Source organism: Amphibalanus amphitrite, unplaced genomic scaffold (assembly GCF_019059575.1).
Source record: "Amphibalanus amphitrite isolate SeventyFive unplaced genomic scaffold, NRLGWU_Aamphi_draft 002286F_arrow, whole genome shotgun sequence".
Classification (NCBI taxonomy): Eukaryota; Metazoa; Arthropoda; class Thecostraca; order Balanomorpha; family Balanidae; genus Amphibalanus; species Amphibalanus amphitrite.
This window is the reverse complement of record NW_024883767.1, coordinates 1-51,312: the sequence shown is the minus strand read 5'-3', so window position 1 is coordinate 51,312 and position 51,312 is coordinate 1. Positions and strand designations below refer to the sequence as shown.

At 47.9% G+C, this 51,312-nt stretch overlaps 4 protein-coding genes and 1 non-coding gene across 9 annotated transcripts; 3 read left to right on the top strand and 2 right to left on the bottom strand.

The window, feature by feature from the left end:
- The first annotated feature begins 310 nt into the window (after window positions 1–310).
- LOC122376761 (lysosomal alpha-mannosidase-like) lies at window positions 311–10,672 on the top strand. The gene is made up of 8 exons (XM_043356702.1): window positions 311–468; window positions 987–1,126; window positions 1,630–1,727; window positions 2,245–2,417; window positions 6,888–7,127; window positions 7,475–7,621; window positions 9,383–9,565; window positions 10,153–10,672. The coding sequence occupies exons 1-8, from the start codon at window positions 355–357 to the stop codon at window positions 10,243–10,245; spliced, it is 1,188 nt and encodes a 395-aa protein (XP_043212637.1). The 5' UTR covers window positions 311–354; the 3' UTR covers window positions 10,246–10,672.
- A 7,592-nt stretch (window positions 10,673–18,264) lies between these two features.
- On the top strand, window positions 18,265–23,356 carry LOC122376765. The gene is made up of 2 exons (XM_043356709.1): window positions 18,265–18,763; window positions 20,383–23,356. The coding sequence occupies exons 1-2, from the start codon at window positions 18,590–18,592 to the stop codon at window positions 22,813–22,815; spliced, it is 2,607 nt and encodes an 868-aa protein (XP_043212644.1). The 5' UTR covers window positions 18,265–18,589; the 3' UTR covers window positions 22,816–23,356.
- Window positions 23,357–34,838: 11,482 nt separating this feature from the next.
- Window positions 34,839–42,832, top strand: LOC122376763 (CDGSH iron-sulfur domain-containing protein 1-like). 5 transcript variants are annotated; one of them, XM_043356704.1, is made up of 6 exons: window positions 39,404–39,415; window positions 39,644–39,695; window positions 40,493–40,548; window positions 40,758–40,846; window positions 41,342–41,452; window positions 42,358–42,832. In XM_043356704.1, the coding sequence occupies exons 2-6, from the start codon at window positions 39,667–39,669 to the stop codon at window positions 42,445–42,447; spliced, it is 375 nt and encodes a 124-aa protein (XP_043212639.1). In that variant the 5' UTR covers window positions 39,404–39,415; window positions 39,644–39,666; the 3' UTR covers window positions 42,448–42,832. The 5 variants fall into 5 exon arrangements, with proteins under 5 accessions (XP_043212640.1, XP_043212642.1, XP_043212643.1 ...); XM_043356705.1 differs by lacking the exons at window positions 39,404–39,415; window positions 39,644–39,695 and adding an exon at window positions 34,839–34,943; XM_043356707.1 differs by lacking the exons at window positions 39,404–39,415; window positions 39,644–39,695 and adding an exon at window positions 39,322–39,379.
- Window positions 42,833–43,350: 518 nt separating this feature from the next.
- Window positions 43,351–43,432, bottom strand: Trnas-aga. Its single transcript has one exon. It is a non-coding gene; the product is annotated as a tRNA-Ser (tRNA).
- Window positions 43,433–46,146: 2,714 nt separating this feature from the next.
- On the bottom strand, window positions 46,147–51,309 carry LOC122376762 (myosin heavy chain, muscle-like; the record flags this gene model as incomplete). Its single annotated transcript, XM_043356703.1, has 10 exons — window positions 46,147–46,560; window positions 46,755–46,805; window positions 47,044–47,145; window positions 47,481–47,624; window positions 47,817–47,993; window positions 48,171–48,261; window positions 48,508–48,695; window positions 49,008–49,350; window positions 50,694–50,923; window positions 51,223–51,309. Coding segments are annotated over 9 exons (1,371 nt in total), but the record flags the coding sequence as incomplete, so codon positions are not given.
- Window positions 51,310–51,312: the final 3 nt, after the last annotated feature.

The window sequence follows — 51,312 nt, the reverse complement described above, 5'->3', positions numbered from 1 at the left end:
TCGGCGTGGACAGGCAACTTTATCTCATGCGGGCTGCTCCCTTGGAGCGGCACCGCTGCTCCCGAGGGAGCGCACCCCGTAGCCGGGTGCAGTGAGTGCCTTGGGGCTGGGTGGCCTGTCCTCTGGACGGGCTCAGCCCCGGCGACTCACTAGGGTGCCTGCCCAGACCAATGTCTCCCCCTAATTCCTATCATCCTTCCGGCTCTGCAATGGTCTTGTCGACCGAAAGGGCCTAACCCAACAAAACAAACAAACAGTTCAGCGACTCCATTTCCATCGGGCTATGTACCGACATCTATAATCCCACCTTTACCTCTACTCTTCGCCCCGCGCCCTCAGGTGAACCAGACGTTCATGTGGTACCACGGCTACGGTGACGCCAACGGCTCCAAGTGGGAGCCGCCGCAGCGGCCCACGGGGGCGTACATCTTCAACCCCGTCGGAGAGGCGCAGCCCGTCGAGGTCAAGGTCAGTATGGAGCCCAAATATGTTGAGTTAACTCAGCGAGAGAACTTTCAGTGTTTGCTGTATTATCTAGAGCTCATGATAGGTCTATAAGACTTCTTCTTTCTCAATTACACTTTGATTGTCTGAGATGAACGCAGCTATTCCTTATTTTGTAATAAGATTTGAATTTCCTTCCTTCGTTCTGTCATTTCTAATCCAGTCTGGCGCCAGATGTTCCTCGTTTTCTCCTGCTTGTATTTTAACCCGGCTCCCTGCGACCTTTGGTGACCCTGTTTGACCCTGTTTCCCTCATGCCTCCTCGCTACCTCGTAGGACCTTTTGTGACCTTAGACGACCCACGCAACTCCCTATATCATCATGCCTCATGTGACTTTTTGTGACCATTTCTGACCCCTTATACCCTCATGTGTCCTCACGTTACCCCATATGACCCCGGGTGACCTCCCGTGACCCCATGTGACCCCGGGTGACCTCCCGTGACCCCATGTGACGTCATGTGACCCCTGTGCGCCCCGCAGTCGGTGCTGACCCTGGACGGACCTCTAGTGAAGGAGTTTCACCACTCGTTCGAGCTCGACTGGGTATCTCAGGTGACCCGGCTGTACAGGGATCAGCCGTACGCTGAGGTCGAGTGGCAGGTCGGACCGATTCCCATCGAGTGAGTGGGAGGGAAGAGCGGACAGAGGGAGGGAGGGGAGGGGTGGCCAAAATGCTGTGGCTAGAAGAGAGTAGGAGAATGAGGGAATGGTCTGAACGAAGGAGTGGTGGAGAGGAGTGATAGAGAAGTGGGAAAGAGGGAGAGTATTGGTGTTTTTACAGAGAGCTGGGCCGGTGAATTAATCAGATGTTTCGGACATAAAACATTATAAAAAAAAACAGGATAGAGTAAATTACAAAAGAAGCCAAAAACCAAAGAGGTACTCATTCTCAACCATCTGCAAACGCTCTACTTCCCAATAGTTATCAGATCCACTGCTTGCAAAATGGGCTATTGTGTGCAATAATTCGTTTGTAAAATTACTGCTGTTTACCTCAGTGTCGTGATTGTCGAACCTAAGCTATGTACTGAGTACCGGTGCGTTTGTCTGTCCGCACGTTCTAATCACCCGCACTTTCAATCAAATACTAATTACCTTTACGTTCGTCTCGGTCTGTCACCAGAGACGGTAAGGCTAAGGAGGTGATCAGCCGGTACCACACGGACATCAGCTCCGGTGACCTGTTCTACACCGACTCCAACGGACGCCAGATGATGGAACGTTAGTACTAACGATAGATGAGATTGAAGGCTAGGAGCAAGGGAGGGAGGAATGATGAGTAAACGATAGATAAGAAAGATTGAAGGCTAGGAGCAAGGGAGGGAGGAATAGTTAAGGGGAGAGCGGAGAAGGGAAGGTGGCGTCCTGTGTGAGAGGGCTTTGAAATGGCCTTTCTCCAGGTGGTATTTAAGGTAAGGGAGTATTTACTTGTTTGATGAGGCTGTACGACTGTGGAAAAATATCGAACAAGTAGTTATGTTTTGCACGCCTTACTTTAAGCTATGTTGTTCTAATCACAAGCGTTTCTTTTTTATCTGTGTATTTTCTCTATGCAACGTGATTTCAGATTTTAGTTCCAATAATTACTCATATCGTTCTACTACTACTGTATATAATTCCGTTTGTATCTTCATATCACCCGTCTATGTATATTTATCCCTCCTCATTTTTGCCTACTCAACTCTCCATTATCTAAAAACTAACACAAACGTCCCTCCTTACTCCCCCCCCCTTCCAGGTCGTCGCAACCACCGCAACACCTGGACCCTGAACGTCACCGAACCGGTGGCCGGTAACTACTACCCGGTCAACTCTAGGATCTTTGTGAAGGACGAGTCCAATCAGCTGACCGTTCTGACCGACCGGTCTGAGGGAGGAGCCAGTCTCTCCTCTGGACAACTGGAACTGATGGTGAGAGGAAGAGAGGAAGGAAGGAGAGAAGAGAAGAGAGAGGAGTGTAGTGCAGGTGGAGTTGGTTGGATGTTTGGATTGGTTTTGATTTGTGGATGTCCTGGTTGAGGCCGTTGAGGGTGCTTTATGAACTTCTCAAACGTCTCTTGCGCGATTCCAAGCAAAGTTTTGCCGTCGGACAAGCTAGTTTCGATAGATATTTTAGATGGAGAAGTGTAAAGGCCTGGCTACACTGTGCGTTTTCTGCGTGCGTTTTTTGCGGGTTTGCGTTTTTTGCGTGATATCGTTCTGGAAAAAGTTATACCTAAATAAAACAACTTTTACACTTGTTGTGCATTAGTTGTGTACTTAAGTTAATATAACTCTTATATTAACTAAAATTTAATATAAAAACATCACATAAACGTAATAACGTTTTTTTTATTCTAGAACGATATTACGCAAAACCCGCAAACCCGCAAAAAACGCACGCAGAGAACGCATAGTGTAGTCAGGCCTTAACTGTTTCAGGTTGAGTTGGTTGGATGTGGAGATTGGTTTAAATTGTGGAATGTGTTGGTTGTGAACGTTTCAGTGGTTGTGGACATTCAGCAAATAGCTTCATCTATTCACTGAATTTCCGAGGAAAAGATCCAACCAGGCGAATTGACATAGAAGGGTACGCGTTACTGGAGGCTTGATAATACGTCACACTATTCCACATATACTTGTAAAGTTGTTTACCATCGGTCAATACGTTAGGTATATATTAGGGTGTGTCATCAGTAACAGAACCAAATGCCGTAAAGAAATTCCTTGGCACTGAGACCTGCAAACACACGGCATAGCAACCGTTTTTGCAAAAAATTAAAATTCGTGCGGCGCCAGCCGTTCAAAGTTTTGGCGCCCGGCGTTGCAGTCTCCAATGCTGAGCGTCGCCCAGCACTGCGAGTAACACCAAGTATTGCAGCAGGTAATAATGCAAAATAACTACCGCTGAAAATGATGCTTTTGAGCGCTTCTAAGGCTGGTTGTTGCAAAAAGCATGTCATTAGAGTGTCCAATTACTGTTTTTATTGTGCTCAATGAATTAAATCGAGCATTGCTACTGAAACTAAAGAAAAAACTGCCCGATTTTGAGAAGCGGGCGGGGTGGAACTGGAGGCGGAGACGGGAAGTGACTCAGATTCGTCTTCTGAAAACACCGACTCCGTGGCATCCTCTGGGCGGTGCTTCTTCTTCTTCTTCTTCTTCTTCAGCATGTCATCTCGTGTGACCCGGCCCGTCTCCACCAGGAAGTCCCGGATGAGTCCAGCCTCGGTGGAAAGGATCTCCCTCAGCGTCGGCAAAGGGCCCCACGGGCGGGTCCGTGGCCCCTGGTAGGCGGGGTAGTCGACCAACAGGTGTTTGGCCGAGTCCGGTTCGTCGCAACGGACTTTCTCGTCAGACTTGGCCGGACCGAGTCGGAATCGGGTGTCTCCGGTGAGTGGGGAGCAGCTCACGCGGAGATGTGCCACTGTGATCGACGCTCGGCGGTCCAGTTCTCTCTCCGTGGCCCAGAGCACCACATCGTCCGCATTCGCAGATGTGTACCTCCAGTTCCCGAGCCGCAGTTATAGCCGGTCATACGAGCCTGCAGGGTTAGCGTCCGATGGCTGCGTTGGTCCTTCAGGAAGACAGCCTCTTGCTGAGTGACTCAGTGGGCGATGAGACTTGTGCACCTGCTCTGAGAGTTGCATTTGCATTTGGCGATATCCAGGAGTTGTTGAATTATGCAGTGGCGGCGCTTTGTTCCTTCCTGTGTCTCTGGTGTTTTGTTCAGAAGTCTGTAGGGCTGTCTGTAGGGCTTATAGCAGTCCCTTTTGCTCACTTTCGTCGTGTGTTTTACATAGATCGCGAACAGGGATTCCTTCATTAGTTCAGAGTTGCCTTGTCCTTTTTTCGCCACGGCCCTAAATGCACTATTTGTTGGATTTCTTCTTTGAGCACTCAGCCACCTGACATAACTGAAGGCCTCTGCTTTAGTCAGCAGTCGCTGTTGGGACAAAAGTGCCGGCTGTCCTATCGCGAAATGTTTTGTACGCGGCCGTGTCACTTTCGGCAGGGCCCTATGCTATCCGGATCATAATTCACGAGGCGAAAAAAAAAACGTAGCTGATTAGGAAATGCCCATACGACAATTATAGCACGACACAGGGAACCAGCAAAGCGCCGCCACTGCATAATTCAACAACTCCTGGATATCGCCAAATGCAAATGCAACTCTCAGAGCAGGTGCAAAAGTCTCATCGCCCACAGTCACTCAGGAGGAGGCTGTCTTCCTGAAGGACCAGCGCAGCCATCGGACGCTAACCCTGCAGGCTCGTATGACCGGCTATAACTGCGGCTCGGGAACTGGAGGTACACATCTGCGAATGCGGACGATGTGGCGCTCTGGGCCACGGAGAGAGAACTGGACCGCCGAGCGTCGATCACAAGTTCAAGTTCGGTGTATTGAGGACATTTCCACATAGTGGCTTAATATTTAGTCCGAGTCAGAGTACATAGATGAAAACATGACACAGTCAATATCACAGTAAATCACAATCAAGAGATGGGTATATAAAAACACGGTCCAAAGTCGGACAAACCAGACCCTCGACTAGTTCGATAGCCGGCGCAGAAACTCGGCGCGGGTTACAGAGCCGGTGACAGCCGGCGACAGGCGGTTCCACGCCGCGGCCGCTCGGTAAGAAAACGCGCGGCGCGACGCGGACAGGCGGTATGGAGGCAGCTCGAGAGCGCCCGCCTCAGTCGACCGGGTGCTGCGCCGGGAAACCGCTGTACGAGGGACGAACAGGGAGCGGATCGCCGCGGGAGCGTGCGGGTCCCTCAGCGCCCTGTAGACGCCGAGGCAGTCACGGCGCTCAACCAGCTCGCGCACGTCACACCAGCCCAGCGCAGCTAGGATCGGCGATATATGGTGATACCTGGGCACGCCAGAGACAACCCTCGCACCAAAATTCATCGCCTTCTGCACACGGTGAAGGTGGCATGCAGCGGCGCCACCCCAGACAGAGAGGCAGTACAGGATGTGAGGAAAGGTATGACACTGGATAAGGAGCTTAAGGATGTCGGGACTGAGATGATGGCGAATTTTATACAGACATATAAGGATGGAATTGCACTTTTTGACAACGTTGGAGATGTGGTTTTCCCAGGATAAGGTGGGGTCTAGGGTCACTCCCAGCATCTTCACAAATGGCGAGGGTGTTAGTAAGTAGCCTGGCAGGTTAAGGTGGAAGGATGAGGTTTTCTTAAGGTTTTGGGCAGTGCCGACAAGGAGCAGAGTGGAGCGGATGGGTTCATTTTTAAGGAGTTGGATGTGAAGTAGGAGAGGACAGCACGGAGGGTATCCTCCTGTCGGGATTTAAGGATGGATAGATCTTTAGGACGGGCCGAGTCAAGTAATTGGGTGTCGTCGGCGTAGGAGATGAGGCGACCGTGAGGAAGATAGGATGGAAGGTCATTTGTGAAGATGCTGAAGAGGATGGGACCGACTAGGGAACCTTGCGGAACCCCATGGGAAAGAGGCAAGGACAAGGAACCACCTCTCACCACCTGCCGTCGACCAGTCAGGTAGCTACGAAACCATCTAGGATCAATACCATACCATACCAGATCACAGTGGCACAGCTCCGCGTGAGCTGCTCCCCACTCACCGGAGACACCCGATTCCGACTTGGTCCGGCCGAGTCTGACGAGAAAGTCCGTTGCGACGAACCGGACTCGGCCAAACACCTGTTGGTCGACTACCCCGCCTACCAGGGGCCACGGACCCGCCCGTGGGGCCCTTTGCCGACGCTGAGGGAGATCCTTTCCACCGAGGCTGGACTCATCCGGGACTTCCTGGTGGAGACGGGCCAGGTCACACGAGATGACATGCTGAAGAAGAAGAAGAAGAAGAAGCACCGCCCAGAGGATGCCACGGAGTCGGTGTTTTCAGAAGACGAATCTGAGTCGCTTCCCGTCTCCGCCTCCACCCCGCCCGCTTCTCAAAATCGGGCAGTTTTTTCTTTAGTTTCAGTAGCAATGCTCGATTTAATTCATTGAGCACAATAAAAACAGTAATTGGACACTCTAATGACATGCTCTTTGCAACAACCAGCCTTAGAAGCGCTCAAAAGCATCATTTTCAGCGGTAGTTATTTTGCATTATTACCTGCTGCAATACTTGGTGTTACTCGCAGTGCTGGGTGACGCTCAGCATTGGAGACTGCAACGCCGGGCGCCAAAACTTTGAACGGCTGGCGCCGCACGAATTTTAATTTTGGTGGACTCGGATATGGATGAAAATTCATTATTGATCAATGTGCCAAGGAAAAACCTTACGGCGTTTGATTCTGCGAGAATCACCCCCTCGATGACACACCCTAGTATATATGTAAATAGGTATGTAGAGCACATGAGTACTTGATTGACCTCCCATCTGACCCCCCTCCCCCTATACAGCTGCACCGTCGCACCGTCCAAGACGACCAGTTCGGAGTCGGTGAGCCTCTCAACGAGACGGAGTTCGGAGTTGGTATGGTGGTCAGAGGCCGGCACTGGCTGGTAGCCAGTGCCGTCGGAGACGCTCCTCGACTTCACCGGGACCTGGCGGAGCAGATGTTCATGGGCCCGCAGCTGACGTTCGCCAGCGCCAACGGCATGACGCTGGACATGTGGAACAGTGACACGGTGGTCAAACAGGTGAGGGAAGACTGGGGAAGCATTTATTTATTTATGCATTAAATTATAGTGCTTGAACATCAGAGAATATGATGTTGAAATAAGATACTCTGAGAAAGGATTGGGGAGATATAAAAGCTGGATTTGAAGAAATTGACGGTTGATATGGTTTTATTGCAGTTAGGAATCGAAGCTGGTAGATAGAACGATGATGTTTGATCTAAGGTAAGTCTGGAACATACGAAAGAAAGAATAAGTTTAAACCGGTAGATCGACATGCGGAATACCAAGCTTCTAGACATACTCTTCCCAATCTCTGTTCTGACCCCGTACCGCCAGCTTCACCCAGCCTTCCCTCTCCGTTCTAGTTCACCGGTATGAAGCCACTGCCCGCCAACGTGCACCTCCTGACACTGGAGATGTACAAACCAGACCGGCTGCTGCTGCGACTGGAGCACCAGTTCGAAACTGGAGAGGATGTCGAGCTCAGTCTGCCGGTCGATGTCAACATTCAGGTGAGTGCAGGGGGTGGGGGAGGTAGGTGGTGTGAGACGTTTATTTAGTTTATTTCTCCTGTCGATGTCAACATTCAGGTGAGTGCCGAGGTCGGGGAAGGTAGGTGGTGTGAGACGTTTATTTAGTTTATTTCTCCTGTCGATGTCAACATTCAGGTGAGTGCCGAGGTCGGGGAAGGTAGGTGGTGTGAGACGTTTATTTAGTTTATTTCTCCTGTCGATGTCAACATTCAGGTCAGTGCCGAGGTCGGGGAAGGTAGGTGGTGTGAGACGTTTATTTAGTTCAGTTTTCCTGTCGATGTCAACATTCAGGTCAGTGCAGGGGGTGGGGAAGGTAGGTGGTGTGAGACGTTTATTTAGTTTATTTCTCCTGTCGATGTCAACATTCAGGTCAGTGCCGAGGTCGGGGGAGGTAGGTGGTGTGAGACGTTTATTTAGTTTATTTCTCCTGTCGATGTCAACATTCAGGTCAGTGCCGAGGTCGGGGAAGGTAGGTGGTGTGAGACGTTTATTTAGTTCAGTTTTCCTGTCGATGTCAACATTCAGGTGAGTGCCGAGGTCGGGGAAGTTAGGTGGTGTGAGACGTTTATTTAGTTCAGTTTTCCTGTCGATGTCAACATTCAGGTCAGTGCAGGGGGTGGGGAAGGTAGGTGGTGTGAGACGTTTATTTAGTTTATTTCTCCTGTCGATGTCAACATTCAGGTGAGTGCCGAGGTCGGGGAAGGTAGGTGGTGTGAGACGTTTATTTAGTTCAGTTTTCCTGTCGATGTCAACATTCAGGTCAGTGCAGGGGGTGGGGAAGGTAGGTGGTGTGAGACGTTTATTTAGTTCAGTTTTCCTGTCGATGTCAACATTCAGGTCAGTGCAGGGGGTGGGGAAGGTAGGTGGTGTGAGACGTTTATTTAGTTTATTTCTCCTGTCGATGTCAACATTCAGGTCAGTGCAGGGGGTGGGGAAGGTAGGTGGTGTGAGACGTTTATTTAGTTTATTTCTCCTGTCGATGTCAACATTCAGGTCAGTGAGTGCTGGGGTCGGGGAAGGTAGGTGGTGTGAGACGTTTATTTAGTTCAGTTTTTCTGTCGATGTCAACATTCAGGTCAGTGAGTGCTGGGGTCGGGGAAGGTAGGTGGTGTAATGTAAGACGTTTATTTAGTTCAGTTTTCCTGTCGATGTCAACATTCAGGTCAGTGAGTGCTGGGGTCGGGGAAGGTAGGTGGTGTAATCTAAGACATTTATTTAGTTTATTTCTCCTGTCGATGTCAACATTCAGGTCAGTGAGTGCTGGGGTCGGGGAAGGTAGGTGGTGTAAGACATTTATTTAGTTTATTTCTCCTGTCGATGTCAACATTCAGGTCAGTGGATCGGGGCCGGGGAAGGTACCGGGATGGGAAGTCTCGAAGCCAAACGCATTGTGTCTGGACCTCGAGTGGGAAGTTGTGGTTAGGGTGGAAAGTTGGAAATGTATTGATCAAGTGTTCGCTGCCTGTGAGCAATGCTGAGCTTCTTTTAACGGGTTTCCGTTTATACAAGTGACTAAATCGTTCACGCCATGCCCTTATTACCGGTCTATTCATCTGGACTGTTCATTCGTTTACATACTTCACCTTTGTTCACTCATGTTCACTTGTTTGTACGATCACATGTTCATTTGCCCATCGGTTCATCAGTTTATCCTTTCATATATTAACTGGTAATATGTCCATTTGCTCATCTGTTACCTTATTGACATGTTCACCTGCTCATCTGGTCACCCCTCTCCAGGACCTGTTCACGACCCTCAACATCACCTCGGTCGTCGAATACGGTCTGTCCGCCGACCGACCTCTGAGTGACATCAACCGCTTCCACTGGGACCACGACAAGTCCAACAGCATGCCGAAAAACTTCCGCCGCGCGGCTCAGGAGACCTACAGGAACACAGAGGCCGAGGCCGACCCGCTGACGGTCAGTTCCGCCATGTTGCTACAGTCCTGCTTGTCTGGCGGTAGTGGCGTGAGATTGCGAGATTTTTGGTCTTTTTGGTTACTTGGTTACATCAAGTGTTTTATTTTATTTTCACCAACTATTTAGCTCAACTACATATCTAGTCTATATAAGGTCAAACTTATATTTAAAAGGAAAACCACACAAGGCTCGAGCCTCGACGTGATCCACAAGGTCGACTTATCGTAACTGCGTTGTCTAGAACGTGTGTAATGTAATTGCTAGCATGCTGTGTGCTCAAAGACGGCAACTCTGCTAGAGCGGCATCTGCGTATTAGTGTAGAACCAATGAATGTAAGATAATGTCAATGATAGGTACTTTATTTTATTTAGTACTTTATTTGTGTATCTAGTTCACCAAATCAAATTCAACGCCAGTTTATATGCTGAAAAAAATCTGCTGTTTTTTCTGAAAATCAGCGACTGCGTTTTCACATGCACTCTATTATTTTATTTATTCCATGACTTCTCAGCCTTTAGCTCAAGCCGTGGAGTGTTGTAACTACAACCCGACTCTGACAACCGGCCGACCTCTGCGTGTTCCACAGGTCACACTGAACCCCATGGAGATCCGTACGTTTGTGGCTACCTACACCAGTCCGTACCCGCTACCGACTCCTCCTGGAGACACCCAGCAGTGACCTACAGGTCACACCGTGCCCCGAGGGTCGTCACGTGACCGACACGAGGTCAGCTCTGCCCCATCGTGCCGAGTAGACGCTAGAAAGCAGCGCTTGGCGACTGTAGATCGAGTATGCTAGAAGTTATTGATCGTGCTTCCTGCGTTGTGTAATGGCGGGTAAAAGCACACAGCTTGCGTGTAATCCGGCTGATTTGGTGTACATATATACTAGCACGAGCTCAGTGCCAAAAGTCAATGTCTGGAGGTCTCGGGGATTGTCGTGGTTGCGCTGGGCCCTTGGGGACCGAGTCTGCTGTATTCCCCGTTGCCATGGTGATTTGTGCGTGTTCGTGTTTATTGCTGTGGTCCACCCTGCCCAGCGGAGGCGCGGCAGGGACCTTTGCGTGATGTCGTGAGACGTTCAAATACAAACGCCCGCTGGAAGAGTTGGTGTGGTAGCGGTGTTTGCGTGAGTTATAATATAACTCAAGTTATAACTCACTTCGACGGTACGCGAGGGAACGCGTGAAACAGAATGGTCGTACAAATGCTCACTTAAACATGAATCAGTAGAGGTGACTTGTGTTGGTAGTTAAACGCTTTTCACGCATTTTACTTTGTAATATAATTATATGAGGCACGTGTTTAGGGAAGCTTATTATATAAAGTGTTTGTGATCTTATCCACTTCGCAGTTCATGTCATGCAGATTATAAACTCTGCCTTCATTACTGGTGCTTCGTACTGCTAAACCAAGACTGAGGAGAGAAATTTCGGTTCCCTTGTGGAATTTCAGTCCCTCATTCCCGTACACGGGAGGGTAGCTCCGGCGGCCCTCTACCATATTTACACTGCTGCTGAAACGATTTCGAACATCAAATAGCATAAGGTAGCCCCACCATGATGTATTAGAATACCTGTGTAACGTCAAACTTTTCTGATTTATCGGTGACATTTGACCTAGACATCGAACCTGTTCATGCAAGAATGTTAACCTGTAGTACGTTAACGGCATCATATATTCCCCAAAAATGTTAATTGATAGCTGCTCACAAGATACCTATGCTGCTCATGTCCAGCTCATGCAAAGTGGTATACCGACATCACATGTCATCCTCTGCCTCTATTTCTTAAAGTGACCATCCCTCCTTAGCATTAGTTTTGAGTTGAGATAGCCAAATTGGTGGCCATGGCCTGCAAATACCGGTTTGGGCACTCACAACATCGAAAAATGCTTTAATTCGGATATATGGAATTTCAAACTTGCAGTTTTCGGATTCTAAGGGGCTAATGCATTGGGATCAGGGATGCCCCCTTAGAATTTGTGACGTCAGCGGTGATCTAACGATTTTAAAACCTTATACTAACATCTTTGTGAAGCAGTGGTGGTATATGCTATTTGCGCGCAACATCTGCCGCAAACGCCGCACTTTCAAAATAAAGTCGCTAGAAACAGCGGAGATCTCAAAAAGGTAAACAAAAGTAAATGTCTATTATCTTGAAAACCGGTGAATATTTTTCGGTTAAATTTGGTAGATATTCATTTTTGCTCTTTCTGAACCGAGCCAACTTCATGCCAATTCATTAATTAACCCATTTACGCCCTTCGTTGCGTTTTCGCAACGCAAGCAAGCGTTGACGTGATCGAAGCTTGAGAAGTGTGTAAAAGAGACTAACCGATGAGACAAGTTTCAGCGTGTGTAGCATGGTTGTGCGCATGATACTACGCAGTTACAAGTCTGTGCGGCCGGTAAGTTACTGCCTAGAGCTCCCAGAGGGAAGTCGAAGGTTTTGTGAGTGATGACGTCACGAAAATCAAGATAAGTAGGCTAAGTGCTTAATAATATCGTAATGAAAATTGTGTAAACATATTCTGCAGAGTCCCTACAATAGCGTAGATGTGCATTTTGTTAAGAAATAATGCTACAAAAAGGGTTTGTGACTATTTTCAAATATGACTACGGTCGCGTTGCGGGAACGCAACGAAGGGCACATCGGAAAGACAGCGGTGTTGCGAAAACGCAACGATGGGCACATTGGCAGGGTAGCGGAAGTATGAATATCAACAGTAGACTTCACTCGTGATACGCTGTGGGTTCTCTCTTTCTCTCCCCCATCTTCCTCCCTCTCCTCCTCGTTCCCCAACTCTCTCCCCCTCTCTTTCTCTCTCTCTCTCTCTCTCTCTCTCTCTCTCTCTCTCTCTCTCTCTCTCTCTCTCTCTCTCTCTCTCTCTCTCTCTCTCTCTCTCTCTCTCTCTCTCTCTCTCTCTCTCTCTCTCTCTCTCTCTCTCTCTCTTTCTTTCTCTCTCATTTTGTAGCCATGAGGCTGTAGCGGCGGAACATTTTCAATTAAGGGGGGGGGGGGAGCACTGCTGACTTTTGGTCTCATTCTTTCCATTTCCATTTCTATGCAACGCCTATCGGGATAATGTTAAAATGGCAAAATCAAGGGGGGCACGGTGCCCCGGTGCCCCCTCCCCCCGCTCCGCCGCCTATGCCATGAGGGACGTATATAGGTATGTTTAGTAGGGTGTATCGTCGAATTTTGATTTTTTTTTTAATCGTCTTCACTACTAAATTTTATTGGTCCCTGGCATGTTTGAATCCGTAGGATACCAATCAAAAAAATCTGGGACGAAAACCTAGCCTGCTGCGAGAGGTTGAACGGAAGCCTGTCGGGGCGGCGCCAGGCGTTGAAGTCTCTCCGTTAGTTACGCGCACACTAGCACCACGCGGCGGCTGGCGCCGTGCCGCCGCGTTCCCGGTCAGCCGTGTTTTAGCGTTCACTGACGGGTCGAGGTGATTATTCTAAGCTTTCCTAAGAAGCTTTCTGCCCCGCAGCTCATTATTGAGCAAGAATATCGCACAAACTGCATAGAACATTGACATGCAGGTTGTCGGCACATAGGAGAAGGGGATGTTTTGGTTAATGCCTCCTTTAATAGGAAGAGATTGTGGAAGAACAACACATTTCTCTTGGAAATTACTCATCCTCCTTCTTCCTACGTGCCTGCTTTAGTAATCGAAGTACCCCTATTGACTCTACGTTCTTGATTCGGCTGTGGATTTTATGCATGGAATTCCGCTATATTATATTTTCTCGCTAAATGTCTCCTGAGCTATATTGAGGCGTCACGGGACAGCAATGCTCAGCACACAACCGCAGAGAAAAAGTCAATCTGGCCATGCGTTTTGTATGCTAAAATGTGTGAGCCTTGGTGTGTACCAGCAGCCGTTGTCACCATTGTAATTTTCACGACTTTATCTTTATAAGGATGCAATTTTCCACTTCCTAGTTCCCAGACTGGGTTTGGAGATATAGTTTTACAGAAACATTTAGGAATGTCTGTAATGTAAGTTAAAAGCTAATACCGAAAGGAATCCTCATATTTTCGATTTTCCTGTTTGCTGTATTGCTAATGCCAGACGTCATGATGGCATGGTTGCGATTGATGGTATGCCGGATGGCCAGGGTACGAACTCACGGTAAGTCAGCTTGGCCGGCAGGCATCAACAGGCACAATAGTCTTACACTGATATCGTCACCCTCAGTTATTCGTCACCATTCAGCAGCAGGCCCAGAGCTTCGGGCTTTGAACCGTAAGGCACAGGTGTAGGAGCAAGACATTGTGCCGATTCGAAGGGCTGGAAGGGCAGCATCGCGGGGGCTGGAATGCGCCTGAGCGGCTGAGACCATCCCATTGGGACGGGGGTGTTCTGGGTGCACTCAGCCGCTCTTGCTGGGAAATGCATCCAATGGAGCTCTACCCCATCCCCACCCGTTTCGAATGATTAGGCTGACCTTTAGTCTAGAACAAAGAAGGATGATGGTTGGCTGGTCCCGAGGATAGAAAGGACAGGTAATGACATCATATAATGAATCGAAGACGGCCCCGGCCCGATCCTCTGATAGAGGCTCATCAACACGTATCTCGTTGTGGACCATTTCGTTTTCCTCCACCGTGGTGTTTGCACCGACCTCAACGGGTTGGAAGATTACGATGTTCAGAAACCATTAAGGTCGTAATTGTATATTCGTTGAGTTAGGTTAGCCTTTCCATTCCATGAAGACTACTTTATAATTATTGGATGATAGGATGAGGTTTTGACTGTGTTGAACCTGTCCTACCTGTTCAGTGAACGAATATACAACGAATATACAATTACGATCTTAATGGTTTCTGAACATCGTTACCTTCCAACCCGTTCAGGTCGGTGCAAAAACTACGGTGGAGGAAAACGAAATGGTCCACAACGAGACACGTGTTGAGCCTCTATCAGAGGATCAGACCGGGGCCGTCTTCGATTCATTATATGATGTCATTACCTGTCCTTTGTATCTATCCTCGGGACCAGCCAATAGTCATCCTGCCTTGTTCTAGACTAAAGGTCACCCTAATCATTCGAAACGGGGGGATGGGGGGAGAGCTCCATTGGATGCATTTCCCAGCATGAGCGGCTGAGTGCACTCAGAACACCCCCGTCCCAATGGGATGGTCTAAGCCGCTCAGGCGCATTCCAGCCCCCGCGATGCTGCCCTTCCAGCCCTTCGAATCGGCGCAATGTCTTGCTCCTACACCTGTACCTTACGGTTCAAAGCCCGAAGCTCTGGCCCTGCTGCTGAATGGTGACGAATAACTGAGGGTGACGATATCAGTGTAAGACTATTGTGCCTGTTGATGCCTGCCGGCCAAGCTGACTTACCGTGAGTTCGTACCCTGACCATCCGACATACCATCAATCGCAACCATGCCATCATGACGTCTGGCATGACGTAAGCAATACAGCATACAGGAAATCGAAAATATGTGGATTCCTTTCGGTATTCGCTTTAACTTACATTACAGACATTCCCAAATGTTTCTGTAAAACTATAATATCTCCAAACCCAGTCTGGGAACTAGGAAGTGGAAAATTGCATCCTTATAAAGATAAAGTCGTGAAAATTACAATGGTGACAACGGCTGCTGGTACACACCAAGGCTCACACATTTTAGCATACAAAACGCATGGCCAGATTGACTTTTTCTCTGCGGTTGTGTGCTGAGCATTGCTGTCCCGTGACGCCTCAATATAGCTCAGGAGACATTTAGCGAGAAAATATAATATAGCGGAATTCCATGCATAAAATCCACAGCCGAATCAAGAACGTAGAGTCAATAGGGGTACTTCGATTACTAAAGCAGGCACGTAGGAAGAAGGAGGATGAGTAATTTCCAAAAGAAATGTGTTGTTCTTCCACAATCTCTTCCTATTAAAGGAGGCATTAACCAAAGCATCCCCTTCTCCGATGTGCCGACAACCTGCATGTCAATGTTCTATGCAGTTTGTGCGATATTCTTGCTCAATAATGAGCTGCGGGGCAGAAAGCTTCTTAGGAAAGCTTAGAATAATCACCTCGACCCGTCAGTGAACGCTAAAACACGGCTGACCGGGAACGCGGCGGCACGGCGCCAGCCGCCGCGTAGTGCTAGTGTGCGCGTAACTAACGGGGAGACTTCAACGCCTGGCGCCGCCCCGACAGGCTTCCGTTCAACCTCTCGCAGCAGGCTAGGTTTTCGTCCCAGATTTTTTTGATTGGTATCCTACGGCTTCAAACATGCCAGGGAATAATAAAATTTAGTAGTGAAGACGATTAAAAAAAATCAAAATTCGACGATACACCCTAATGTTTAGTGCAAGGTGCGTTCGCACGTAAAATGTTGCGACACGTTTCATATTTGCTGGCTCAAACAGCCACAAACACTCCTTTCTTTTTCTCTCGTAGATTTTCGGCCTCGGGCTGTTCGTTCACTAAGCAATGTGTTCCCATGCATCTGAAAATCGCATGGTAGGAAAAGGACCCATGCATCAAACGGTCGGCGATGCTAACGGAGCTGAGAGATAATTAGGTCCTTTGGAAATTGGATCTACTATGTACATTGTGCATAAATAATGAATAACGGGGATGTATTCTGGTATCAGGCGACAGATAGGCATCGCCATTCTCTGGATAGAATCTGCTGACTACCAGCATTTACGTTAGAAAAGATAACTGAGGGTCGGCAAATAGTGGGATAGGCCCCCTCTGAGGGTAGCTGAGCCCTTCGGCAGGGGTACTGAGGGCGGACCCATGGGAAAATAATAATTTTTAGGATTCATAACTCGCATAGATTCATAAGCTGCTTGATGTGGAGTATACGCCTGTTTTCTTACTTTGATAGGCTTTTTATCTAATCAGACCATTTTTAGAGCTAGCAGGATTATTGGAATTAGGGGAGACATTTGTCTGACCGGACACGGTTAATCGTAGACTGGAGACTGAGCCCAGCCAGTGGGCAGCCGCCACCCATGACCCACCCCCTTCCCCCCTCCCAAGCACTCACTGCACCCGGCTACAGGCGCGCTCCTATGTGAGCTGCCCGATTGCGATATACGTTGCCGGTCCAGCCCGGAACAGGGGGATGAGGCGTGGAGGAGGATTCAACTATCCTGAAGATGGAAAGGACGGATTGACGTCGAATCACCATTCTGTCCTGGCATTGTCTCGAGAAAGAGGTTACATGTGAAGGTCGCTGAGAGTGGGGCCATGAAAATTTTGGATTAGGTGTAAACATGATAAACTGGGAGTCGATTAGTTGTGATGCGCTACGCCTTACGCGGGTAATTTGTTAGAGCCGGATCGGTCCTTTTTTTCTTTTTGCTGAGAGTGGGTACGACTAACCTGCAATGGAATTTAACTTTACTCCTAGGAGGGTGGTTAAAAATGATTGCGGATATACGCGCATACGAGAGGCACTGGTTTACTCCCAATCCTCCGTTTAATTGTATTCAGTGTGCACTGTGCAGGGTCTGATAGGTGGAGGTAATGGATCTGTCTAGCTTCCAAAAAGAAAGCATCACCCTGGATACGTGTCGACCACAACTTTAAATGAACAGCAATGGACAACGTAAATGGTTGATAATGACCGTGTTGCCATCCCCCGTTCGCGAATCATGAAGTTATGCTTCCTCACTGAGGCTCTTAGGCGGGTTATAGAGCATGACGGATGTGGGTTTCGCATTTTCAAGCAATAGTTGTCAACAGTTGATTGATGTTTTGTCAAAACATATTAGCATATACGGCAGTTCAGTGTACTTTATGTCCGTCTGATGTGCCCGTCGTTGCGTTTTCGCAACGCTAATGGCGCCCGGTGTGCCCTTCGTTGCGATTTCGCAACGCAAGTTTTTTACGTTTTTCTCGAGAAACTTTTGCTGCAGGCAAAAATTATTTCCGATTCCATACAAGGCCCTGGTAGGAGCATAACATATTTTGATTTCGTCGATTTTCATGATGGTCAATATTCCTGGGCATAAATGGGTTAACTTTTTTGAAGGTGGGAGGGTCCCTTTAACAATCGAGCTACAGCCTACAATCGTGCATACCTACCTATCAACAATGCAACTACCAATAACACAGACTTCACAAAGTAGATAAAAAGAGGCTGAAGACAACACTTGACTAGCGCACCAAGTAAAAGTGAAAAAAACAATGCGAAAGCAACAGCGTTCAACACTTAAATCATCCCTTACATGCGCTTCCAACCGATTGTTGTATGGAAATTTATCGCGATGTCATCGGGTGACACGATAATTTTTGAATCTATCCTCATCCTTTCATGAAAGCCTTGCTAATCATCTTCAGGTTTCCGCTGAGGTTTTTCGCTGCCAGAAATGGCTTGCAGTACTGAAGGAATTGGGTGCGACTGCGGACCCATGCCTCATTGGTACATCCTTTGCACTTCAAGATGCAAACTCCGAGCCCGGGCTCCCCTTATCTCAACACAGACACGATTGTTGCTGGCTAAAACAGCACTTGTCGTAGCTCAGTTATCAAGGGGTCGTTCCTCAAGCAAGGCTTTTCTCACATCCACAAAAAAGTAATCATAATACCACCTACCACGTCCCGCACCGGTGGGTGTTTTACCATGCAGACCGTCCAAACCGGCGCGCAGAGGAAGCGAATGTCGGTGGTGACGTGTTCAGAGATAGTCAACTTCCCCGGTTCGACCCTCGGTCGCTACTGGCAGTGCGCAGTCGACGACTGGGCCATCGTGAGGGGCCTGGGGACGGTCACTGAGGGGCTTTGAGTACCGTAGGCCATTGAAAATCCATGCAAGTCATTGCAAGGCATTGGAAGTCATTTCAGGTCATTGAAGGTGGTTCATTGCAAGTAACATGAGGTCATTGAAGGTCGTTGAAGGCCATCGCAAGTAATGTCAGGTCACGGGAAGTCACTGCAAGTCAGTTGAGGTCACTGGAGACCGTCGTAGGTTAGGTACGCTGTGTCACTGCAGGTCACGACAAGCCGATGGATTCTGTTCCTGAGTGGTGAAGCGCAGCGGCCATGCGACCTACAATGACATGTGGTGGTGCTGGTCGACTGGTGCCACTAATGGTGCTGCTGGTGCACCTGATGTTTGTGGCACCACCTGCACAGTGTAGTTGGCAACAAGTAACTAAAAAGGTCTGCACATACCGACCGACCAGCCTAGAGTGCGATCTTCGGAAACGCGACTCGGTGAGTTTGTGTCCCTAGGTGGTAATCATTTTTATTTTCAATAATCGTTCCGTTCTCGTTCGATGCCTACTCTTTCTGTTGGTGCTACAGTCAGCTCAGTCAGATGAAATGCAGTAGACTTCCAATTATGTCGGTCAACTACTGACTATCGATCAGCTGCTGACCGTGTTAAATGACTGGCACTACACTTTCGAAAGTTCAAGTTTATGATTGTTTATATACGCCGTCTCCTATAGCAATATGTTAGATAATAGCTACTGACTAGGTGTGTCTTTAATCTATTACTTATCTCCCTTTTCCTTTACGACATAATAGCTGTTATCTTGCATATATTTTAGTTGATCGTGATACTTAACCCGCGCCCTGCTGGGGGGGGGGGGGTGTTTGAACACCCCCCCCCCGTGGTTTTTCGCAAATATCTAAAAGACGGCGGCGCCGAGCGCCGCCGTTTTTGGCACACCTTATCATACATCAATTCTACACATGTAAAAATTACAGACCAAGGTCATTCAAAGTCAGGTCACCAGGTCACTTGAAGAGACCCCACCTCATAAAAAGTTTCAATGTCTGCCATAGCTACACCGAGTGACCGATCGGTTTGAAACTTTCAGGGATTGCTAAGAGCAACAGTATGTACAAAATGTATTTTTCAGAATTTTGATATCGATGACCCAAGGTCAAGTCAATTTTGCGACCTCCCCATTATGAAGTCAATGGGAGAAAATTGAAAGGCGCTTTTTTGGACAAAGCCATTATAAACACTCCCAAACACTGAATAACAAGTAACTAAGACACACTGAACATGAAAATGGTGTCCGTGACCCCTGTTTATGCCCCTGAGGTCATCTCAGGTCACGGATGGTATCTAACAGTTTTTCGCGAATAACTTTTGATAGAGGCATGCTAGAGCGATGAAAAGGCCTTGGATGTGTTTAGCTCGACGATACGGATCGACTGATATGCAACATGACCTTTTCCGGTCAGGTCATGACCTTGTCTTGAGGTCAAATTTTCAAATTGACCTTTCAAGGTCAAATTGCAGTTCATTCGATGCGTCTTGACGAGAGGAACACGATGCCGGTAAAAGTAAGCTCGTGCAAGGCTTGAGTCAAAAGTTATTGCAGAAAAAAAAACTTTTCGAAAAATATCGGCTATTTTAGCAGTTTTTGCCCCCTGCAGGCAAAACCGTTGACGACAGGTCAAATCTGAGAGGATTTTTTTCAGAAAGGGCGTTAATACGGCTCTCGAATGCACTTTTCCGCGGCGCTGTAGCTCTATTGGTTCCCGAGTTATGCGTTGGCTTCTTGGAAATTGTCAACATTCGACCTGAAAATCGGCGAAGTTTTGCCTTCAATGACCTCTTGTGACCTGACCTTTGACCTGACCAAAAAAGTGACCGAACTGATTTCGTCATTATTTTTGGCGCTCTTTCGAACGCCGCCTTCCGCGTATCGTTACGTGACCCAGGAGCCGAGTTAGAAGGGGGTGTTTAAACACCCCCCCCCCCCAGCAGGGCGTGGAAATCCAGGAGCCCCAGCGGGGCGCGGGTTAACAAGTGCATTTGAATTCGCATCACCAACACATTCGCCATTACATCTTACAAGTCCATTCTTTTACAGCTTGTGGTCGATGCAGACGATACGCTTTCTTCTGTAAGTCAGCTGCGCATCGCCAATGCAGAGCATGTTTACATCAGAAGCAACGCTCTTGCTTCGCTGGAATCTCTCGACACTCTCTATTTCGAGGACCTCACCAATCTTACGATTGAGCATAACAGCGCAGGTCATCAATCACAGCGGAGACAAATCACCATCGAAATGAATCACATCGACAATGTTGAACTGAAGACCGGCTCATTCTCTCATTGGATGGCAAACGAGTTGAACATATCGATTTATAATATTGTATCCAAGTGTACCATCCACAACGGCGCGATTGTGTCAAACTCTTCCGCAAGCAACGCTGCCTTGGAGAACATCACCAACGGCATGTTTTACCCGGGCACCTTTAGGACTAACCTAGGAACGCTCTCGCTTCGAAATGTTACGATGCAGCTGCCCTGCCAGTATAATACGTTTAGCGGGGTTTTTGGTAAGCTAAGTCTGACGTCAGTCGGATTTGCTGCGGGTATTCAAGAAGGCTGCTTTGCAGCTAAGAAGTGGGATATCCTGGAGATTCATTCCAGCCAGCTGGGTGATGTGAAAGAGCGGGCAATTCAAGGATCGATCGGAGATGTTGATATTCGAGACACCCAGATCGGTTCGATTGGACCACGTGGATTTGATCTAGACGTGAGGCGATTTGCTATAAATGTCTCATCTCTCGGACATCTCACAGAAAATGCACTTGCCGTCAGGGCTGAAGGCAGGGTGACGATACTTCGATCCAATATCACAACGGTCGCACAGAATGCCTTTGACGGGCTCTCATCAAACAAAGGAATTATCAAGCTCTCTAACCTTGTCATCAAAAATGCTGTCAATGGATCCCTGAAATTCTCGGACTTAAGAAGCCTAAAAATGAAGAAGATAAGAATAAATATAGCATGCGAGTGCAAAATTAAAGTGCAAGTGCCGCAGCTTCTATGTGGGTCGAAATGCCCACTATCCTCGACAACGCGAGCCCAAAGACGGATGACAATGCGCAATGTGTTGTGCACTCACGAAGGCATACATCTGCCGCTTCTAGACCACCACTGTGAGCACTGCCGTCCCAAACTGGCAAGACTTTGTAAAGCAAGACGCCGCAACAGTGAGGACGACACCTCAGCGTCGGCTGATGCCGGCGGCACGTCCTGGATCCCCTCTTTGGCCATCCCATTGGGTCTCTTGCTGCTCGGTGCGGCTATCTTTGTGCTCTGCCTCCGTTTCCGTCGGCGTTCTGCTCCCCGACGTCGTACCCATCGCGTCAAGAGACCCCAAAGTCAGAGGGTCACCGTCAACGACATTCAGCATCCTCTGCCGGACCTGACGCAAGGGGCTCGCCCGTCAGACGGTCCTGGCGAGTCACAGGGCGATGGGGAGCCAGGAGTGGGGACCGCAAACGTGAAGGGACACTCGCTGTATGCAAACATTGCACAAGTCCCCGATGACTCTATTGTGTATGAAAATGTTTTCAATCTGAGGTGCGGCGCATCTAGCTCCATGCACAAAACCCTCTCCGGTGGACAGGACTCTGGGAAGACAGGACCAGAATCATGTCGTGATACACACGTGCAGTCTCTGTACGCACAGGTAACCGACGCCGTCATGGAAGACAACCACGCGGAGGAGTTTTCGATGAACTCCTCAGCTGAGAACAACTCAAGCGACCCTCCAGTCTACGCTCAAGTGGATAAAGGCCGAAAGTCAACCACCAAACAGGTCGATGAGCCTGATGATCAAAAGCAGGAAAAAGAGGCGACTGACAGCACTGTTGCACCTACCATCTCAATAAGTATTGATGCCGGTGTCAAGGAGGTCATCCCAGTATATGCTCAGGTCCAAAAGGCAGACGGAAAGAAGCCCAGCACACAGTCTACGACAGACCGGCCGGACACCGCTGAGACAGAGCCTGGTACGATGATGTCAGAACCTGCAGTCTACGCACAGATCATCAAGAAGAAGCCAAGTAAGAAGCGAAATAAATCAGAAGAACACAATACTCGTAAGGCGAAGTCAGCTTCCAAAGACCCGGTGTCCGCAAAACTTCAGCAGCACCACGGCCTTGAAGAGAAAGCACTACGTGATAAGTCTCACGATAAATCTTGCCAGCCTTTGCATGAGCCCACGTATGAGGATATGTCTTTCCTCGCAGCTCCTGGAGACTCCTCACGGGAGGCCAACTCAAAGATTGGCGATCTCAGCTGCCACCATCCTGACGGAAATCCTGTTGAAGCTCGACTTAGCCCAGTCGGAATGTCTCCTGCGCCTAGCCATCCTGAAAGTGATCTGGCGAACCCACTTTATGCAGGATCTGGAAACTCTGCGGTGGGGATGACCGATGCTGGTGGAAGAACACCTCTTTCTGATGACATGGAGGACAACCCGCTGTATGGCACGGGCGTTCGCTAGGTTCGGCATGTGTCGGACATCGCTGTGAATTTGCGTCTAGATGCCCTTGCAGCGTCAGGGTACTGCTGCCGAGGTGCAACCAGTATTGATTGCTACCAGCTGTGTTCCTGTGTATGCTTGGTTACACTTGGCTTATGGCTACGCCTTGCTATAAGTATATTGCTGTTGAAATGTAAAATGCTTTGTAACGTACCCTGGATATTCATTCGGTAATTAGCTGTGTCTCGTTATATGCTCGAGCTGGTGGGTTGACTCCGAGTCGCCTTCCGCTTCGTAGTGCATAGGCAGTTGCACTCGTATGTTCCTGATGGGGTGATATAGTCAGCTTTTTGAAGCCTGTCGGATCGAGTGCAAAAATAAACAATGGCACCAGACGGGCAATAGGAATGAATCGAATGCCAAAAAATAAAATCAATGGTAACATAATGTGTAATGTAGGCCATATTATCTCTTTTAACACCTTACGTGCACTTTTCACGAAAGCGCTTAAAGCGGGTTTGACGGGTTGAAGAATATACCTAATTATAATTGGATTTTGTTTTACCTGCCCTGATAAGCACTCGCTGCCTGGCTTTACCTATAACCAGCATTTTTTTTTCATTCTATGCCGCTGAAAATGGTGAAAGTCATCGTAGTCTTGCGCTTTTACCATGTGATAATGTCAGTAATATTTTTCATACTGCATTCTGCTGTACATATGTTACCGGAGAAACCCGTTTGGTTTATATCAGCCCATTGTCAGTGATATAAATATCAGATGTATCAGATGTATCAGAGGTAGGTATGTATCCGTCTTTTGAATGTTCCTGTAAAATAAAATAAAAATCTCGGAATTACAAATGACAATGTGTCTTTATTTTTAGGCATTTTCGAACCAGGCTTAGTACCTACTAAAAATGCCCGTTTCTTAGTTGCGACCTACATAGTTATGATACTACACTGTAGCGCACACATTATCCCGCGAGTTGCTGGGGGGGGGGGCGTTAAACGCCCCCACTTTTTTCGCTGGGCCATAGCATAAAAACGGCGCGCCGCAGGCGCGCCAAATTTTGGGTACCTGTAGGGAATTGATTGAAGTTTATTGTGACAAAGTTTCAAAAAAATCGGTCGGAAATTTTTTGAGATATCGAGGTTTTAGTGACGTCATGATTTCTGAGTTTTCGACCAAAAACGGCATATGTTCAAAAAATCATATAAAATCACAGAATAGACATACAGACATGCTGTAAACGCCATTAGACTGCCAATACCATGATCAATCAAATGGCTATCTTCGATTATTGATTATCGTTCCGCATTTTCCATAATCTTGAACTGAATCTTGGCAATTTTTCGTGACTACTTTACGACCATGATACATGATTTCTTAAATTGAACCTTTTGAGCCAAACACGTACACATATGATAAAATAAATGTCACTATCGTGTTCTACGCCCCAAATTACCTATAAAACATGTGTCACAGGCTGCGAATATCAGTTTTGATTTTCGGGGATATGTGCCTACCCGGTTGACCTGACCTTGACCCTGACCTATGCTTGACTGACCCCTACATGGAGCTGACACTCTTGTAGGCCTTATAAGATGGATTGTGCACCGTTTTGACAGAGTTTATGGCGAGAGGCGCCCATTGCGAAGTCCTGAAGTCCATGCTACTGAAAGTCCGATTTCAGGTGTTTGACCTGACCTTGACCCGACCTGTGACCTCAAAATTCAACTTAAAAGTACTCATCTGAAGCGTCTCGTTGCGCTCTTTCGTTTGCCGCCTCGTGCGTTTCGCTGCGCCTATTGGTTCTCGAGTTATCGGCTGGGGGCGTTTAACGCCCCCCCCCCCCCCAGCAAACGGTGGGTGGCGAAATACCTCAGCAACTGCCGGGTTATAAAGCTGCACAGCATGATGTGTTAACCCTCGCATGTGTGCGGCATTTGCCAGCTTCTAACGTGTAGGGGGGGGGGGTAGGTTGGACCCCCCTTGCCGTTTGGCTCCTGATCGAGCTAGAGCTTCGTGGAAAAAAAAACGAGTGTGTTGCGCGTGACGAGAGGAAGCCGATGATACCCATTTTTAGGTCCTAGGCAATTGGTTTACCTTCCAGGTCAGGTCAATGACCCAAAAGTAGGGAAATTGGGGACCTGTTGGAAAGTCGCAAGGTGTGGCTGCTATGGTTTTTTTTCGGGGTGCTGATCACGAATATCGTGTTAGTGTTGATCATAGATGATGTCTTTAACCCGCGCACCGACAGGGGTCTGCGCCAACTTACAACCGACGCGACGGCTTCCATGACAAAATATCGAAACGCAAAATATCGAAGCGCAAAATATCGAACGCAAATTATCGAAAGCAAAATATCGAAGTCGCAAATTATCGAAATCGCAAAATATCGATTTCGCAAAATATCGAATTGCAAAATATCGAAATCGCAAAATATCGATTTCGCAAAATATCGAATCGCAAAATATCGAATTGCAAAATATCGAAATCGCAAAATATCGAATAGCATAATATCGAAAGCAAAATATCGAAACGCAAACTATCGAAACGCAAAATATCGAAACGCAAAACATCGAAAGACAAAATATCGAAAGACAAAATATTGAAAGACAAAATATCGAAAGACAAAATATCGAAAGACAAAATATTGAAAGACAAAATATCGAAAGACAAAATATCGAAAGGCAAAATATCGAACGCAGAATATCGAAAAGACAAAATATCGAACGCAAAATATCGAAAAGGCAAAATATCGAACGCAAAATATCGAAAAGGCAAAATATCGAACGCAAAATATCGAAAAGACAAAATAACGAACGCAAAGTGTCGAAAAGGTAAAATATCGACTTGAAATGGCCCTCTGCGGACTCCTTAGAGCTCTGTCGAACTCATCGGGCCCTCTGTTATCTGTAGGCCTCAAAGAGCAGTCAGCGGGTCCATGACAGACTTGGAAAACTCTGATATTGTTTTGTAGATCTCAGCAGTGGCGGCGGAAGGTAATTTCGGATGGGGGTGCAAAGTTTTCTCAAGGGGCCCCTCTGGAAGTTTCGCCCCCCCCCCCCGATATGTTTTAGAGTGATTATCATTGCTTTATGAAAAACGAAGATTTTGGAAAACTATCCCCAAACACACAAATTCTGCAAAATATTTGAAATTACAGTGTACCTAACTCAAATAAAGCAAAACGAAGCAAATGCAGATAGTTTTTATCATCTATCTTGTTTTAGTCTAGCAGCCACCACCCTCAGCATCTCAACCCACTTTTCTGGATCCGCAGTGGACTGCATTAAGGGCCCTACGAGACCGTTCTTAGAAGACCGTGTTTAAAAGCCCCTTGGAAACCGACCCCTTAGAGGCTCCTCCAGAGACCTACATGACTCCCCAGACCGAATGAGCCCTCCGACCAGGGTCGGTCCCTCAGAAGTTGCCGAAGAGTTTCAGAAAGCAGTATACTCGTAGGCTCGAAAGGCTTTTGATGGCTCTCAGAGACTGGCATCGGACCCAAAAAAGCCTGTATGGAGACCCTCCAAAGCCTGGATGGCCACCAGGAGCCGATGTTTAGCCTAAAGAGCCAGTATGGAGGACTGAATAGAGGAAAGGACTAGGAGTCTCAGTGGGGCCTTCAGGAGCAAGCGTTTGGGCCCCAAAAGTATGTGTGGGGTCTTAGAGGCAGGTAGGCCCCTGGAGCGTGCACGGGGTGGGACCCCGTGCGCTAGCGAGGTGGGAGCTAGCGTGTGAGCCCAAATATTCGACTGGCGGCTACTAGAACCTGCATGGGGATTCTTAGAAGCCGCTTAGACCCATATATAATGAGTCATGAGTCCCAAGAGTCGATGTAGGGGCCCTAAAAGCCGGTGTAGGGCCCATGGCCCCATAAGTTCCGGCGTTGGGACTCTCAGAGGCCGGCGGAAGGGGAACCAAGAGCGGATAAAGTGATTCAACAAGCCGACATTTGGCCTGAGAATCAGTGTGGAATTCTAGGAGTCTGCGTGAGCTTTCGGAGACCTTCGTAGGGCCCACAAAGGTCGTTCTGAGTGCCCTCTGAATCAGAACTCTACGGAGCCCTTAGAGGCCAGCATGTCCCCTGGCACCTGCCTGCGTTGATTTGAGACCCTCCGAGACCCTCCGAAAACTCTGGGTTGGATCCGCTTATGTTTGATAGCCCCGGAAGATCTGTCGAGCGAAACCTAATTTCGACAGAGTTCGACAGAGCTCTAAGGAGTCCGCAGAGGGCCATTTCAAGTCGATATTTTACCTTTTCGACGCTTTGCGTTCGTTATTTTGTCATTTCGATATTTTGCGTTCGATATTTTGCCTTTTCGATATTCTGCGTTCGATATTCTGCCTTTTCGATATTTTGCGTTTGATATTTTGTCTGTTCGATATTCTGCGTTCGATATTTTGTCTTTTCGATATTCTGCGTCCCATATTTTGCCTTTTCGATATTTTGTCTGTTCGATATCTTGCTTTCGATATTTTGTCTTTTCGATATTCTGCGTTCGATATTTTGCCTTTTCGATATTTTGTCTTCCGATATTTTGTCTTTCGATGTTTTGTCTTTCGATATTTTGTCTTTCAATATTTTGTCTTTCGATATTTTGCGTTCCGATATTTTGCTTTCGATATTATGCTATTCGATATTTTGCGAGTTCGATAATTTGCAATTCGATATTATGCAATTCGATATTTTGCGATGTCGATATTTTGCGATGTCGATATTTTGCGGTTCGATATTTTGCGATTTCGATATTTTGCGCATTCGATATTTTGCTTTCGATATTCTGCCACTTCGATAATTTGTCTTCGATATTTTGCTATTCGATATTTTGCTTTTCGATATTTTGTCCGGAACCCGACGCGACTGGGGGGGGGCGGATGACCGCCCCCCATGAGATCTCGAGAACGAAGCAAGGTAGCGACAAGCAGTAAACGGCATGGGGTACGCACGGACAAGGTCTACAAGGTCTTTTTCAGGTCAGGTCAACGATGACGTCACAAAGGTAAAAAAGTCAAAATGGCGGCGCTAGATATGGCGAGAGTTTTTCTCGAATAACTTTCGAATTAGTCAAGATAGGAACAAACTAAGAGCATCATCGTGATCATCTCGTCCATCCGCATCGAATCAAACATATGTTGACCTCGAAAGGTCAAGGTCTAAGGTTGACCTCAGGTCACGTGACCTCGAGGTCATCATTTATATCATTCGATGCGCCTTGCCGAGCTGAACACAACTGAGACCATCCGCGCGGCTGTATCTCGTTCCTGTAAGGAGTTATTGGCAAAAAAACCTTTGGTGACCTTTAATGACGTCACATGACCTTACAACTGCCCAACAGCAAAACAGGCCTCAAGTTAGTGTAGGTTGATCGCATATGAAGTCATGTATGGTATGGTATGTGGGCCATTCCGACGCGTTTTAGTGGAAAAACAGGGAGTTGATTTTCCCCCATTGACTTATAATGGTGAGGTCGAGAAATTGACCTGACCTTAGGTCCTCGATATCAAAATTCCGAGATATGGAAATTGTATAGCTACCAAGGACCTAATAACATCTTGCGACTTTCAAAGGCCTTCGTCATCTACTGTAGCTCTGGCACGGTGACAAAAATGCAAAAAAGTGACTTGAGGTTGGGTCATTCAAAGTGACCTGGTGACCTGACCTTAAAAGTTAGGGGCGGATAACCGCCCCACCCCGTCGGTGCGCGGGTTAAGTACTTAGGCCAGGTCGGGTCAGGTCAGGTCAGGTCAACCAGTAGGGGTCCTGCCGGGTAATCGTAGTACGTACGTGTCAAACGCCTCTGACAGCTTCGTAACATGTTACGAATGCACCAAACCGGAGTCGTAAATGTTCAAATAGTTGCTAAATTCGAATTCAGCTCTAAAAACTAGCCTCGTAACATGTAAAACTCGTAAAAGTGATTAGTAAACCGAGGTCATCAAAGGTCAATGACCTGACCTGACCTTCAGGTGGCCTTGACACTCACCCTTATGCATGGGAGCAACATCATATCACATGTTTGAAGGCTTGAAACCACGAAAAGACTGCAAACGCGCAGCTACTGCGAGCCGACATACGCCGAATCGCGATTCCGGCGAGTCATGGTCTCGAAAAGTAGTTCACAGGTCAAAGGTCATTTGGGACAGAGTCATAAAATTTTTAGGGTAGGGTAAAATTGATTGACATGAGAGTACTGAAAGTTTCGTCGCGATCAGCCGCTTTTTACGCGAGGTATTCGCGAAAAACCGAGGAGGGGGGAGGGGTCCGTTCGACCCCCCATACGGGCGAGGGTAAATGTCTCCTAAAATCGTCTACATGATTTACCAAATATGCAAGAAATAATAGGTGATTTTAAAAATTAAACGTCACGCTGGTTGGTATGGTCATAATTACGTCAAGCTTTGATACCTAGGTAAGTAGGTACTCAAAATACTTCAGGCCTCAGGCCAAAAACTAAGCAACAGCAGTTGGCAATTTTTAGTCTTGCCTGAACTGAGTAACTCTCGTGTTTTCGAACTAAAAGGCGAGGTTATTGAGGAACAATGTGCCTACATTAAGTGCCTAGAAAATGGTTAGACGGGTCGGATACCTATTACCTACGCTTGCGGTGCTGGGCGCGTGCGTCAGGTCTTGCGACTGGCAATAAAATCAGCTCGGTTCAGGACAACGCTGCGGAGTCGATGGATTTTAAGGTGATTCCGACTCCGAATCCGACTCAAAAATCGACTCCGACTCCGACTCTGGATGGTTCTATTAAAATCCATATCATGATATTGAAATTCATAATGGAGATGTTTTTATCTTGCCTGCAAGGCGTTCGAGGCAGTGTTCGCCATGGGCCGGGCCAGCCCAATGGGCTATGCCGGGCTGGGCTGGGCTACGGGCTGGGCAGGGCCCTCACATATGAAGGATTGATGGGCTGTGAACGGGCTGGGCCATGAAAACTTGAAAATGAACTGAAGTGGAGGAGTTCACGAATCACGACTGAGGCAAAAACCATAGCTATCTTAGTTACTATTGTGCAGTGTGCAAGACTGAAGAACTAGAACCCGGCAGTTGCTGGGGTATTTCGCCACCCACCGTTTGCTGGGGGGGGGGGGGGGGGCGTTAAACGCCCCCAGCCGATAACTCGAGAACCAATAGGCGCAGCGAAACGCACGAGGCGGCAAACGAAAGAGCGCGACGAGACGCTTCAGACGAGTACTTTAAAGTTGAATTTTGAGGTCACAGGTCGGGTCAAGGTCAGGTCAAACACCTGAAATCGGGCTTTCAGTAGCATGGACTTCAGGACTTCACAATGGGCGCCTCTCGTCATAAACTCTGTCCAAACGGTGCACAATCCATCATATAAGGCTTACAAGAGTGTCAGCTCCATGTAGGGGTCAGTCAAGCATAGGTCAGGGTCAAGGTCAGGTCAACCGGGTAGGCACATATCCCCGAAAATCAAAGCTGATATACGCAGCCTGTGACACATGTTTTATAGGTAATTTGGGGCGTAGAACACGATGGTGACATTCATTTTATCATATGTGTACGTGTTTGGCTCAAAAAGTTCAATTTAAGAAATGCATGTATCATGGTCGTGAAGTAGTCACGAAAAATTACCAAGATTCAGTTCAAGATTATGGAAAATGCGGAACGATAATCAATAATCGAAGATAGCCATTTGATTGATCATGGTATTGGCAGTCTAATGGCGTTTACGGCATGTCTGTATGTCTATTATGTGATTTTATATGATTTTTTGAACATATGCCGTTTTTGGTCGAAAACTCAGAAATCATGACGTCACTAAAACCTCGATATCTCAAAAATTTTCCAACCGATTTTTTTGAAACTTTGTCACAATAAATTTCAATCAATTCCCTACAGGTAGCCATAAAAACGGCGCGCCGCAGGCGCGCCAAATTTTGGCGCGCCTGCGGCGCGCCGTTTTTATGCTATGGCCCGGCGAAAAAAGTGGGGGCGTTTAACGCCCCCCCCCCAGCAACTCGCGGGATATATATATATATATATATATATATATATATATATATATATATATATATATATATATATATATATATATATATATATATATATATAGTACATGGTTCAAGATACCTACCTTTTGAAACTTGATGGAGTCCTAGAAAAATACTGATGAACTGATCATTTTGCTTTTTATTTCAAGTAAATTGACGTCATGAGTTATAATGGAGTATGGTTGGTGGTATGATCTCTAAACATAGAACTGACTTTGAATTCATGTTGTATCCAGGCATATCTATAGGAATCTTGTCCAGGCAAAGATATGTATGTATGTATGTAGGTATATATCCCGGCGGCCGCTGGGCCTCCGCGCCACCCGCCGGCTGCTGAGGGGGGCATATAGTTCCCCCCTTTACTTCTGGGAAGATATCGTCGTAACGCCAAGAGATAAAGAAGTAATACTCTGCAGTTGCACACGTCTTCCTGAATACCTAACCAAGGAGACCAAATATGGTGTCGACTGTCGATACCATTTGAAATGACGTCTTAGTGACGTCAGAAGTCAAATAATAGATTTGGGATACTCACTTCCCTCACGATATATCCGACGGGCGATATGTGAGACCATAGACCACTATTATATGGTGGTAATTGGTATATGGTGAGACCGAATAGAAAGGACCGATTATTGGTCAGCAACTTGTCAGAAGTGTAGGTACCTACTTGTTTTAGGATGACAGCAGGTGCTTTTTAGTGCATTTACAGTTGAGTTTCATGCTAAGCGACATCAGAAACGGTCCGCATATCGGAAAATGACAAAACTTTATGACGTCACTGTGACGTCATTCTAAGTGCTACATCCACCAAACTTCCCTCAAACATTGCCTAGGTCAAGTGCTACTCAGGGCATATTTTAAGGATTTTTCACTGCGTCCCAAAGGTGGCATAGGGCACATGCTTTGATCGGAAAGGGCACATTGCAAGCGAAATAGTATATAATGCAAGTGAGATAATGTACAGATACATTGTGTGCTGTGCTGGTGGAGGGGCACTGCAAGCGGGATATTGGGAGCGGGCTGTGATTGCTTTTGGCCAGTCTCGAAATTCGCCCAGTCGTAGTGCGTTCTTTATCCGCATTCAAAGGGCGGACCGGCGATTTCATGACATTTACATTGTTGTTAGTCACTCGTTTTCCTGAACGACGTTGGGCGTATTTGACCCCCTTGAAGCACCAAATTGTACCTATGCTTAGAGAATAAAAATGAAAATGCACATGATTAAAATGTGATACATACGTCTCTTCATGCGTTTTTCACCCTTATCAATCGATTCAAAATAGAGGTTGACGTGTGAAACATTGCCAATTTGCATTGAAGATACTATGTGTTTGAAATAATTAGATGACGTAAGGTCAAACAGTACCCACCTAAGTTGTGACAAGAAATCATCGGATTTTAAAGCTACACAAAAAAAAAATCCATCATAGATTAATGCTTTAGATGAACGGATGCTTTGGATGCTTCGGATTTCGCTTCCTTACTGCCTATCATGTAATATAACCCAAACTTTTCCCAATGGAAGTTCCTTTGTTTAATTACTATGCCCAGTAATGTGTCGATTTTGTGCCATTTCCGGGCGCTTTGGGGGGGGGGGGGGAGCATGGCCCCGTGGCCCCCTCTATATCCTCCTATGGCCAGACGGCCATGACGGCCCTGATCTGACCGTATGCCATCAAATGTGAAACTTCGCAATGATGCGATATTTTTTCGGAAAACGTGCCGGTATCTCAAAAACTATGATAGCTAGGAGGACGCAATCGATAGGAGAAAAGCAATCGATATATCTTGAACAGCTCTTTCGTCAATATTTCGTCAGAATTGAGTTGAGATCAACGGTTGAGGCTCCATAGCCAAAAACGAGTAAAATTACAATTTTTGTCAATATAGGTTTCATGAAAAGCTTTTGAACTAAAAAAAGGTAGAGAATTTTCGTTTGCACGATCGTTCTTCTCTCATTTTTACCTCGAAATGTCAAGGTCAGAACTTGACCTCACATTAAGGTCATTTCGTGACCAAGATAGATCATGTCGCATATCAGTCGATGCGTTTCGATGAGGTACCTCAAAACAATGATACAATCCACTGTGCATGCAAAAGCCCTGTAGGGCCGGATTTTGGGCCAGGCTCCGGGCCTGCGGGCTCCAACTTGACATCTCTAAACAGGACTTTAGGGAAGGGCAGGACACAGAGTCTGAGCCCTAAGGACAGGGCAGGCACAGGCCATGAAGCTAAGATAAGACGGATACTTGAGGGCTGGGTAGGATGCAGGGTCCGAGGGCAAGGCAAGGCGCAGGTCTGAGGCTATCATTACACAAGGCCGGAGAGTAGTGCAAGACACAGGCGGCCTTAGAACACCTGATGATCAACACACCTGATGGCAGGGCAACATGCAGGATCTTAGAGCGGGGCAAGAAATAGTACCTAAAGGTAGAGCAAAACATAAGACACAGGTATGGCACAAGGCCCGAAACACCGCCCACGTCTTGTCATACTATACCTTCGGGCCCCGAAGGTATGACAAGACGTGGGCGGTGTTTCACGGACGCTGCTATCAAATTCCGCGAGCTGACGTCATACTTGTGGTAGTGTTTGAGCAATGGCCCTGTTGATGTCTCCATGGAAACCCAATTTGACACGTGTAATAGCAGCGTGCTGCTATCACCGGTGAAACAGGGCCAGGGTATGGGGCCTGAGGGCAGGGCAAGGCTCAGGGCATGAAGGCAGAACAAAGCACGGGTTCTGAGGACAGGTAAGGGCACGGGGCATGAGGACGGGAAACGGCACGGGACCTGAGGGCGGGAGACACCACAGGGCCTGATGACAGGGCAGGGCACAGCGCCTGAGGGCGGGCATGGGACACGAGACCTTAGGGCAATGCAGAATACAGGGCTTGAGGGCAGAGTAGGACACAGGGTCTGATGGCATGGGACGGCACAAGGCCTGACGACAGGGCAGAGCACAGCAACTTAGGGCGAGGCAGGGCACGGGCCTGAGGGCGATACAACGCATAAGGCTTAATGGCAGAATAGGGCACAGGGTCTAAGGGCAGGGCAATGCACATGAGGCCTGGAAGCAGAACATGACAGGACAGGGCCTGAGGCAGGGCAAGGCATTAGGCTCGAGGATGGGCGCGGGGCCGGGGCATGAGGACATGGGAAGGCACAAGGCCTGATGGCAGGGCAGGGCACAGTACCTGAAGACAAGGCAGCGGCACGGGGTCTGATGGCAGGACAAGTGTACAAGGCTTGAGGGCAGAGAAGGGCACGGGGCCTCAAACTAGGGTAGAGCAGGGCACGGAGCCTAAAGACGGGAAGGCAGCGCATCAAATTTCCAGGCAGAATATATAAAGTATCATGTTTGAGGGCAGGGCAGAGCGGGGCACAGGGCCTGAAGAAAGGCCAGGGCAAGGTAAAAGACCTAAGGACAGGGCACTGGGCAGGGCACATATCCTAGGGGTATAGTAGGGAAGAACATAATAAGGTGTATGACCAAGGGTAGGGCAGGGCACAAGGACTGGAGAGGGCATGTATGTGCTTAGGTACATAGTAAATCAGGGCACAAAGCAATCGGAAAGCCAACATCTTTTACACAGTAAAAGACCGAGGCATGTTACTTATTTTTGCTCGCACTTTTCGGCTGAAACCGTGGCATTTCAGTGTGGGACGCAGTGGTCCAAATTTCGCGAGGGCTACGTCCCAAAGGCAGGGGGCTGCGTCCCAAAATGGGACGCAGTCAGTATGTTAAAATATGCCCTGGTGCTACTAGGTATTCATTTGAAGCTATGCCAAGTTTCACTCGTTCGTAGCACATCTGGTTTCGGTGAGATATTCCACAAAACGTAAAGGGGGGCAATTTCATGCCCCCCAGCCGCTCGTAATATAAATTTATGATGCATATTCATTTGCATCGAATCGGCATGTTAATTGCATTGGATGATTTTCCTTCATATAATTTTGAAGTGATTCCTGCAAATCTCACAGCAGATATTCGGTCTGGTTTCGAAGGCAGTGTCAGTTTGGCTGAATGTCGCACGGTATTTTTCTTCGCCTTGTTGGTGTGGGCGCATTTTCAAAGAGGTAGCGGTTTTATATAAGACAGGTGTCTGAAAAAGGGACACGCCTAAGAGCTGGACTTTTTGATGACGTCTTCGGGTGACGTCATGTCGTGTGTGACGTTTCGTGAGCAGGTAAGGAAAAGTCACCACCGCTGGCGAACATTGGTGCGGTAAATGGCAAACACAAATGCTGCGCAGAAAAGACAAATGTGTAACCAGACAATATACCCTGAACCAGACAACATTCGTTCGGACGACAATGTCAAGGCGAATCAAGAAGTTCTTCATGCGATTGTTAGTTATCTGTCGTGCTATTTTAGTATGATTGTTATTAGCAGTTGATTTGTGAAATGTATTATCAAAATCGATGTTTATTGAACGCAGATTCAGTTTATTTTCAGATGTACCTAGGTACCTTACACTGCACTCATCTCGAGCTGTTCAAACACCCTTGACAAAGTCGATTAAGATGAAACGTTGGGTATAATTTATACTGTGTTTTCTCTGCATTATTAACATATTCATCATATATACAATATAAGGGCCACATGCTTTTTACAGGGAGACATGTCAGACAGCCCAGTAGGATGAGGCTTCGTCAAGCGTCATTTTTAGCAAAGCTTTTCTTGCTTAAAATCCAGTCTGCCAAACATGGCAGGGCTTACACTTTGGCTTACACTTGACTCCCAGCTGTTGTCTCTTTGCTACACGATGTTAAACATATAAAACATCTTACTATTCATGTATGCGCCATGACTCATGTAATCTTTTCACAGCCAAGACGTTCCTAAGGTACTGGGAATGTGGGGAGTGCAGCAGCATCAGTGCAGCACCGATGGTCGGATGCGACGGCTGCGATAAATGGGGTATATGTCAAGTTTAGGTCCTAACTACAATTGTGGCGCTTTTGATACGAATATGAAACAGCGAAAATTTTAGGTTTTAGGTTAGGTTAGGTTGTAGGTTTGTAGGTTTTAGGTTGTAGGTAGGTAGGTTTGTAGGTTAGGTTAGGTTAGGTTAGGGTAGGTTTGTAGGTTGTAGGTTGGTAGGTTATAGGTAAGTAGGTAAGGTTAGGTCAGGTTTGATTATGTTTTTTCTTTTATTTGCGAGACATATGAGTATCATTTTTGGATTCAGGATGTCAAATAATGTAAAGATATGAAAAATTTATCAATGAAATCTTCTTAGGACTTAAACTTGACATTTACCATAAATGGTACCACTTCCGTCTTCCGTTGTGCCGTACTGACTAAGGAGCCAGGTAAGCGCAAATGTTTTCTGTCTCAGTATTTTTGTTGCAGCTATAGTGATCAATGAAATATTTTCCGCATTGTTCAGCCAAACATGTATTTCAAACAATCTGCTTCCCAAGTCCCAACTACACAAATTTAGTTAAACAGTGTGCCAATATGGAATTTTCAGGTTCAGTTGAATGAAATAGGAACAATGATAATTGTAGATTACGTATACCTGCAAGAGAGGAAAACAGAATACATTGTATTGCTTGTCCTTCACCGATACTGTTATTTTTCCATTTCTAGAAACACCGACATGGCGATGCAGGTGGTACTGCCTGGTGAGGCCGCGGTCTCCGGAATCGCCTGCAGACGAAGTCACCTGGCGTCCATCTGCACATCACTTGCAGCAGTGAGGCCTGCTGACAGCGTCTGGCAGTGTCGGCAACGTGCCAGCCAGCTATCTGGAGTCCTGCTCACCGCAAGTCGCCGACAGGAGGGGCGACGCATCGTCTCCGAGGTCGCCTCAGCAGCAGTGAGACCCCACTGGCCGTCTTCTTAGGCTTCAACTAGATTGCGAACAACCTATGCTGAGACAACGCCCATGACGTGTGATCAGGTACCGCTACCGCACTGCGTGCCTGTGCCCGCCGTGAGCCGCTAGTGCATGGGTTCGACCATGAGAATATGTGTTTATGTTGCTTTTACTATTGTTTATACGTTGAAGTGACGAATTGTTTATTTTTCGCAAGCCTCCGCTGTCCGGTTGCCTGCAGCTCCATGCAACGCCAGCTGTACTGTTGTTTTAATGTTGTCTCTCCGCTCAGCTGTACTGTTGCCTCTCCGCTCATAACAACCTATGCTGAGACAACGCCCATGACGTGTGATCCGGTACCGCTACCGCACTGCGTGCCTGTGCCCGCCGTGAGCCGCTAGTGCATGGGTTCGACCATGAGAATATGTGTTTATGTTGCTTTTACTATTGTTTATACGTTGAAGTGACGAATTGTTTATTTTTCGCAAGCCTCCGCTGTCCGGTTGCCTGCAGCTCCATGCAACGCCAGCTGTACTGTTGTTTTAATGTTGTCTCTCCGCTCAGCTGTACTGTTGCCTCTCCGCTCATATATGACACCCTCTATATGAATGGCACTACTGATTGTCACACCCACTGTCCGTATTGTCCGTAGTGGTGTCTACGCCCATGTTAACCCGGCGGCCGCTGGGCCTCCGCGCCACCCGCCGGCCGCTGGGGGGGGGCATAAAGTTGCCCCCCCTTTACTTCTGCGACGATATCGTCGCAACGCGAAGAGATAGAGAAGCGAAACTTTGCACACATCTTCCTGAATACCTAGCCGAGGTTGTGTCCAAATTTGGTGTCGATCCCATTTGAAATGACGTCACAGTGACGTCATAAGTGAAATTATAGATTTGCGACTCTCATATTCCTCACGATACATCACATATATGGGACCGAATATAAAGGGCCGATTATTGGTCAGAAACTAGATGGAAGTGTATTATGATGTTTTAGGATGACAGCAGGTGCTGTCTAGTTCATTTACAGTCGAGTTTCATGCTCAGCGTCATCAGAAACGGTCCATATCGGAAAACGACAAAACTTTATGACGTCACTGTGACGTCATCTTAGGTGCTACAACCACCAAACTTTCCTCAAACATTGCCTAGGTATTCATTTGAAGCTATGCCAAGTTTCACGTTCGTAGCTCATCAGGTTTCGGAGATATTTCACAAAACGTAAAGGGGGGGCAACTTTATGCCCCCCCCCCAGCGGCTCGTGGGTTAATACAGCGTGCAGAATCCAGATTCTATTGAGGAGAGTTGAGCCAAGTCACCATAGGCTCGGGAAGAGAGCAACGTGGAGGCCCACTGCCCCTTCCCCGGCCCCCACTGGGAGCGCCAGCCACTCCAACTTTTGACTGGATGTCAAGAGCGTCGCCACGAGGGGAACGAGTCGCCGGCCAGCCAAGGTAGCCAACGGCGTGTGAAGGTTGCCTGACCCCGAGGAAACTGAGATGGCACCAACGGAGGTTTTGTTAAGTAGGCGACCAAAATTCGAGCGGCAGCAACCTGGGCACCTTCACAGATAGCAGTGCCGCGTATCAGGGCGCCTTCGACGTTGAGCTGGGCGCCGATCATCAGGACGCCGGGGGAATATGACCCAATATCCCCCGTAAATATGTGCCTCGGAAGGGAGACCCAACCATAAAACTGAAAGCTCGCCGTATTTTATCCACTATTTTTCGAGCGGGTCCATAGATTTCCGTCCTCAAAAGTGCGCGGGGATATTCCCCAGTGTTTGAGTTGGATGGGACTATAGTGGCGTTTACACCGACAGGAGATTCCCATTGCCGGCTGTGGGAAACTACTGTCGGTGTAAACGCCATTCATATTTCCTGCGTCACCCCTGTGGGGACGCCCTTACTCCATGGTGCCGAGCTTATCAATTTGGATAACAATGGAATCAAAATCTCTTATCGATCGATGAAGAACTAAATTACCCCGACCCGGAGAGCGTCTTTGGAGTCAAAGCAGTAGCACATGACGCAAGACTTCAGGCAAATAAATCCTTCTTGTCTGAAATAAAACATTTGTGTATTGATAAGCACGTTTTATAAGCAATGGTAGCAAGATTCTCAATGTATTTGGTTAAAGTGATAATTTAGTAGCAGATACTTACCGTCGCCTTTCGTATTTTTCAATTAATAATTTATATTGTCTGAACTAGCAACATGTCTCTTCACTCAACAAAAATTACAAAAGTGAAAAAGAAATGATAAATTGCTTACATTTTGGTGAAACTAAAAATTAATTCAGCACATATTTTTTTTACAGCGTTGAAGTCCAGCTCCAAAGGACAGCTGACGATCGTAGCCGAGCAGGCTGTTTGGTACTTCTTCACTACTTCTTAGAAGTACCCGTTAGTACCGATCATGTCTCACATAATAAGCTATTGGAACAAAAATATCCATGTTCTTCTAATTATTCTCCTTTCACACTTTAAATAAATACTTTTGAAATGCATTTACTAATTAATTTCACAAAAACGGCTTGAAATTTTACAACGTCAAAATACTTATTCCAATTTCCACCATGAAACCACCACTATGTTACTTGCTTACAGAACCGTGCGCACAGTGCGCGCAGTTTTATCGTGACGTCAGAGGGTGCTTCCTCAGTGGCGCCCCCTGGCGGGGAACGCGTGCAAAAAGTCCAGCTCTTAGGCATGTCCTGAAAAAGGTGAGCGATATACTTTTTTAAAAGAAATTTTGCTCTGTAGGATAGGGCTTTGTCTATTTCCTTCTTTCGGTGGGTGTGTTGAGTTGAACACGTGCGTTTGGTAATCTCAATCTGCACCTGTTCCTCTGCGCTGCAATTGTTTCAATTTGAGGCGTGTTGCGCTTTGACTGGCGTGCCGTCTTGATCTCATTTTCATGCTTATTTGAGTTATTGCATAAAAAATGGGTCAATCATACCTAACCTAACCAACTACCCACTACCCAGATGGACAAGGTATTCTCTAGCAGATGTCACCCGAGCTGCCATATCCAGTTAGGTAGGTTGGTAGGTTGTAGGTTGGTAGGTTAGGTTGTAGGTAAGGTTAGGTCAGGTTAGATTATGTTTTGTTATATATTTAAAGGGACCCTCCCACCTTAACATTAGATTTGAGTTGAGATAGCCAAATTGGTGGCCATGGCCTGAAAATACCGGTTTGGGCACTCACAACATCGAAAAATGCTTTAATTCGGAGATATCGAATTTCAAACTTGCAGTTTTCGGATTCTAAGGGGCTAATGCATTGGTATGCCCCCTTAGAATTTGTGACGTCAGCAGAGATCAAACGATTTTAAATCTTTTACTAAAATGTTTGGTAGCACGCGGTGGTATATGCTGCTTTGCGCGCAACAAATGCCGCACTTTCAAATAAAGTCGCTAGGAACAGCGGAGATCCCAAAAAGTAAACAAAAGTAAAAGTCTAATATCTTGAAAACCGGTGAATATTTTTCGATGAAATTTGGTAGATATTCGTTTTTGCTCTTTCTGAACCGAGCGACATCACTTTCATGCCAATTCATTAACTTTTTTGAAGGTGGGAGGGTCCCTTTAACCGTGAAAAGACAATTGTTTTGTTGCACATGTGAGACATAGATATAGCAGCTCGGGTGACGTCTGCTAACAACACTAACTAACAGCTAAGAGAGTACCCAGGTCAGGTCATTGAGTGAGACATGTCTCAATTAAAGGTTGGAAGCCAACTTGGATGATACCTCACTTTCAGTTTTTTTTTTAACAAGAACAAAAGTTGAAAAGATTCCATCTCAAAATCACTGAGGTGCTTTAACTGTGTTACAGGCATACATCATACATCAACATGGCTGGGCTGATGAGCTTCTACAGCAATCTCAGTGGTAAGTTGACTATTTCTTGGTATGTATCTTGTTAGTTCATGGTTCAAGATACCTACCTTTTGAAACTTGATGGAGTCCTAAAAAAATACTGATGAACTGATCATTTTTGTTTTTATTTCACGTAAATTGACGTCATGAGTTATAATGGACTAGGATTGGTGGTATGATCCATAAACATAGAACTGACATTGAATTCATGTTGTATCCAGGCAAAGATTGGGCTGCACTTGTGCCCTTTGGTCTGGCCTGCGGCGGCATTGCTGTGGTGCTCTACAACAAGTTGTGTCCTCTTGCCGCGGTAAGTGTTGAGTGTTGACAGTTGAAATTGTGTTCTGTTGTCCATTACATAGCTGTTGATATGTGGTAGTGTTTAAACTGAAATCTCTGGAAAATTTTGAGTTGTGGGATAGATTAGCTTCAGTTGAAAAAAAAAAATTGTCCAACAGGCAATGAGTTGTTATAAATGATTAAAACTTGATTCAGAAGCCTTAGAAATGTTATTTATGTCCTCATGAATTTTATGGTTGGTAATAACTATGCTGATGTCAGGTTTTAGAACTGTCAGCACAATTATTTGTGCTTGGTACCTATCCAGCTGCATTATCCTGCGCTAATTCAAATTGGAAGTGGAAGACTAGTTCCCCAGGTCTATTCCAAAGTTGCACATGTTGATATACATAAGTCTGTCATTTGTAACCTCCCCTGTTACCAGGGTTGCATTAATCTGTGTCAATCGCCCATCACGCAAGTCTAGATGGATAAGTTTGTGATTTGTACTGGCTCTCGTCGCCAGGGCTGCGTTAACCTGTGTCACAAGAAGGAGTGTGAGAAGGTGGCCGACTCCGTCGACATGGAGGACCTTGGCGACAAGGCCGTCTTCTGCCGCTGCTGGAGGAGCAAAAAGGTCAGGGCCGCGGCTGAGCGGTATCTTATTTTTCAAGGTATTTAGTTTCATGGATGAATAGGTGGCTGTGGGCTCGGGAGACACACTAAACGGTGGTTGCCGCGAATGACCCACGACGACACAGACCCACCACCGGACCTTGCCCGCTCCCGGACCGGTATATAGGGTCTTGCCCGGACCCCGGTTCCCTGGTAAGCTAGGCGGAGAGTTAAACGTACCACAGGTAGATGGCGACACGGTCCTCCCGGGTCCAGCGTGTCTCCTTCACTTTGCAGCCAGCTGGCTGAATGTAGAAACATGGGTCAAATGACGTGGGGCTCTCCGGCTGCGAGCTCGCTGCCACCGAATAAGGAGACGGACGCCTTATCCTCTAGGCCACGTGAAGGATGACACTGTTTTTCGCAAAAGTATATGAAAATGTGATCACATTGGAACTCTTACAGTGTTAATAGGTGGTGGTTGATATACAGGTTTAGCTGACATTGGAGCGTGCCTACTGAATGAGGCCATTATTATGTAATCAAACTGAACCTTTTGTATAGGATAGGGAATGTGGTTAACGTACGTGCAATTTTACCCTTTATTATGTTCCGATGACTGCGTGTGGTTTATGGTTCTTTTGAGCTCTCGCAACTGTGAGTGAAATCCACTTGATTTCACCAAGTTCGTTGGCAAATGTATGTGTGAGGTAAAGTAAATGGTCAACCTGATGTGGGCGAATTAAGCTCCTGGACAAATTGCTTCTGATTTACGTAGAAGCATACTTTTCGTCATACTCCTGGTCGGTTGATGCATGCTAGCGTGTCTTCCCATCCCCTGGCGCTATGACTGCTTCACCACGCTGACAGGATGTGTGCTGTTGTACCGATACAAGCCATGCTAACCGGCCTATCGTGTTTCCTCAGTTCCCCTACTGCGACGGAAGCCACAACAAGCACAACAAAGAGACAGGCGACAACGTTGGCCCGCTGATTGTCAAGAAAAAGGCGGCCTAGATGGCAGCACCGGTCGGTGACCTGTGTCAGTCGTTCCCCGCCATAGTAGCTCATGTGTAGAGTCTGGCCTGTATGCTCTGTGTAATGTGTATAACCGGTGACTGGTTGTGCTTTTGAGAACTTTTGGTGTTAGTGTCGGCTAGGGCTTTCTCTGTACATACGGTCTATGCTTTTGAGAGGACGCGAAGCTTTTGCGATATTGTAACCCATGAGCAGCATTGGTGTTTCCCATGTGTATCCCTGGTTGGGTATAGGGAGAAAATAAGATGTTGATGTACTAATTTTGGAATATACGTGTTCTACGACCATCTATAGGACGTCCTCCACACCTAAGTGATTTATTGTCACATATTTTGTAGGCAAATAAAGTTGTGAAATTGATTTACGTGTGATTTCATATATTTCATTTTGCTACTAGCTCCTTTGCTGCACAACCTTTATTAGTGAGAGATGAAGGATTTACATATTTTGTTACTGGCTTATTAGCTCCATTGCTAGCTAAGCCTTTATGTGAGAGACATAGGGCGTAATAAGTTTGGCTGGTGTCTAGTGTATTGATGAAGAGTCTGCACGCCGCTACGAGATGCTGCCGCTATGGTCTCTTTGGAAACAAACAAAGTTGGCAACTGCTTAGATTTCCACTGTAGCCGAAGCACTAGCTCCTGGTAGCGGCGTGCCGTGGGATGGGAGTGAGACCCAGAGGCAAACAGATGGCAATCAATGCTGTGAAGATCGAAAGAATGTGACTCGCTAGGCCTCGGGCGTCCTTGCGGGGTTCTTGGTTGAACGTCCTTAGACGCTTCACTCAACACGATGCGATGATGCGAGTGGATGGGTGGTTCGGACTTCGGGGAACATTGTGCTGATTTAAAAGTGTTTCATCGCAGCTGCGAGTAAAGATGACGCGGTCGGTAGGACTCGAACCTACGCTCCCAGAGGGAATCTGATTTCTAGTCAGACGCCTTAACCACTCGGCCACGACCGCTCCGGGGAAACATTATTTTGCCATGCCGAGGGCTGCAGTGGAGGGGCGAATTTACACCCCCCCCCCTACAGTTTTTTCCAATTCAACCCTAGGTCTAGTAGGTGCTCACCAGTCACCACTCGGCACTCCACCCACCGATCATCACTAACCGCATTCGTCACTGCCTACTTCAGGGCCCTGTTTCACATCCGGAAGAATATATCTGCTAGGTGTGACATCGCCTCTCTGGTGACGCTGCACGGCCGCCTAGAATGGCAGAATCAAGGCGATAAATACTACAAATGGGACCCACCTGTATAATATTTTGTGAAACACTCCGACGCAATAATCTGCCTAGCAGCGAAATTCGGCAATCGCTTACCATCGATGCAAAACGATTTCACACGAATGCCACTGAAATAATACACAATAATGTGTTCATTAAATGGGTATTATACCTACTGGGGCGGCAACTCACCAATTCACGCAAAATAACATCTCTGACGACATCCCCGCAAGGAAAGAACACACCACAATTCAATTGCTTGGTGCGCCGCATTGAGTAACAAAACAAAAACAATCGGAATCACGAGCACCCGTCGTGCGATTCTGCGGCAAAACATTCTGCCGTGACGCCGTCTGCTCCGCCCAATGATGCCTATTGCCTACTGCGCATGCTCATGGCATAGGCGGCGGAACGGGGGCACCGTATCCCCCTTTGATTTTGGCATTTTAACATCAGCCCTATGGGCGTTGCATGGAAAGAATGGGACCAAAAGTCGGCAGTGCCCCCTCCCCCCTTATTTGAAGGTGTTCCGCCGCCACTGAACCTACCTTCCGACATACCCACTGCCGAGGTGACGAGTACGACAGACCACGCCCAGGCTCATGCTGCTCTCCCCTACCGGCTACCCCTATCAATGTCTCCATAGTGAAGAATTGTGAGGAACTGTGGGTGTTCGGGCACCGTGGTGTGGGTGTGGGTGTTCCTTCGCCACTGTGCGCGTGACCTTGACCCCGCCGTCTGTTGCGATCTTTCCAGCCAAGCGGCCAAGCCTGTGCGCTAGGGCGGTGAATTTGCGGTTCAAGAACTACGAACACTCGCAATGCCGTCAAATTCTCCTCCTGTGACTTTTCGCGCGTGGCTTTAGGCGCCCCTGGGGCTTACTGACGCTTTTTGCCTTCTTTGCTCTATCATGGCATTCCCCAACTACAATCGTTTGAGGCTCGGTCGGGCGGTGGCTCAACCGCAGCCGCCTGCGTTTGGTATCGCGACGGACCACAATGCTCTGATAGGGGAGAGTGGGGTAAGATGCCCAGGGTGGGAAAGACGCCCCACCCCCTCTAGCGGCGAAACAAAGAATCGAATCTGGAAATTAATGTTCTTAGCGTAAAGCGGAAGCCTGCCTTGTTAACTGCACACAAATTTGCGAAGCTCAGTTGGGCAACGGCTGGCTGGTGATTGCATGTTTTTTATTTGCTGCTTTCAAAAAATATTTTGGTGTCAAAACATTGTAAATATCAAAGAATGGTAGATAATTTTTGCGTCCTTTGCTATAGTCGTGATACATTAACATGCGTGTACTGTGTCCCAAACAGTTTGTTTCAGGGTGTAGTTTTATGGCTAACAAATTGTGCTGATTTAATGTTACTTTGGTACCTTGGGGTAAGATGCCCCCTGTCCTGATGGGGAAAGACGCCCCCCCTAAATCCGTAGGCTGTCCTTCAAACAGCCCGTCAAATCATTTATTACATACTTGTGATGAGAGACAAAAGCCGATCTGGGACTATTGAGAGTCCAGTACGGTCGGGTGCTCCCCATGCCGGTCTCTCGGCCCACACAGCGACTTTTTGGGCGGCATCTGACTCTGAGAGCCCTCACGACGGCCTCTGTGGGCCCCATTATTGGCTCCAGGGCCCCTCACGACATCCTTTGAGGGCTCTCACGTTGGCTCCACGGGCCGCGCTGGCATCTAAGGTCCCCACGATGGGCTCGAGGGCCCTCAAGCATCATTAAGACCTATAAGGGCCCCACAGTGGTCTCCGAACGCCACCACGGAGGCTTGTTTGGCCGCGTTGGACTATGATGGCCCTAACGATGACCTCTGAAGCCCCTTACGACTACTTTTGAGGGCCCTTACGATGACGTTTGGTGTCTACTGCAGGCTCGAAGGGACTACTGATTCGTTCAGGCGATTCACGTGCCCATTTATGTCACTTATAGTGTAGGGGGGCATCTTTCCCAACGCCAGGGGGCGTCTTTCCCACCCTGTGGGGTAAGATGCCCCCTTTCACTTCTTCGGGAAAATGCTTAATAGCAAAAAAAGTTATCATATTTCAGGCACGAAAGTGTGATATTTTTGGAGAAAAATGATGTCGGCTTCCGTTGAAACTCCAAGTTTTTGCTTTCCGATCGTCATTTTCGAATAATATATGACATAGCAAAACCCTGGGCATCTTTCCCCACTCTCCCCTAACTCTCTTTCCCCGGATGGAAGTTATGGTCGATGTTATCCGGTGGGTTGTGGGTGGTGATTCCCTTACTTGAGTCCACATCGGAATCACTAATATCCTCTGTCCTCAACAGATTCTGGAACGGCTATCACACCGGATGCGGTGACTAGACGTTCCACCCTTGATACTACTCGGTACCCATACGCTAGGGCTGTGTTTTTGCCTCTCAAAATCCCGTACAGACTACCTATACCTAGATCTCTCGTCACTAAAACTCGAAGTAGGTTTGTCGGCTATTTATTACCTGCACCTTTTCGTATCATGCTTATGGGAACACAGTTCAGTAGAAAGGTCGCCACAGAAACACTAGCGGGCATACGCGTCGCCATGGCAACGCACGACGCCGACTCCGCCCGACACTGCGCCGCCGCCATGTTGTCCGCCATATTACGGCGCAGGCCAGGGGCTCGGGCGCCGCACGCGCCGTGACGTCACGACCGCCATCTTGTGCGGATGGGCGCCGACATTTAGCCGCGCGTGTCGCCTCACTCACTCGTTCAGTCTGTCTGGGCGCGCGGCTCGCCGCCGGTAGCTGGTGGCGCTACCGGCGGCGACTCGCAAAGCTGTCACTTGTCATGTCGTCAATAGATGTCGCGAGTCATGCTGGCCAGACCGGACGGGGGCTTGCCGCTGGCCTGAAACAGCGAGAAACGATCATTAGACCCTAGCCTAACACATTACATCCTGTATCTGACAGTACCAGCCGAAAGAGACAATATTGAAACAGTCAAGGCAATACTCATGTTGTTGAGATTCATTTTGATTTCTGATCATGGATCTCATGCTCATAGATGTGCGTGAAAAAGCGTAAGAATGGCATGACACTTACCAGTCACGATGGAAAGTTTTGTCTTGAGTCAACGTATGTCGTTTACATCATCTGCAAAGGAGAGAATGGGTTATAATTCATAGACGTTTTAATGACGTGGGGTTGTTAGATATGGCATCCCAAGTTCATATTCTCGTCGGTATAAATGCAACATATTATGCTGCGTTATGTGGGCGTCAACAGTTTCAATGAACCCAGAACTCCGTACAGCGAAAGCTTGATTAATGAACATAAGGGATCTGCAGCGTTAGCAGCTCCAGTCTTTGGAAAGTGGAAGACGTAGACGTACCGGGCTGGCACCACGGACGGCGGAGGCGCCACGTCCACGAGCGCGGAACTTGGCCAGCGTCTGCTCGGCCAGGTCACAGCGCTCCTCCGACTCCTCCAGCTCCTGTGGAACGCGAGAAAGGGCATCGTCAGCTTCAGAAAGACAGACAGTGGTGGTGAGTTCAGGTGTCCAACGGAAGAAAGAGACCGCCAGGGAGTCTTTACACACGGGTACCTAGCGGGGAATCGCTTCAACCTTTCGATTTCAGCTGACCCATCATGAGTGACCAAAAAGTTCAGCTAGCTCCCGCGTTACAGTTATTTACTGTAACTTCTTCAACACGTTCAGGTCAGTGCCCAGCCTATCCATGATCTGTTGGAATTCCTTCACGACTCTGATGTTTTAGGCTCTCACACTTCACCTGCTTGTAGCTAGACAAGCTGATGCCTTATACTGACCTGCTGCGCCTTCCTGAACTTGGCCAGGTTGAGCGCGGCAATCTCCTCAGCCTCCTCGATCTGGCGCTTGTAGGTCTTGATCTTCTGCTGCAGCTTGTCGACCAGGTCCTGCATGCGCTCGTGGTTCTTCTTGTCCTCATCGGCCTGTGGAAGTGCACCGCGACGTCAGGTGATTGTCATGACAGTGATGTGGGTCTCTTCCCACGGTTTTGTTTTGAGATAATCTCATAGCAATCTAACAATACCGCCGCTTTTCCCATCCTATTTCACCCCAGGAAACCCACTGACCTTTCACCACCTGCCCCAATCGACCCCAAAGCCACATCAGCCACTGACCTGGAAGCTGAGCTCCTTGATGCGCCTCTCAGTCTTGCGCAGGTTCTTCTGGGCCTCGCTGTGGCGGCGCTGCTCGCTATCCAGCTCCTGTTCGACGGTGCGCACGCGCTCCTCGAGCTTCTGGATCATCTTGCGGCTGGTCTTCATCGCGTTCTGCTCGGCCTCGTCAACCCGGACCTGTGGACGACGAAGGTGGGTGGTAAGACATTTGGCATCAACCCTACAAGTGCTGAGTAGCCATGCCAAATGCCGTAGGCTGCCTTAAAAACAACAACTTTGGATTGATTATTCGATGACATTGGCGATGTTGATCTCAGTGCGATGTAACATGGTGGTAACCATACTGTGACGTACCTGCAGATCCTTGACCTGGACCTCGAGGGCCTTGCGCATCTTCTCCTGAGTCTGGGCGTGCTCCTGCTCAGCCCGGAGCTCGTCGGCCAGCCTGCGGATCGAACGAGGTGGGTCAGCACTGTGAGGGTGTGGCATGGATACTGGATAGGGTATGCAAAGTTCAGGGCTAAATAGTGCACAGTGAAAATATTAGTCCACGCTTTGGAGCATGTCAAATGCATGTCCGATGCCTGGATGCTTGAATGGTACAAAGTGTGAAAGTAGCCAAATGATAAGATGACGTGGAAGCCTAAAGGTTGTGCCAATATTCTGCTGGCTGTCCTTTGCTAACGCTCACCTGGCGGCGTCGACCATGGCCTTCTTGGCCTTCTCCTCGGAGTTCTTGGCCTCGTTGAGCATCTCGTCGAGGTCGGCGTGCAGTGACTGCACCTCGCCCTCCAGCTTCCTCTTGGCCATGGAGGCGGCGGCGAAGTTGGCCTGGGCGTCAGCCAGGGTCTCGTGGTTGTCGGCCAGCTCAGCCTCGGCCTGCGAAGGTGGAGGAAAGTCAGTGGGAGTTGATGGGGTGAGGAGATCTTCGACAAGGAACACTCACAGGAAGTAGATGTGTCATACTGCGCACCGAGATGCTTGTGCGCGCTTCAAACATCAAAGAGCTTAGCACACTGACACCATTTCCCCACCCTGTGATGCATTGAGCTGTGTGGTTTCTTGTAGTTGTAGATCCAGTTATTCATCTCCATAGACAGTGATTCAGCAATGCTACGAATCACATTTACTTGATATACAATAAGCTGAGCCTATGTTATTTGTAGTACGCCTCCGGGAGTTGTCGCTGACCTGGCGGCGGCCGCGGTCGGCCTGCTCCAGCAGGGTGCGGCTCTCTTCCAGCTCTCCGTGCAGGGCGTTGGCACGACGCTCCGAGATGCCCAGCTGTTCGCGGACATCGTCGCGCGCGCGCTGCTCCTCCTCCAGGCGCGCCTGGGTCTCCTTGATCTCGTTCTGGTAGCGCTTGATGGTCTTCTGCGCCTCGGCGTTTGCCTTGTTGGCGTGGTCGAGCGCGATCTCGAGCTCGTTGATGTCCGACTCGAGCTTCTTCTTCATGCGCATGGCCTCGGCGCGGCCCTTGGCCTCGGCCTCGAGCGACGCCTGCATCGAGTCCAGGGCGCGCTGGTGGTTCTTGCTGTGGGGTAGAAGAGAGGCGACCGTTAGTGGTGGTGACGAAATAGGCGAGTGTTGTGAAGGGGGGATTTCGCAAGCATGAGGCATACGAGGTGTGGCTAAAAAGAAACCGGACTGCTCGTGCTGACCATAAAGTAGGGGGCCCGAAAACTAGCGAGACACTGGACATTAATCTTTATCATATTGTCGTGATGTGTGCCATACAGCACCTCGATATCGCTATTATTCTCCTTTCCACAGCTCTTGTTTTATTGATGACGCTGACGCTGGTCACTCCGGTCTGGATGTCCTCGACTGATTCAAAATGGGTTTCCTTGACGACGTTTTTCATTTCAGGGAACAGCCAAAAGTCACAGGGAGGGAGGTTTGGCAAATAGGAGGGTGCTTGAGCACCGCGAACTGCTTTTCGGCAACGAACTGCTGGACGCTAATGGCAGAATGCGCGGGAGCGTTGTCGTGATGGAGCACCCAGTTCTTGGTTTCCCAGAAACTCCACTTGGTGCGCCTGACTCGTGACATGAGGCGTCCCAGGTCTTCCTTGTAGAAGTGGCTGGTCGACTGTGGTACACCTCCAGCACGAACTGGCGGTGAACTAATCCCCTATGATCGAAAAAGACGATCAATGTCATCTCCATTCTCGACTTCGACATGCACACGGACGTTGGACCTCCAGACCTTGGGGTCATCACCGACATCCTCTCGACCAGTGCTGAACCTCTTATGCCATTCAAACACTTGCATATTACACATGACTTGCTCCGCATTAACAGCCTTGAACAGATTCAGCGTCTCTGTTGGACTTTCTCCAGTCTGGCAAGGAACGTGATGCTCCCTCTTTTTTTCGAAGCTCATTGTAGAAGCCTGGCGATGACAAGGCCGCCGAACATCGATAAAACAAAGAGCTGTGGAAAGGAGAATAATTGGGATATCGAGATGCCGTTTGGCACACATCACGACAATATGCTAAAGATTAATGCCAAGTGTCTCGCTAGTCTTCGGGTCCCCTAGTTTATGGCCAGCACGAGCAGTCCGGTTTCTTTTTAGCCACACCTCGTATGGCTAGATTTGCGCTATGGCCGAGTGATTGGTTTTGTTCACGTTCCTTCTCCTGACTGGTCACTTAGCCGCAGCATTCAATAATAAGTCATGGTTTCAGATGCACCACCAATAGCATGCTTAGAATAAGATGAGTTCAATGGAGTGAATGCCATTCACAATGAAATAGCCATAGGAGATAAATCCTTTCACAGTTTCGCTTAGTTATTTGCCAATAGCTCCCACGAAGGACAACGTAGAATAGCAATGCAAACACGTTACCGCACTTTTCCTCCCTCGCCCACTCACCGAGTGTTCTCGAACTCCTCCTCCTTCTCCTGGATGCGGCGGTCGATCTCCTGGCGCACCTGGCTGAGCTCCAGCTGGCCGCGCAGCACCTTGTTCTCCTCCTGCTCCAGGGCGCTCTCGGCCTCCTCCAGGGCGGCCTGCAGCTCCTCCTTCTCGACCTCGAGCCGCTTGCGCGACTTCTCGATCTCGTGCACGTTGCGGCCACCCTCGCCGATCTGGTCCATGAGATCCTGCGGAGAAAGCAGACATCGACGTTACGGACACTGGTGAGACAGAGCTGGGATTTGTTTTGCCCGGTTTCGTTTCGTTCCGCTGTGTGTTAACTTTGTCTTGTTATCGACCATCTACTGCACCTATCCTGGTAATGCATTTCATCGGAATACGATACATCATGACATATACTGTTACACCAATTAGGTATCAGAATGGTTTCCAAAGGTCAACATCACGGTCATCTAAATCAAACAACTGCCATATCGTCCCCTAACCGTGACCCGCCAAAAAGGCTATGCCTGTCGGTGAATCTTACCTTGATCTCGTCGGCGAGGTTCTTGTTCTCGCGGCGCACTGAGTCGAGCTGCTCCTGCGACTCGTCGAAGCGGCCTTGATGCGGAAGAGC

What these genes read in the sequence shown, in the direction of transcription:
- LOC122376761 (XM_043356702.1), top strand. Translation starts at nt 355, where the DNA reads ATGTGGTACCACGGCTACGGTGACGCCAACGGCTCCAAGTGGGAGCCG. An exon ending in CGCAGCCCGTCGAGGTCAAG is followed by an intron (nt 469 to 986) that starts GTCAGTATGGAG and finishes TGCGCCCCGCAG; the next exon opens with TCGGTGCTGACCCTGGACGG. An exon ending in GTCGGACCGATTCCCATCGA is followed by an intron (nt 1,127 to 1,629) that starts GTGAGTGGGAGG and finishes GTCTGTCACCAG; the next exon opens with AGACGGTAAGGCTAAGGAGG.
- LOC122376765 (XM_043356709.1), top strand. Translation starts at nt 18,590, where the DNA reads ATGCGACCTACAATGACATGTGGTGGTGCTGGTCGACTGGTGCCACTA. An exon ending in ATCTTCGGAAACGCGACTCG is followed by an intron (nt 18,764 to 20,382) that starts GTGAGTTTGTGT and finishes ATTCTTTTACAG; the next exon opens with CTTGTGGTCGATGCAGACGA.
- LOC122376763 (XM_043356704.1), top strand. Translation starts at nt 39,667, where the DNA reads ATGTCACCCGAGCTGCCATATCCAGTTAG. An exon ending in GAGCTGCCATATCCAGTTAG is followed by an intron (nt 39,696 to 40,492) that starts GTAGGTTGGTAG and finishes ACTGTGTTACAG; the next exon opens with GCATACATCATACATCAACA. An exon ending in CTTCTACAGCAATCTCAGTG is followed by an intron (nt 40,549 to 40,757) that starts GTAAGTTGACTA and finishes TGTTGTATCCAG; the next exon opens with GCAAAGATTGGGCTGCACTT.